The sequence below is a fragment of the Papaver somniferum genome, unplaced genomic scaffold, assembly GCF_003573695.1.
Source record: "Papaver somniferum cultivar HN1 unplaced genomic scaffold, ASM357369v1 unplaced-scaffold_19, whole genome shotgun sequence".
Lineage (NCBI taxonomy): Eukaryota > Viridiplantae > Streptophyta > Magnoliopsida > Ranunculales > Papaveraceae > Papaver > Papaver somniferum.
Genome location: NW_020628818.1, coordinates 11027647 through 11099735, shown reverse-complemented (window position 1 = coordinate 11099735; position 72089 = coordinate 11027647). Strand labels below are relative to the sequence as shown.

The following is a 72089-nucleotide window of genomic DNA, read 5'->3' as shown; positions in this document are numbered from 1 at the left end:
TTAGTTTTAATTTGGCATGACTAATAGACTCTATAATCTCTTAATTTTACTAACATATTTATATGGAAAAAATATTCAGAAATTTATACAGTTAATTAATTTATTATTATCATCATTTGAAACTCATCAATGAAGGCTACTCTGTTCTAATTCTTTTCTTGCATTACGGTTACTTTTTTCCTCTTTTTTAATTTTTCTTTCTTGCTTTAAACACATGTTTATGGTATTATTACAAGATTAACATGTAAAAATGCAAGAAGATTATGATAAGACATTCATTGATTTCAAAAAAGTTCTAATGACAGATCCAGAACGTGGCGATTTTTTAGAAGATTATATATGATGCAACACTTGTTTACATGTTACATTTTTGTCAAATGTGTGATGATACAAATATGTGCTCGGAATAACTAGGTAATAAATTTATTTCGTTATAGTTTGTTCGGTGAAAGTGATTGCTAATTGTCCTTCTAAATCTTGATCTTCCTTGGTCACTCCCTTCTAAATTGATACTCCAACGTTGCAGATACAAAATTGCTTCTAAAGTATATATCAAATTCTCGAGACAAAGGAGGTCTAGAGTGTTCAGTATGCCTCCTAAGAATAAATTGTCCATTTGTCACTCATTGTTGCCATGTGTTTTGCAAAATATGCATTGCAAAATCCATGGAGGTTAAGCCCATTTTTCCAAATTATCGTCGTCCGCTCTCATAGAGAGACATCATCCCTGCCCCACCATATCTGAAACTAAACGCACCAAAATTTATTGTTCTGTTGAAACAGCTAAAAGAAAATTCATCAAGGAAGGCGATGGTGTTTTCTCAATTCCCGAAGATGTACCACTAGTCCAGAAAAGGCTATAAATAACGAATGAAGTCTGTTATAAACACGGTTTATCACGATTTTCATTTGTTATTCGAACCGTTATTTATTTGGTGTGACTCTTTATAAATGAAAAATAGAGAATGTTATTAAGCATGACGAAAAAAGTTTGTGACTTAAAGTTGCGTACATAATATGTTAATAAGTATCAGAGTTATTGTATGTAGTATCATAAAGAAATAACGGTTATTATATGTAAAATAGAATAACATATGAAAACCGTCATTTTCCTGCTAATGATTCAGATTTTGGTATTCATATATTGCGAATATGAAATCCGTTCAGATTCAAATTGGTGTATCTGAAATTTGTTCAAATTCATATGCCAGGTATCTGAAACTGATTTTGGAATTTACAAATTATGAATTTCAAACTGAATGTAAAATAACTTTAATAATTATTATTTTTCAAGAAATAGAGTATATGAATTCAAATCGTAAGATAAAGTACTAACAACCCAAAGTTACATATTGAACTTTAAAAATGAATACAATCAACTGTCACCTTGCCATTGTAATTGGGTCACTCTCTTACAAGAGTTTCACAAGCATTTGCCCACTTAATCATGTCACCTCTTGAAACATCTACAAATACCTTCATATATCCTCATTACATCATACTTGCATCCGTAAATTCATCAATGTTCCTATCATTTTGCAGTTTTGGTCTATCATCATATGCACATGCAACCGTTTTTTTCAGTACATACCATATGACGAAGGTGCTGCTGGGATCCTAATATCATATAGAGAAGGAAACTTATCTAATACCCAAGACGGTGCACTACTAAGCCTTATAGCTTCGAGCGTATGCACTACTAGTCTACTAAGTCACAACTTCAACTTATCAGTACTGACCTTCTCAGGGAAAGAAGGTGTCTACCAAAGAAAAATGTCACATAGAGGATATACATAAGCACCTGAAAACAGAGAGAAACTTATATTTACACTCATCAAGCATTAACTAACCTAGTTAACTAGTGAGTGACTATGGATACAAGTAATTAACCTGCCAAACGTCTAATTATCATTTAAATTCTTTGATCACTTTTTGAAAACCTTTGCCAGCCTCAAATAAATGTATATACATAATCTGAGTAGCAGGAAATATGCAAAAGCATATCAAAAAACATAACTACAAACTAAATAAGATTTATATTTAATCTCACTGAAATCCACTAAGATATAAAAGTTAGCATCATAAGCCCTTTAGTCTGATCTATTGATACTCGTGTATTTGATATCTAATCAAATCAAACCATAACATGTTACGTCAACAAAACCTTATCAATGAACCAGATAAGAAAATGTTAACACTACTCTGTAAGACAATAAGGAAATTTGGTAGTTTTTTTTGACACAAATAAGTTGTTGAAGAAACTAAGCGAACTTGGACTAAACGTCACAAATCTAGCATGAGCATTGGGTATTTTTTCATCACCATATTGTCAGAGATGCCGGGGTGCAACATGCAGATAATAGATGGAAAACAATACCAACTAGAACACAAGAAAACATCAGAAGTTATAAAGGAGGAATATAAAACTTCAAACAGAACAAAAACACTAACACCAATTTTTATACTTGAAAGCTAATGTGAGTATACCAAAAGTCGCAAACTATTTTATAAAAAAGACAAGAGAATGCATGTTTTTTAGAAAATGTGAGTACAATACCTTATTTACAAGCAAGTTTCTATAGGCCATTCAACCTCGTTAAAAGATCGTAGAAATATTAGTTGGGAGTAAATAATTCTGAGGAACAATTGGAAAGTGGACTTATCATGGAACAAGGATTTTATGGAGATTGGGGAGCAATATGGTAATTTCAATAACATGGAGCATTCAAAGCTATAGAAATGCGAGATTTGATTAGCTGTTTTTTTTGTGTGGTTGTTTCTTTGTACTCGCAGGATCAGTTCAGTAATATGTAGCATGCAGTCAATCTTGCTGCCTTGAATTCTCCTCCTTTTGCTGGGATTGTGGAGTATGACACTGATTTAGAGGACATTGATCTAGAGGACAGTAATTTAGAGGACAGTGATTTGGACAATCTTGGACCAAATGGTATGTATAGTCCCTTGTAGTTATTGTGTATTTTTAGTCCCTTCAATTTAATATGTTTTTGGGATATGCATAGTTTATCATGATTTTTTTTATAAGAATAGGATAATCAATTAACGATTAATATCAATATTTTTATAAGGTCCATTTGGAATTATCAATGAAAAGTTTATCATTGTGTTTTCTATTTGGAACTATCAATAAAATGTTAATGATAGTTATGATTGTGATGTCTATTTGGAACTATCAATTGTAACTAAGATATGCTGGATATAGGACTTTAACAATTGACTGATCCATGTGCTTTTGGATCGTTTCTTAGCAAATTTTTAAAAACAATAAATGTCTTATAATAATCTTTTAGACTATTACATGTTAACATATAAGAGACTTCCAGAACTCTTAGAACATATATAATATACACGCAGAGAAGAAGAACAAAGAGATAGGACTTGGAGTTTCTCTTGATCATCATGATTTCTATGGTTTTATTATTTGATATCTTTCATGTTTTTCAAGGATTTCTCAAAATCCATGATGAGCTAAATCTTTCTTATTGGTTACAGATGCGGTCTTAAGTTGGAAAGCATGTTATTTATTAAAGTTTGCATTCTCAAATGTTCGTAATCTCTTTAATATTTTCTATGTTCTACCATTTGTAACTTCGTGTATGATTGATTGATTTGTTTAAGTTGCAAATTAAATTATCATTCATTCATATTTATAGCTAAACTAGGGTTTGAGATTCATATTTTGAATTATCCTTGTTACTAGTAGCATAACATAGTTGTTAATGACGGGATGTAATTATGTCTGGAAGCATGACCTAGGTTAAATATGTCTGGTTCTTGCGCCGGATTACTTAGAATAACCTCAACTCGTAAATAATATTGCTTTCATTGGGTTAAACTTGGGTGACTCTTACGTCGTGTTATTTAATGAGAAGGATTCAAAGAATGGCTCTTGCGCCTTTGATGATATTATGAATTTTTGCGGAGTAAGCCTGCAATTCGACGCTCTATCTAGGGTTATTAATACTAAGAGAAGATGAATATTGAGATTGATTCAGTTGATAACATATTGGAAGATGGATAATGAAAACTCTAACCAATACTATTTATCTGTGATATTTGTATTAGTTAGATCACACACAAAAAAAAATCTCATGTTTCTATAAGTAATCAAAATAATTTGACAACTCATATCTCCATGTGGATCAAAAAATTTCTTATTGCTATACTCTTATTTACTATAGTGAAGTGAAAGAACTTAAATTAATTTTGCTTGGCTAACAACCGGCCAGTTTAGTATTAGAATTTACCGAATAACCCGACTGCAGATCATGCAAAGACATTAATGACAATTTCATCAGCAAAGGTACCTAAAAACTACTGGTTTCTTTTGGAATCTTGTTTATTCTACCTTTTTATCTCTCGAAACAAAGTGCTCACTCTTTGGAACAATTCTTATGACAAAATATACATTTATGCATATGCCCGAGGAGAATTACACCTAAGACTTTAATGATAATGACCAACAACCTTGGAAAGGTATCTATGTTGTAGTGAATGAAAATGTGAAGTCAACGATCCAAGAATCAATCAATTTAATTGTAAAACGAAGAAGTTATGAGTAAAATATTAGCTGGAAAAGTGTGTTAAAGTTGATTTCGGGATTTAAGGGAGATAATGGTTCATGAACCTTTTTTTTAGTCACATTTCGCGAACTTAAAAACCACAGTTCGCTCAAAAATGTGACTTAAGTCTTTTTTAGTTAAGCTTTTGATATTTGTAATCCTAGTAAACTTGGTTACTCTTTCACAGGCAATCTACTACCATATTTTGGCTATTTTCTAAACCATGTGATGATTTTTGTTCCTTCCTAATCCAAGTTGTAGTTGATCTTATTTTGTTAAAAAAAATTACAAAAATATTATTTATGCTAGTAATTATTCATTTAATTATCTAATCTATTACTGTATAAGTTAGGAAGGACTGTGGATAATAAAAAGGTTTTAACTTCTACCTAAGGAAAAAAAATTATTTTGCATCTAAGGAAAGAACTTGCTCTAGGAAACATTGAGATTGCTTGGGATCAAAGTAATTTGTGAATAAGGAAGCTAGTTCGGGAACTTGTTTTGAAAACGAGCAACCTAGCCTTGGTTATTCATTATATAAAGAGGATTCATGTATCTATACAAACCGTCCCTTGGAAAATTATGTGTGTGTTGCATAAGGTTGTTTTCCACTAGTTTTGTTCTTCACGAATAAGACTGAGACTTTAAAGACTTTACTCGAGGAATTTAAAGCACGTGTTAGCTATTTTATTCTTTAATGGTTACGGAACCTTATCTAAGTGATTACAATAATCATTGTCTATACTAAGGTCACTCTCTTATGTTATAAGGCCATTCAAGAATTACTATCATAAACCCTAGATTTGATAGATTCCAATATAAGATCGTACAGACACTTGTTGGTCGATATCTGGATTAGAAGGAGAACTTCGTCTAAGGAATATCTCAAAGATCCTTGAGAAATTCTACGAGATATCTCTAAAAATTTTCTGATTGATCTTATTAATCCATTTGGTATCTCTATAAGTCTCGAAGAGTATAAACCATAATTATACAAGTTTATTTTAATATGTACTTTTTACCTAGTAGTTCTTTAAGCAAGCACAAGATTCCAAACCCTTGATTCATATCTAAAGGAAAACTAAATAGGTGTTCATGTGGAGGCAGGGAAGCTAAAAGTCTTCACTTCGGTTAAAACTATTAAAAGACGTCAACTAGGAAAATCAAGTGTGCAAAGTATTGCAAGATCCAAGAGATGTAAGGAGCACAAATGAAGCCGATTTCTCGTATGGTTAGTTCGGTCTCAACTACATTCAAGTCTGGATTCCGATAATAGTCTAGTGTCTATAGATTCTTAATATAATGTGGTGTTCAAACTGGATGAGGTCCATGGTTTTTTTTCTAAATTGCACTTTTCCTCTTTCATAAAATTCTTTATGTCTTGCATTACTTTCTTCCGCATTATAATCGTGTTTGTTATCACGATTGTTAAAGGCGGGTACCAGCATTAGCAGGGCTGGTACCCTTTCGTATAAGAAAAAGTGATCCTGGTTGTTGGATCATTCAAATGGCACCAGCCTTTATTAATCATAGTATATTATAACTAAATTAAATCAAGTGATCTGATAATCAAACTTGTTGAATTCCTTTCTTGAACAGTATAAAAAACAAGACTTGTTCTTGTTGAAATTTGGATTTTGAAAGAGATCATTCGAGGTTATCCTTGGATATTGATTTTTGAGATCATCAAAGGAATTTTCCTTAAGGTTCACGAACGAAAATTGGTGATGTACTTGGTACCCTCTTCTTTTTAGATGTAATTGTTCTATTTTTATTAATAATATCATCTTAGAATTAATGGTCAAATCCATATCGACTTTGTTAAAGCATTGCTCGGTTGAATCTACCAATGTTGGCATGTAAAGTTTGGTTGTCAAATTTAGTTCAAAAACTCAAAGTTGCTTGATTTATTACTATAGTAAACTTCGTTAGGTAAGACTATGAACATGGAAACGTTGAGACTTGATCTTGTTACTCATGAAGAACCTAAGACATATAGACATCAACGAACATATCACCCTTCAGTTCGAGGTTAGTAACAAGAGACTTGACTTATTCCATCTATATCTTTGTTCTTTCAAGTCAGAATTTATTGAAAACACAACATACAAAGTAATGTTCGTTTACCTGTCTCTAGTATTGGTGACTTGGTCGTTATAATGATCAAAGTTTCAAAGAATAATATACTAATTGTTTTATAAATTTGAGCATATGGAGTTACGAGGTATAGTTTATCTATAGACTTCGTGGAGTTACGGGGTATAACTAATATTTAGTATATTTAACTTCCGGATGAATTCAAACCTTGGAATTATGTTTGAAATAAATTTCATAAACATATTTTAAGGAATTAGACTTGTGAAACTTGTTTCGTAGTTGAAAACTGAATTCAAGACCGATCTCATGTCGATCCTAAATATATGAACGATCTCATAACCGATCCTTACATATTTCAATCTTGTTTATATATTTTTGAAATGTTTAATATCTTCAGGTTTCTGCAAACACCGAGATTTACATGGATTGAACTTGAACTGTTCATGAAATATCGGCATAGTGATTTTGCTAAACCTATATATCTTAGTGTTGAAGTATTTTCTTTTGATACTTAAGGCAAGATCCTGAAACGATTTCCAATATCTTTTTAGATATCTAAATATATATATATATATATATGCTTACCATATCCCAGAAGTTTGCATATATCTAGTTACTATATTAGTAAATTATATGAAAATATGGTAGCTAATATTAGTTGTTAACTATGAGTGACATCGGTTTGTTAGCTGAACTACAGTTGGTATTTGTCAAATTCTGAAATAATATTATTTTCATATTTTTTGGGAATTTTTGGATTTGGTAATACCTTGTTTTCCAAACAAACCTTGGCCAGAACACTATAAACAGTGGAGCTTGTATTCTTATAAAATCATCTCCTGAACATACTGCTTGATCAATTGTGCGAGAAGCAAACTCGTTGATAGAGAATATAACTCTTCTATGGGATCAAGGATCTTTTAGTAGTAATTTTTGTGGGGAACCAAATCGCATTTTTATTTTAGTTTTCGGTCAAATCACATTAATTGATTTGATTGACTAACCATATAGTTATCCTTTATATATCAAACTTGTTTTTGTATAGTGCTTCTCTTATGATATAAGGCAACTCAAGTTTGTTTTAGGATTGACCATTACATATCTCGTGATTCAAGATCTGTAGAAAAAGCTTTTGATCAATCAACATTAACAGATTTCACTTTCTGTGTTTTGATTATTAGTAAAAATCAAGTTGTTTGTGCATCGATTACTTTGAAAATTGAAGACTTTTTTTTCCCGGTTTCTGATCTTAATTTGTGATTCTTCTTGCACACTTGATTCTAAGGGATCCAAAAAAGTAGTTTACTTCGGTAAACTTATGGTCTTTTTGTACAGATCACACAAACTGTTTATTTGCTTCACCTTGGATAGAGCTTGTTCACCGGATATATTATTTCGATTATCTTTGTCTTGGTTTGATTTTTGATCATCGGGATTTACATTGATTAAACGGAAGGTTTTTTATTCTACTTTATCTCTTATTATTGTCGGATTTGGGAGATTGATAAGTGAGTCGATTACTGAAAAATATTTAATCCTTCGTTTTTCGGGTTACGATCCAAAGGACTTGAGAGGCGGAATTCTTCTCAGTGGGTGAAACAACACAAAATAGTAGATTCGGTCTCGAGATTCCCGTGCATAAACTATATTGGTTGTAGACGCAGAGGTACTAAAGGAACCAAGTAACTCGGAGTAGTTTACTTGGTCTCAACTATACGAAGTTGCGGTAGTAAATTTGTATAACGACTTAATTTTAATAGTATTCAAAACTGGCCCGGGTTTTTTGTGCAAAGTAGTTTTCCTCGTTAACAAAATCTTGTGCGTCGTGCCATTACTCTACTTTATGCATTATAGTTATAATTATTGTTATAGTTATAACTAAATAATAGAACTTGTACATTAATCCACTTGGTATAGTCCGGTCACGAACTCAGACTATATACCAAGTTACATCTTGTTGAAGTAATTCTTTGGCGATTATTGTTTTGGTAGAATTACACGAGGTGTGTCTGTATAGGTTAATACGAAAATATTATGGTGTACTCGGTACCCTTATCATTTCAGTTTTTACATTTCATTACATAGCTTGACATAGCACTTAATCAACATTGAATCCAGACAAATGAATCTTAAAGAATTCATAGCATTTACAATAATTAAATTCTCAGACGTTGACTTCAAAACATATGGCACGGGCCAGAGTTATCTGAAAATAGGGATACATAATAAGTTAATACGATTTTGATTAATTAAAAATGAGTTGTTCAAAATGATTAATTTAAAAATTATTAAGATACTCACTCGTTCTTCGATGGAGAATCCAGGATGATCTTGGTTAACAATCCACAAAAATTTCCACATAATTCCTCACATGATCCTTGATGATGGAAAATTTAATTTCAAGGTTCTTCTTATTTCTTGAATTTTCATTACCAGCTAACATCACAAACCTTTGAAACACTCTGCACCGTAAACTAAAACTGGTAATATTCATACCTTCATCACTTGCAACTGATATCTAAATACGAATAAGACCAAAATCTTTTCCTCGAGTGAAGCAAGCGCGAGCCATTTCGAATGGGAGATGTAAGTTGAATTGTATGAGAAACTGGATATTTATAAGGATCTATTTACAACTGTTAGATAAGGAAACACTGAACGACCAAGACTCTCTAACGACATAAACTTGATCGCTCGACATAGTCTCTATCACTCATCAATGGACTAGGTGCCAAATTTGACAGATCCATAATGGGTGCAAAAGTGGAAACTCAATAAGTTTTCCACACCCAGAGGAACCATCCGTACATCAATGGCATCATCTTTCAAACTATACCTTTTTGGAAGTTCCAAACGTTTTTTTCTTCTTCTTTATGATCAGTCAAAATTTATTTATAAAAGAAAAAAATAATTACAAAATTACAACAAAAACAAACAACAAGAAAAGAAGATATCAAATAGAATGAAAACGTAAAGAAATAGAGTAAAAAAAGACGCTTAAAAATTCAGAGTTATTTAAATCGAGTAAAGTCCGATTTACCACTATAAGAAATGATAATGTATTCAAAAAAAAAATTGCATCCCGCTTTGCTAAAATGTCGGCAGAGAACTCCCAGTAGTTGTGGATAATAAGATCACTAACCTTTGTGTTGAAAATAGTTCTGATAGCATGAATAACACCAACTGCAGTTTGCAATAGAAGAATTACCATACCAAAAATCAAAGAACAAGGAAGTAGACCTTCCATTACCTATAATGCTCTTTATATTCTCTTTAACAATCGGACAGCCCCACCTGATGTAAGGGAAATAGTCGAAGCTACTTTGTCATTATTAATGTTACTATGTAAAATGAAATATTTAGCTTTCAGAAACTTTTCCCAAACTTTGTCAGAAAATTTTAATCTTCCACCAAAGTTTCATGAGCATGGCCTTATTAACAACCAGAATCCTACGAATGCCAAGGTTGCCTTCATTACATGGACTACAAATTAATATTATCATAAACTATAACAAACTTTTTCCTTATTTGAGAGTCACCCGACCAAATGAAGTATCGAACAGCTCTCGCACAAAGAGATATAATCTACAAGGGCCATTTATATACTGGCATAGTATAAATGTTGTGTAACTTGCAATAACTGACCTGACTGAAACGAATTTAGCTTGGAAAGAAAGCATCTGACCTTTCTAGCCAACCAATTTATCTAAAACCTTCTCAACAACTAGTTTTATATGAGCATGCCTCACTGATCGCGGCACAAGTTGAACACCTTGTTAACGGTTCGGATATGCAACCTTTTTCATACCCAAAAAGTTTGATATGGCTCTTCCCTGGAAGTCGATCCACCACCATAGTAAAATTTACTCTTTACTCTGTTAACCGTCCATCTGAGCGATCTTTTTACCTCTTGGGATTTGGGAGCCTAGCCAGCAATTCGGGATACGGGAAAAATTCGGGACGATAAAATGTACATATATTATTCGTTTTGGCGGAATCTAAATCCGGTCCATCGTTCGGTCAACATTCGTGATTCGATAGATCGGAACGGAAAACGTATACGTATAATTCGTTTTAGAAATATGAATATACATTAACTTGTAAAATACTCCCTCTGTTTCAAAATAATAGGCAGGTTTGTGTGTAAATTTGCACAGAAACCTACCTACTATTTTGAAACGGAGGGAGTGTATCATTTTCAATATGATCTCACTTCTGGTTATAATGATTTAATGATTTTAACGAACTATATTGGCATATCCATGACCACGAGTTCATAATCCTTTTTGTACCCGTGGTAGAAAAATTAGATGCTAGAAGATTAAACTATAATAAAAAACAATAAACAACGATGATGTGGAAAAGTATCTGTTTGTACCCAGAAATATTTCCAGGCACTAAACACGATGATTTTTGTTTATGGTAAGGAAACACAGGGTTAAAAACATGAAACAAGCATAAATATAAGGGACACGAATTTTACGTGGTTCGGCAGAGTTTGCCTACATCCACAGACAAATCTCCTTGGGGAGTGATGTTTTATTGATAATAGAATTACAATGGATTTTTCTCTATTAGCTCTCTTTTTTCCCCATCAGAATTACATTTCCCTCTATTTATATAATTGTGAATCAGGGTCTCCCCCTAATTTTCATGTAGGAATAAATTGTATTAAGTTTCCCTGCATTAATTCTGCATGAAACTCCCCTCCTGTATTAACTCTGGATGAAATTTCCCTGCATGCCTATTGACTTTCCCTGCATGCATCCTTGTATTGATTTGTGGGCCTCCCGTGTACTTTATACACATTACAAACATCGCCCCCTCTTAACCTCCAACTTGTTGGGGGTTAAGAATTTTGTTTTTCCTTCGCGTCGATCGTCGATGACGTAACTCTCCAGTCGCCCCCAAGCGTGAGTAGAGACATTACAAAGACGCCCCCAACTGTGATAACCTGCAAAAAAATTTGCTCACGTGCTAGGCGAGACTTTTTGCCACATGGTGGACTTGTGATGCTCGATAGCTAGTCGAGTATTGAGTAGAATGTAGTGTGTGCTTGCGGCTAGGGAAAAGTTTTTTGCTCGCAACATAACAAGGATAGCGCTTGCTGCTCGGGCAGGCTGGTTGTTGCTTGTGTTGAGTACGAGTCTTTGTGCCAATATCGGGCATTTTTGCTCGTGGTTCAGACGAGACTTTATGCTTGCCAAGATGCAAGTCTTTCATACTCGCGTGCAAGACGAGATTTTATGCTTGCGATAAAAGCAAGACTTATGTGCTCACGTGCAAGGTGCTTGCGAAGTGATGCAAGGCTATATATTGAAGGGTCTATGCAATCCTCATCTCAAACTCGATCGTGTCGGTGTCCACGAACCACGAACTCCATCATGTCGTTATCCACAAACCTCGAACTCGATCATGTTTCTGCCTCAAGTGCATATAAAAGTTTCTCGAACACATAAACTTTTGCTTCCATGCTGTAGGGAATTGAAAACGGTTCTAACGAGCCAAAATCACTCAATTCGGACTTCAAGCGAAGAAGTTATTGACGAAACAAGATTTGGATGAAGCGGGTGTGTTTGCTGGCGTGGCGTGATGACAGTGCAGAAGCGCTGACGTGTCACTGCTGACTGGGATGGCATGGATGACGTGGCACCCGAACGGTGCTGATTTTTGCATGGAAATTCGTGGCATGATTTTTGAGCTTATGACGCACCAATCTCAATGATATAACACGATTGTTTTACACGAATCCCCTTAGTCGGCGCCAATGTTTGTACCCAGAAATATTTCCAGGAACTAAACATGATGATTTTTGTTTATGGTGAGGAAACACAGGGTTAAAAACATGAAACAAGCATAAATATAAGGGACACAAATTTTACGTGGTTCGGCAGAGTTTGCCTTCATTCACAGACGAATCCCCTTGGGGAGTGATGTTTTATTGATAATAGAATTACAATGGATTTTTTCTCTATTAGATCTCTTTTTTTTCCCCGTCAGAATTACATTTCCCTCTATTTATATAATTGTGAATCAGGGTCTCCCCCTAATTGTCATGTAGGAAAAATTGTATTAAGTTTCCATGCATGCCTCATGGACATGCCCTGCATGCCACCTGGCCATAAACTCCCTTGCATTAATTGTATTAAGTGTTGGGAGATATATATATATATTTAAAAATATAATTTTGTAATATTATATCAAACTTATAGAATTAGTGCGCTGGTATTATTTTGGGCTCCCACACTATAGACTTGGGTTCAAATCTCACCCCATGCATTTGACTATATATATATATTACTTAAAAAGTCCGTGAGAGCGGGGCCTTAGGAGGTCTACTGATTTAAAAGTTAATTTTTTGCAGATTTAACTTTTGATTTCCATAACGGTTTTTTGTCAACTTAATATTCTCAATTAAATTCATTAATTTCGGTTTTATATTTTATCCGTTTTATTACTGTTATGGAGGATTTTAAGTATGCAGTTATTATTGATTTTATTCTCATTAAACCGAATTGATTTCCTTTGAGTTATAAAAGACATTTTTTGGAGAAGATGAATAACTGAGTTTTTTCATCTATTTGTGTTCTGAGCAAGTGTAAGATAGAGTAAGAGTTGGTTCGATTTCTCAAGGTGCAGATAAATCGAACAAGAGAGAATCAGTTATTTTATCCCATAGGTGTTCGACAAGTTTTTGACTGCCAACACAATCAAGAGGCAGAGTCGCAAAATACCTTAAAAATAGCGACCTAGTCCGCGACTCAGCTGTTTGAGATTTATTTTGTGTGAATTTTCTTTATTGTTTCCAACATTAAGTTTCCCTGCATGCCCTCCTGTATTAACTTTGCGTGAAACTGCCCTGCATGCCTCTTGACTTGCCCTGCATGCCTCCTGACATTAATTTGCCATGCATGCCTCCTTGTATTGATTTGCGGGCTTCCCGTGTATTTTATATACGGTACAAACAGTGTCATACGAGGAATATAATTTTTAAATTTATAAATACGTGTACAATTTGTTTCAGGAGGAAAATTCGCTATACTTAAACCGGGATTCCATGCATACGCGTATGATACGGATATAATACGGCCCACAAGTATATATGTCCTGTCTTTAGAAAAGCCAATGACTCCATCCTAAAGGCTCTTTAAAGACTCGTATGTCCTACATGTGAGGGAGGCGAGAATTGCTAACTAGGGTTGAGAGTCCTACGACCTCACTCTACCTCATGTTGTCTACCATTTCACGATACCGCGTAAATTCTTGAAAAGGAATACTTCCTCCTCCTAATAAAACTATTGACCTTCTTGACTGCAAATCTAGACATAAAAACATCTGAACCGTCGATTCCCATTTCATCCATCAGAACTTTAAGCACCACAATAACTCACGTACAACAAGAATTACAGTATCATCCCCACTTTATTACTCTTCCGCCCTTGGTGAATGTGACACCTGAAGTAATAACGCAGAACCTTCTTCGTTGATATCATTCTTTAAAAGACGACCCAACAGATCATCGATCTCCGAAACTCGACACTTTTTCGATCGCGAAAACGTTTTCTCCATCTCTTCTCCGAAAGTAAAACCCTAATTCAAGGTTCCAGACATGTTTAAATTCTGGTAATTTCGTTTCTCTTTTTAACTTTTCATTCGATTTCTCAATTTAGGGTTTCATTTGTTCTTACGACAATAATTTGATTTCAATTTTAGAATCGATTTGGCTTGTGTTAGTTAGATTTTGAAGCTAATATTCTTGTTTTTGATTTGCAGGGGTTCACAAGAACCACAAGAACCACCACCACCACCACGTGTACAAGGCGGACCTGGACAAACTTCATGGTATCCACCGTCAGTGGTTAGTTCTTCTAATTCATCTCGTCCTTCTACTCCAGGCGGTGGTAGTTCTTTGTCTAGTTTTAATATGCAGCAAAGGCCTTCTTCAGATCGGCCTCAATCGCAATCTCAAACTCAGCTTTCTCCGGCTGAAGCTGCAGGCATTATTTATCAATTGAAGGACAAAAGGTTTTAAAACTTGATTATAACACAAATTTAATTCTTCTTTTTTTTTTTTTTTTTTTTTTTGTAAGTGAGATTTTTAACTTAGAGATGCTAATTTTACTTGTTTACGTTGTCTACCATGGTTTGAAATATAGCGTTGATGAGTTACGGAGGCTATTAACTGATAGAGAAGCGTACAATCAATTCTTATTCTCACTTGATCAAGTGAAGACTCAGAACAATGTAAGCAGCAGCTGTTTGTAGTTTGTAGAGATTAGAGAGTAAATGATTCTGTAGCTTCAATTGTGATTAAATACGTAGATCAATGTGTATAATGGTTCATGGTTTCTGGTAGCGTGTTTGGTTGATCAGAGTTTAGGTGACGTGTTGTTAGGTATGTGAAAGAATCAGATAGACCAGTATGAACAACTTAACTTCTTTCGAAAAGTGAATTGAAGATACAATCAGTAAGGTTTCAGTTTGCTGGTTGATGTGAGAAAAAGGAAATGAAAAATCACAATGTGAGAGTATAGAATATATAGTGTACGAGCAAACGAGAGGCAACTCAGAGCCCTCAACTGGAAACCTGAGGGTGTCTTTAATACTCCCAAAGCTAGAGAATATGTGTTTGTTGTATGAAGTTTAGACACCATGATTGGTATGTGAAGCCTAGTACAATTATTGGAGGTTAGTGGATGACAACCGTCACTAAATGCTGCTAGTATATGATTTTAGACTATGTTGGCATGCTTAAATTCTCTTAAAATGTCAACAAAATATACAGCTATAGGCTATATTTTTCTTAGTTATTGTAGTACATTCACTGTCCTACCATTATCAAAGATCTTTTACCTGCACGGAGTTTGAGTTTCTGACCTTCTTAGTTGTTCTCCTCATGTCCATTTAGCTTCGGGATGAACTGCGAAAGGAAACGTTGCAGCTAGCAAGTTAGTATATTTCTCAAGGCTACTGCTATACTCCGCCAAGGTTTTTTATGCATGACATTGTTCTGAAATTTCTTTTTTATCTTTTTGAAATAGGACAGAATATAGAGAATGAGCCACGCATTGTGGAGCTAAGGAATCAGGTGAGAATGATGGGGAATTTCCTCTTCTATTTGGTCTAAAACTTGGCGTGTTACTAACCTCTGTTAGTCGATTTGAATTATAGTGTAGAATTATCCGAACAACGGAGCTGGCTGCAGCTGAAGAGAGACTGAATGAACTGGAAAGACAGAAGGAAGAAACCTTAAAGTTTTATTCCCCTGTCACTTTGCTTCAGAAAGTACTAGGTATGGTAGAACTGGTTTCTTGGTTCTTTATTATCCATGAAATTTCCTCTGTAGACAACTGGAGCTAATTGAATTTGACATGGATTTCACAGATGCTGCGAATAAGACTGATGAGGAATCCGAGGTCCTTCACAAACAACTTCTTGAGAAGGAGATAGATTTGAGTTCATTTATACAGAAGTACAAGAAGCTCCGCACCAGTCACCACAAACACTCTCTTACCCATTTAGCTGCCAAGACAACCTGTTTATAGAGACGATGAAGGTTATTATCTAGACATATAGAAAATGGCAGGATAAATATTTTACTGTACTTATTGTTGACATAAGTAAAAATATTAGCTTGCTAACTTAAAACTATCCCCTGTACTTTTTTCCATCTCATCTGCCTGTTGTATTGCAATCTCAAACGTTGTTTTCGTAACACGTTACTTTATAAAACCATAGGATTGAGGAAACTAATTGGTTTCGAAGCGTCTTGTTTTTGTATTTCTCGTCTTTTTTTTGTCAAGACTAGAGCTGAGAAAATGCATTTGCGGTTGATGCATGTATTCTGTTCTCTTCCGAGGTTTAAATTTTCATATATTCTGTTCTCTGAGGTTTAAGTTTTCACCTTCCACAGTTGTATACATTGGTTTGTTCCTAGAACTTCTATGGGTTTCTGTATGCCATTCCCATTGGTTAGAAATGGCAATGGGAAAAGATAGGTACAGAGGGAGGATCACATTCTTGAGCTTTACTTCTCAAACTTTTGGTTTGATAGATCAGCAAACTAAACTTTTAGAATCTTTACAATATTAGAATTTCATTTGTAGCCATTTGTTGCAGTACTTCATTTGTTGCGAAAGGCAACATTGAAAACAACAGCAACTTGGAGTTTATATGAACAATTTGTTAGTTCCTTGAATCAATAGTTTGTTGGTTCTTCATGGTTGTGCGGAGTTGACACCAGGAATTTGGAGTTCATAAGAAATTCGCTCTCTTTGTTTTTCGTTTTTCCAAGTTGATTGGCGAAATTTTGCCAGTCAACTTTGAATTTCACCTTAGCACCTTAATTCAAATTTACTTCGGACTTTAATTAATCTGAAATAAGTGCGACCATGTTATTATTGTTAGCCCCACCAAATAAATAATGTACGGGAAAATCCACGACAGCCTATATGTAAAGTGTAAGCCATGATGAGATCTTGATAGGGAAAAATACGGTTTAGTCCAAAAATGCGTCAAAAATTATGGATTAGTTCATCCCAAGTTAACTAAATTTAGTCCAAAAGTTATTTAAAATATAGAGAATACACAAATAATCTTCATGATTTATAATTTAATCAAAATATTTACAGTTTAGTCTAGGGCTGCACATGGGTCAGTTTGGGTCGGTTTTGGCCTCACCACCACCCAACCCATTGATGACGAGTAATAGAAGTTGTCACCCGCAACCGACCCAACATCACACTGGGTCGATTTCATCCGAATCGCATTACGGCTGGTTGGGTCGGGTGGGTTACCCACCATAAAACCACAGACAATTAATCAAACATAAAACAGATAAACCCCAAATTGAAATAAAAAACAAAACCCTAAACAGATAAACCCCAAATTGAAAATCACAGAAAATCACATAATCAAATATATTATAATGGCTTTTAGTCTTACCTTCCAGTTATTGGATTTCTGCTGCCTGATGTGGTGGTTTACACAGCGAATTTGAGTTAAGAATTCGCAGATCGAGCGAAGAGTGAAAAAAATATGCAGTCTGTCTGAGAAGGAGAGAAGAAGAGGCCGAAGTGAAAATAGAAGCAAATAAAAATTAGCGGTGCTTAGGGTTAGGTATTTTATATCGTCACTTCAATGGCTGCGATTCATTCTAGGATAGATAATCTAAGGGCTAGGGAATATTGGGCGGGTGGATGGGTCGGTTCGGATGACGGAAATTTCTACCCGCAACTGACCCAACATACGGTGGGTTCTGGCGTGCCTCATCCATAGTCGACCCACGCCTCGATGGGTTGGGTCGGGTGCGGGTATTTTTGGCGGGTGCGGGTTGGGTCGGTGGGTTGAGTCGGTTATGTGCATCCCTAGTTTAGTCCATAGTGATTTATGATGATGTCAGCAATTTTTAATAATATAAAAAATATTTAAAAACGATTTATCGTTCGCACCACTTTATATATTCACAAACTTTATATATTCGAAAATATCTTTCCGAAATCTACAAAAATAGTACCCATATGATTATATAATTTTCAGTTTTTAAAAAATTTAATTGTCACTGTGTACAAAAAAAAGTACTCATGCACAAAAAATTCATAAGCTTATGCAATCAGTTTTTCACATGTGCACCATTTTGTACAAACCTACAAAAACATATGAGTATGAAAATAGTCACTCATACACACATTCAGACCTGCTTCTTCATGAGAATTACACTCGTACACCAATACGTATACCCCTGCAAGACATGCATAAAATCAATTATTCATAACCACACACAAATCTATTTTTGCATGAAAAATACACTAGCACATTAATATGTACACCCTTAGAAATCATCGTAAAATTGATCATTCATAACCAATCGCAAACCTACTTTTTAATGGGAATTACACAGGTGCACTAATATGTACTCCCCTCCAAAACATGCATAAAATCGATCATTCATAACCACACGTAAACATATTTATTCATGGAAATTACACCAGTGCACCAATATATACACCCCTATACACATGCATAAAATAGATTATTCATAACCACACACAAACCTACTTTTTCATGGGAATTACATAGGTGCACCAATATATACATGCCTCCAGAACATGCATAATAACTGGACACAAACCTACTTTTTCATGGAGAACACACAGGTGCACCAATATGTACACCCCTAAAATACATGTATAAAATCGATTATTGATAATCAAACACAAACCTTCATTATCATGGGAATTACACAGGTACACCGATATGTACACCCCTGCAAAACATGCATAAAATCGATCATTTATAACCACACACAAACCTATTTTTTATGGAAATTACACAACTGCACCAATATATACACCCGTAAAAAAATGTAAAAGATTGATTGTTAATAACCAGACACAAACCTACTTTTTACATGGGAACTACATATGTATACCGATATGTACGTCCCTGCAAACACCTATTCTGTACATCGGAAAAAAAATTAGGCTAGGAGGTAAAAACGTTTAGAAAACACAAACATGAAGAAGTAATGAGCACGACTTCCACACCCCAACTCTACTAAATGCACTAACATTTGCATACTATAAGACGAATTCCGAAAAAGTGATATTTCGAATTCTAGTAACCAATTAATCAATAAACTATACCAGAAATTTTAAACGTATTGTAAATCTAATATTTGAACAAGGAAAACAGAAACTAAAACATAAAAGGATGATATAGTCATCATATTTGGGCATGATTTTCATTATCAAACCGGTGGTTAGTAAAAAAGAGAAGCAAAAAGCAACCGACTTACTATGAAACTTTTTTCTTTCTCTTTTATTTTCTCCCTTAGTCTCAGAGGTAGTAAGAGCTACAATACTTGTTGCAGACTTGGAACAATAACCATCAGTGCACCTCCACCAAAAATCATGGAAGTCATATTCTCCCTTCCACTTACAATTAGCTCCGTGACATCCTTTTATTTGAATTGGATATAAGAAGCTAATCTTGTCGTCATCAACGGCAGGTCCAACTACGAATTAAAAAAGACAACGCTCAATAGATAAATTTAATATTGAATGCTGGAATATGAAAAGGGTACAAGCAAACATGAGATGCATGCACATACGCAACTTACGTCGATAAATTCTAGTTTGAGTAAAATAGGAAAGTGATAATGCTAACGATTAACAGGTGTACAACTATGTGCACAATAACGATTAACAGGTGTACAACTACGTACAGATCAACAATCAACAAGTGTACAACTATGTGCACAATAATAGCATCATGTGTACAATAATGTACACATATGTACCCAACTAATGTATACCCAAATGATCCAATAAGTTGGTTGATTCAAATCCCTAAATTTACACGTGTCGTCCAAAATAATCAACACTTTACACATTATGTGTAAAACTATATATGTATGAATGATATTCTTCTCATGGCATTAACAATCAACTGGTGTACAACTATGTGCACGTTAATAAGCAACAGGTGTACAACTATGTACACCAACATTAACTATGGTAAAATTCAGCCGCCAATTAAATATGAAACTTTCAAAGTGGCGCTACTATATGATAAACTACCACCAAGTATATCAAACATTCATGAGTAGATAAGAGAATACAAATCTTAACAAGAAGTAATCAATTATTGAAAATATTAAATAGCCAAATAAATCTAGTAAGGTATCATAAGGTTTCATTTCTTGTAAAATAAACTAGAATTATTATATAATGTCTTTATTTTACAATTACAACATCCAAAAAAGTATGATCTACCTAACATCCACATACCATATCTTCACTTAGTATTTGTGAAACTGGTACTAAAATGTATCAAAGAAAAAAGACTAAAGTGATTATTAAAATAACTACCGAGTGAAATCCAGTTCACTACTGTGAACTGTTATCGATAAGCAATTAACAAGGCTTTATATCAAACTGTTGAAACAAAATAGATAAGACACACTACTTCCATGTATATAAATATGGCCTAAAGTAGATGCGACTCCCTGGTATCATCTTAAAAATCCCATATTGTTAATAAGATATTCGTACTTGCAGAGGTAGCATTCGAAATTACTTGGGCTAAAAAAATTGACAAAATTTCATAAATCCAAGCCCCTATTTCTAAAGTTACCATGAATCATTTTCACATTACTGACGACAGTCATGGATCTCCACATGTGTATCAGTTTGTACACCCCATTTATTTACCCAAGCATAAGCTTATGAAGTCATTTTTCATATGTACACCCCAGTTTTTCCATGACTGTCTCATTACAGATCTCCAAGCTAGAAAGCTTTAGTACAAAATCCTATCTTGAGACTGAGCATATCACATAAAATCAACAAACTTCAAATAAAAAGGCACATCACATAAACATAAAGAGTTTCAGCTACAAAAGGCAGGATTACTATTTAACCATATATTTGTAAACAGGTAGAACGATACATTTTACTGTTTAAATAAAAAAAAGCAATATGCGTCTTTAGTAAAGAGAACTAATTTATATCTCCAATGTGATCGTCTATATCCCAGAGAAAAATTTTCGCAATTCCTTCATGGTAAATGTCTTACCATTGCTGGTTCGTCCTTAAACAAATACAATCGCTGTCAAAAAGATTTACGATAACAAGTTAAACAGAGGATACCTGTCAAACCTTGATATAAAAATCTCGAAGAAGGATGGAAACAAAACAAGCAGGTGGGGAAGTGTTCGGTCAGTTTATATCCTTAATACTTAATAGGTATGCTTTCAACCAAATACGGATATAGTGTAAGAATGGAAGCCATTTGAATATGAATTATCATATAAGCCAACTATTCAAGGAAATAAATAATCAGTAATTTAACAAGTGAAATAAATTTATTTACACAAGTATATCTCACAATTAATTCCAATAAGTGGGGACACTGCAATATCCTTAGCCCCTTCATTGCAATCTCAATAATCTGAATTCAAAGCTTGCACGTGAAACTAAATACACATAATCAATGAATTTTCTTTACAAACACTGACTGTGTGTAAATTCGCTGGTTGTAAATAATAAAAAATCAAATCATTTACAAAAAAAAAACGTAAGGGACAATAGACTGTTTACAATTTAGATTATGAGACAAAATAGTGTGTTCATCTCTAATTATAGGCCTCACTGGAAGTAACGAAAATGTTGTCCTCGCGAATTAAAAATGAAACCTAAATATTTAGGTTCTAAAATTCTGAAATCGATTCATAAATTAATAATTGAGATCAAACTAAATGATAAGAATATGTTAATTTTATCTTTCCAATCGCTTTCAACGATGAACTCTTCAATATTGAAGTTAAATCTCATCAAGATTTCCCCTGGATTGAGTAATCTTCAAAACAAAAAAATGGTGTCGTCGTGCCGATGATAATGAATCGAGTCCAATCAATTGTTTGTTTGATTCTCAGATCTATGTTTGGAGTTTGAAATTTCATTTTTAAATATATTATGATTAGGATTTGTTCTTCATGGGAGAGTTGAAGGAAAATGAAAAAGCAGAAAGTGAATTTGGAAGAAGAAATATGAGTGATGGGTATTTTCGATAGTGAAAAATATTTATTTGGATTAAATCGTTAGAAAAGGTACCGACCCGTTTTAAATTTGGTAAATTAGGATCTCCTAGTACTAGGATTTAAAGGACAAGACCAAAGAGTTTAAGGACCAATAAAAATGGGACTAAACGTCAATTGTTACATCTTGATATTGTTTGCTTGGTTCTTCAACATTCCTTGAATTCTTCGTCACTTCAAGTACTCCAACGATTCTGAACGTGTTCAATTCAGCATCATTGTTGTTGAAGATCCGTAGCCATAACAATAAGAAAACAGTTGTTTGAGGGTGAAAACGGTTTCTGCTGATTTCGGTAATTTCTTGTGTTGTGGGTGAGAAGCGAGTCTAAACCCTAAACAATATACTGCAAGGGAGTACTTTAGATTCGAGAGATCAATCTGTACAAATCCGGCCTAAACCAAGAAATGGCCATTCCAGACTTGCTTCGGTCACAAAGTGAAGGAAAAGGGTTGGTTTTTGGGAGGCAAGCGAAGAGAGTGTTGAGACCAGAATAGTTGATTCTGGAAGAGTAGTTGTTTGACTTGTATCATAAAGTGAAAGCTAACAGATGGGAAAGCTAACAAGTGATTTCTGAGTGTTGTATTCTCCAGACCAAAACTTGTTGTCTAGTGGAAATAGGTGAGACCTATTTATACAAGTCGCAATGAAATGTACCCTGGTCTCGTAAGAATTGGAAACGTCTTGAGTAAATGGAAGGAAACAGTAATGGGTAACACCTGGAATTGATGTTTCCATAATAAAGGAAACGTTTCACCATTACTCCTTGTATTTACTAACCACCTCATCCTTATGACACTTTCTTGTAACGCGCGTAATGTACGCCGCATGCTATAAACCGCCAAACCAATACACTAATGAGCATCCCCCAGTTTGTGACATGTGTTGATGTCTCGAGTGTTTTTGTGGAAAACATGTAGCATGTTTCTGTTGTTTGGAAAGTTGAGCTTGGGAGACTTGCCGGCTCGGTGGTGACCCTCGGCGGTCGAGATTTTGCATCTGGAGAGGAAGGGTAGCCGTTGATTATTGCAACCCTTCGTTTGGTAGCCAGCGGCATGAAAGCATGGCCGACATATCTTTAACATGGTTAGGCGTGGCCAAGCTAGGATTTTGGCATAGTTTAGGCATGGCCAAGGACTATGGTTTTGGCATTGTTTGGGTGCGACCAAAATTAGGGCTTGGCATTAGGCCAAAGGTTGCCATGCGTTAGCTGGTGACCTCGAACGGCTAAGATCTGCATCTTAGATGTAAGAGTGGTCGTTGATTGTTGCAACCCTTCGTTTTGGCAACCAACGACGTGAAGGAAAGGCTGGCATGACTTTGGCATAGCGGTGCGGCTGGCATGGTTGGCATGCCTTGGCGCGGGGATGTGGCTAGCACGGAATGCCATTGGCACATGTGGCATGGTTGGCATGCCTTGGCTAGGAGATGCAACTGGCACGGCATGCCATTGGCACATGTATCATGGTTGGCATGCCTTGCCGTGGAAAGGTTGCACGGCATGCCGTTGGCACATGTGGTGCGGCTGGCATGGTTTGCATGCCTTGGGTGGCAATCTCGGACGGTTGAGATCTGCATCTCAGGTGGAAGGGTATCCGTTGATCGTTGCAACCCTCCGTTTTGGCATTCAGCGGCATGTGGTGGGGTCGGCATGTCTTTGGCATGGTTTAGGCGTGGCCAAAATTAGGGCTTGGTGTTGGACCAAAGGTTACCACGCGTTAGCTGGCGACCTTGGACGGTTAAGATCTGCATCTCAGATGGAAGGGTGGCCGTTGATTGTTGCAACCCTTCGTTTTGGCAGCCATCGGCATGAAGGCATGGCCGACATGGCTTTGGCACGGTTTAGGCGTGGCCAAGCTAGGACTTTGGCATAGTTTAGGCGCGGCCAAAAACTAGGGTTTTGCCATAGTTTGGGGGCGACTAAAATTAGGGCTTGGAGTTGGGACAGAGGTTACCACGCGTTAGCTGGTGACCTTGGACGGCTAAAATCTGCATCTCGGTTGGAAGGGTGACTGTTGATTGTTGCAACCCTTCGTTTTGGCAGCCAGCGACATGTGGTAGGGCCGGCATGGCTTTGGCATGGTGACGTGGCTGGAATGGTTGACATGCCTTGGCGCGGAGACGTGGATGGCATGGTTTGCCATTGGCACGGTGGCGCGGCTGGCATGGTTGTCCTTCCTTGGCAAGGAGACGTGGCTGGCATGGTTTCCCATTGGCGCGGATGGCATGGTTGGCATTCCTTGACGCGGAGATGTGGCTGGCATGGTTTGCCATTGGCACGGTGGCGCGGCTAGCATGGTTGGCATGCCTTGGCGCGGAGACGTAGCTGGCATGGTTTGTCATTGGCACGGTGGCCGGCTGGCATGGTTGGCATGCCTTGGCGCGGAGACGTGGCTGGCATGGTTTGCCATTGGCACGGTGGAGCGGCTGGCATGGTTGGAATGCCTTGGCGCGGAAACGTGGCTGGCATGGTTTGCCATTGGCACGGTGGTGCGGCTGGCATGGTTGGCATGCCTTGGCACGGAGACGTGGCTGTCATGGTTTTCCATTGACACGGTGGTGCGGATGGCATGGTTGGCATGCCTTGGCGTGGAGACGTGGCTGGCATACTTTTCCATTGGCACGGTGGTGCGACTGACATGGTTGGAATGCCTTGGCGCGGAGACGTGGATGGCATGGTTTTCTATTGGCACGGTGGCGCGGCTGGCATGGTTAGCATGCCTTGGAGCGGAGATGTGGCTGGCATGGTTGGCATGCCTTGGCGCGGAAACGTGGATGACATGGTTTTTCATTGGCACGGTGGTGCGGGTGGCATGGTTGACATGCCTTGGTGCGGAGACGTGGCTGGCATGGTTTGCCGTTGGCACGGTGGTGCCGCTGGCATGGTTGGCATACCTTGGCGCGGAGACGTGGATGACATGTCTTGGCGCGGAGACGTGGCTGGCATGGTTTTCCATTGGCACGGTGGTGTGAGAATTAGGGTTTGGTATATACGAAGATGATGTCGGTCAATACTAGGGGTTCGCTAGTGGTCGTAGTGACGTCATGTCATATGTAAGGTTTTACGATTTTAACCCTAAGCTAAAAACCACCATCATCATTAATTCCCCTGCTTAGTTCGGAATATGAGCATTTTTGCGAGGTAAGCATAAGATGGTGATAGGCAAGGAAAAAATCGAAATGGCGAGTCACAGAAAGATGGTCAGGAATATCCGATTAACCATTTTCGGGAGATAAAGAGAATCCATGACCCTTGCGTTGGCAACTATCTTGCAAATTCGGTTTCGTGGTGCTGCTAGCTAGGTCGCAAAGCGGTAGAGGTGGTTGCTGGCCGAGATGCAAATAGTTGGCGTCAGCTTGTCTTGGCCGTGTGCCATCTTGGCTAGGCTAGGGAACGCGGAGTCATAGGCGTTGTTGGCTTGGCTTGGAAAGTTGTTGGCATGGTGCGGCTTGAACGGGGCCGCTGGCGTTGGTCGTCTTGGAATGGGAGCCGCAGATATTGTGTGGCTTGGAATAGACCCGTTAGCGTTGCGCGACTTGGATTGGGGTCGCAGGCGTTGCGCTGCTTGGAGTGGAGCTAGCTTGAGTTCCTTAAAAGGATGAAGAATGGCTTCAGTTCCATGGAAGGATGACGACCGGCTTCAGTTCCGTGGAATGATGGCAACTTTTTCTAAATTAGGATTTGGTATGTCGAAACCCTAATTAGCGTCCTTTTACTAGAATCGCTGTAGAATTCTCGTACGGACTCAGATTTTGACGGTCCGCCTCTCCAATATGAACGTAAAAGAATTTCCTATCTCCTCACACGAGAATATTTAGGTTTAGAGCTCGTTCAGGAGGTGAAAACAGCCCGACAGTAAAAATTCAGGAAGGAATCAGAAGGGATGTTGCGGGCCCGTGGAGGCAACTGGCTTCAGTTCCGTAGAAGGATGGACATTGGATTCAATCCCGTGGAAGGATGGAAACTGACTTAAGTTCCGTGGAAGGATGACGACCTACTTCAGTTCCGTGGAATGATATCAACTTGCTTCAGTTACGTGGGAAGGTGACGACTGGCTTCGGGAAGGTAACAACTTGCTTTAGTTCCGTGGGAAGGTGACGACTGGCTTCAGGAAGATAACAACTTGCTTTAGTTCCGTGGGAAGGTGACGACTGGCTTCGGGAAGATAACAACTTGCTTCAGTTCTGTGGGAAGGTGACGACTTTGTTTAAATTAGGGTTTGACATGGCGAAACCCTAATTAGCGCCCTTTGCTAGAATCGTTGTAGAATTCTCGTACGAACTCGTATTTTGACGGTCCGCCCCTCCATTTTAATCAAAAAGAATTTCCTATCTCCGTACGTGAGAATATTTAGGTTTTGAGCTCGTTTAGGAGGTGAAAACGTCCCTACAGTGAAACTCGGGAAGAATTCAAGAGGGATGTTGCAGGCCCGGGGTAGCATAGTCGTGTCGAGTCATCTATTCGCGTTCATGGAACAAGAAGGAAACTTTATTCTGTGCAAACTCTAGAAACTCCGTCCGTATGAAAAGAGGTATTGACATTCTTCTATTTTCTGTTGCTCTTCCGGATCCGTGCTTTCGTCTGCAGTGTCTCTCCAGTGGATTCCAAAATTTACCAAACTCCATTGCATTCTTGGGACGGATGGATGTGGTTTCGTTGTCGGTTCATCCTTGATTTTAGGTTGTTCAGTGCCTGGATCTTCTGATCGCCATGACAGTATGATGTGGATGCTTGTATGGTCGAAACCTTCCGGAGCCACTGGATGAAATAGATGAGTTGGGAGACCTTTCGTTACCAACGTGCTTCTATCAAGTCTTCAGGGACTTTGTTCCGAGAGACATCATTCGAACCATCTTCTGAATCTTGGATTATCGTGTGGAATGGGATGCGGTGAGCAGTCCCCAGTTATATTTCTGTTAGATCCGATGGCACGGCCGAACATGTGAATGTATCTCTGCAACATGCTTTTGGAGTCTTAGATGCACATGTACGGCTTCATGTTGAGAAATTCCTGCGTCTCGTAAAACTTTGACAGTGATGATGTTGAAATAATAAATAACCTGGTTGAGGGGGGGTGAAAGCTCCCCGTTCTAGTAGTCCCCATGTGTATCCTACTTTAATTGCATCGCCTTGAATCCACGTCACAGGATTTGATACAAGCTTATTGTATTCTTCTGGATGCGACGCTGGGATGCTCAGAATATCACATGGATGAAATACTCTGGATAGTAAAGTGGTAAAAATGAGAGAGTTATGTTGTTTATCGTGGCTCCCTCTGCTTCTTCAGGAAAATGTTTAATCCGCGTCTCTAGGGTTATCTCATGAATCTTTGATGGTCATCGGGATGGACTGCGATGAGCAGTCCCCAGTCACACTTTTCTTTAGTTTATGAAGTTGTTTCTTCTGAGCAGGCTTGGGATCCACCGCGGCCTCGTAAAGTGTTGCAGGCGTCTTCTAAACAGAGAGGTGATGATATTCTTACGCTGCACCCTTGAAGAGTAAATGACCTCGTTGTGACTATGACCTTTTGGTTGACCATGTCTTCTGAGCTTTGACAGTAAAGGGATTCCGTGTAGATCCTCAGTCCCCAAATGTGGTTTACATGTTTCCATATTTGTAGTGATCGTGCTTTGGTGAAGCTCTCGCTGGTATCAACAAACTAGCGGCACCGGTTCTTGGCAGCAGATGTGATCAGAAAAGACTACATTGCCATGGGATCAAAGTAGGCTAGATGTGTAGGCGAGCAAACTGTCCATGACCACGAGCTTTGGCGGGAAGGAGGCATTGAAGAGGCTTTGGTTCTTGGAGAGGATGTTGAAACTTATAGAGAAAAAACGCTAAATCTTCGTCTTCGGATCCTGGAGCAGCTTATGGAGAGAACGCTGAAGCGGAGCGACTGCTGAAGCGAACGTTAAAGCGGAGTAGATGCTGAAACGAACGTTGAAGTGGAACCGCTATTGGAGGATGTTGAAGCGGGGAGGCTGCATCAATCAGTGTGTTTTCAAACTTGACATCCTTCAAGCGAACAGTGGTTAGGAGTCCCCAGTTCTATTTATCAATCGTGCTTTACAAGAGAGGTTGGGGGTTTGGGAATGGCCTCCTGGCTGGAAACAGCTGCTTTCCTGATGCAGTGTGGTTGAGGGATGCAAATATGTCTTGACGTTGTGCTTTGGGGAAATATAGAATCTCACACAAATGTTTCATCATAGACTGCACGATTTTGCGGGAGAAGTCCCCAGAAATCATGCATCTCCTGACACGAAAAGAGTCTTTGTGAACTCAGGGGGGTTGCTGATTTTCTTTGCTTCGATTTTGGAGAAGTCGTTCCTGATCTTTGCGTGTGATGAAATTAGATTGATGATTCCCTTCTACTGGGCATTCAAGAAAACGCTGGAAGGATGCAAGCTGCTGGCGCTGGAAAGGTGCAAGCTGCTGTAAAGATGCAAGGTGTTAGCGCTGGAAGGATGCAAGATGTTAGCGCTGGAAAGGATGCAAGTTGTTGGCGCTGGAAAGATGCAAGCTGTTAGCGCTGGATCGGCTTGGAATGGGCGCTGGCTTGGCGTGGACGCTGGATCGGCATGGACGCTGGCTTGGATTTGGTATGGCGCGGACTGTTGGTTGGGCATGGCACGGACTGCTGGCTTGGCACAGTGCTGGCTTGACGTGGCGTGAACTTGTTCTTGCGGGCCCAGTTGCCTCTTTCCATACGTAGATCAAATAGGAAATCCTTTCCTTATTCAAATTCCAAAAGTGTTATGCGTATGAAAGGGGTTGTCTCTCCTTTTTATCTCGTATCTTCGTTCTCACGTCCTGGTGTTTGCGGTAGCGCGGTAGCAATAAAGTGGGCAAGCATATTCCAGCTATGTACTCCATTGTTTCTCTTTCAATTTGTTTTCTTGTTTTTTTGTGTTGGTGCAAACCCTAGCCATAGGTATGCCTTCCATAAATTTGTAGAAATATTGTTCTTCTGAACTGGTGTAAACCCTAGACGTGGGTATGCCTTTCATAAACTTGTAGAAATACTTCATCATAAACAATTCCTCTTCGAATATCACCGTAGTAACGTCGGCTACCTCATGAATAGTGACGGGTAATCATTATTATGCAAAGTAGGCACGTACGGGTAGGTGACTGTTTTTTTTTTTGAAAGGCAAACAAAGCGCCTGGTTTATGATTTGATTTGAATTGATAGATAACTGTTATCTATGAGGGTTTTGGATTATTCTTTTGGAATGAATTGTTTTAGAATAATGATGTTTTTTTGGTTACGATTGCAAGTGACACAAACATCACCGGAAAGCCATAGAATCGTGAGCGTTGCGTGTCAGTAGAGGGCATGGGATGAAACATAACATGGATATCGGTTTTTTATCATTCCCGTGAAAACTTGAAGTAGTAGACCATGCATTTTATCTAGCAATACTTACTCGGTTTTCGGATCTCCTAACGAAAAATGGATCTTCCGGGTGCAATTCCGAGTTTTGTGGGAAGCGCCGTCGTGTTGTGGGTGAGATTCAAGTCTAAACCCTAAACAATGTACTGCAAGGGAATACTTTAGATTCAAAAGATCAATCTGTATGAATCCGGACTAAACTAAGAAATGGTCGTTACAGACTTGTTTCGGTCACAAAGTGAAGGAGGAGGGTTGGTTTTGGGGAGGGAAGCGAAGAGTGTGTTGAGACCAGAATAGTTGATTCTGGAAGAGTGGTTGTTTGACTTGTATCAGAAAGTGAAAGCTAACAGATGGGAAAGCTAACAAGTGATTTCTGAGTGTTGTATTCTCCTAACCAAAACTTGTTATCTGGTGGAAATAGGTGAGACCTATTTATACAAGTCGCAATGAAACGTACCCTGGTCTCGTATGAATTGGAAAAAACTTGAGTAAATGGAAGGAAACGGTAATGGGTAACGCCTGGAATTGATGTTTCCGTAATGAAGGAAACGTTTCACCATTACTCCTTGTATTTACTAACCGCCTCATCCTTATGACACTTTCTTGTAACGGGCGTAATGTACGCCGCACGCTGTAAACCGCCAAACCAATACCCTAATGAGCATCCCCCAGTTTGTGATATGTGTTGATGTCTCGAGTGTTTTCGTGGAAAAAATGTAGCATGTTGCTGCTGTTTGGCGAGTTGAGCTTGGGAGACTTGCCGGCTCGGTGGTGACCCTCGACGGTCGAGATTTTGCATCTGGAGAGGAAGGGTAGTCGTTGATTATTGCAACCCTTCGTTTGGTAACCATCGACATGAAAGCATGGACGGCATGGCTTTAACATGGTTAGGCGTGGCCAAGCTAGGATTTTGGCATAGTTTAGGCGCGACCAAGAACTAGGGTTTTGGCATTGTTTAGGCGCGACCAAAATTAGGGCTTGGCATTAGGCCAAAGGTTGCATGCGTTAGCTGGTGACCTTGAACGGCTAAGATCTGCATCTTAGATGGAAGGGTGGCCGTTGATTGTTGCAACCCTTCATTTTGGAAGCCAACGCCGTGAAAGAAAGGCTGGCATGCCATTGGCACATGTGGTGCGGCTGGCATGGGGTGCATCTCAGGTGGAAGGGTAGCCATTGATCGTTGCAACTCTCCGTTTTGGCTGTCAGCGGCATGTGGTGAGGCCGGCATGTCTTTGGAATGGTTTAGGCGTGGCCAAAATTAGGGTTTGGCGTTGGGCCAAAGGTTACCACATGTTAGCTGGCGACCTTGGACGGCTAAGATCTGCATCTCAGATGGAAGGGTGGTCGTTGTTTGTTGTAACTCTTCGTTTTGGTACCAGCGGCATAAAGGCATGTCCGGCATGGATTTGGCATGGTTTAGGCGTGGCCAAGCTAGGACTTTGGCATAGTTTAGGCGCGGCCAAAAACTAGGGTTTTGGCATAGTTTGGGCGCGGCCAAAATTAGGGCTTGGCGTTGGGCCAAAGGTTACCACGCGTTAGGTGGCGACCTTGGATGGCTAAGATATGCATCTTAGCTGTAAGAGTGACCATTGATTGTTGCAACCCTTCGTTTTGGCAGCCAGCGGCATGTAGTAGGGCCGACATGGCTTTGGCATGGAGACGTGGATGGCATGGTTTTCCATTGGCACGGTGGCGCGGCTGGCATGGTTGGCATGCCTTGGCGCGGAGACGTGGCTGGTATGGTTTTACATTGGCACGGTGGCGCGGCTGGCATGGTTGGCCTGCCTTGGGACGGAGACGTGGCTGGCATGGCTTGCCATTGGCACGGTGGTGCGGCTGGCATGGTTGGCATGCCTTGGCGCGGAGATGTGGCTGGCATGGTTTGCTATTGGCACGGTGGCGCGGCTGGCATGGTTGGCATGCCTTGGCGCGGAGACGTGGCTGGCATGGTTTTCCATTGGCACGGTGGCGCGGCTGGCATGGTTGGCATGCCTTGGCATGGAGACTTGGCTGGCATGGTTTGTCATTAGCACGATGGCGTGGCTGGCATGGTTGGCATGCCTTGGCGCGGAGACGTGGCTGGCATGGTTTGTCATTGGCACGGTGGCGTGGCTGGCATGGTTGGTATTCCTTGGCACGGGGACGTGGCTGGCATGGTTTGCCATTGGCATGGTGGCGCGGCTGGCATGGCTGGCATGCCTTGGCGTGGAGATGTGGATGGTAGGGTTTACCATTGACACTGTGGCGCGGCTGGCATGCCTTGGCGCGGAGACGTGGCTGGTATGGTTTTCCATTGTCACGGTGGCGCGGCTGGCATGGTTGGCATGCCTTGGCGCGGAGACGTAGATGGCATGGTTTTCCATTGGCACGGTGGTGCGGCTGGCATGGTTGGCATGCCTTGGCGCGGAGACGTGGATGGCATGGTGGTGCGGGTGGCATGGTTGGCATGCCTTGCCGCGGAGACGTGGCTGGCATGGTTTTCCATTGGCACGGTGGTGTGGCTCGCATGGTTGGCATGCCTTGGCGCTGAGACGTGGCTGGCATGGTTTTCCATTGGCACGGTGGTGCGGCTGGCATGGTTGGCATGCCTTGGCGTGAAGACGTGGCTGGCATGGTTTGCCATTGGCACGGTAGTGTGAGAATTAGGGTTTGGTATATACGAAGATGATGTCGGTCAATACTAGGGGTTCTGTCGTGGAACATGACACATGTATAAAAAAAGGTACCCTGGTAATTCTTACGTAGGCATGTTGAATGATTCAATAAATGTGCTAGTGGTCGTAGTGACGTCATTGTCAGATGTAAGGTTTTACGATTTTAACCCTAAGCTAAAAACCATCATCAACAACAGTGTCATAGTATTATTACACAACATCAAAGATCAATTATATCACAACTTTGACAATAATACCATGGTGATATGTATCACTCCCCCTTAGTCAATACTTTATCTCACAATGAAAACCACTCCCCCTTACATAATGATCTGTAAACCATATGTATATAGTGTGAACTACTAAATAATTCTCCCCCTTTTTATCAATGTAAATTGGAAAAGGTACGAAAACTAGCGGGATTATAGTGAAATTCTCAAAGAGATAATTCATGACTAAAAAAAAACATATCAACTTGGTTTCGATGATTTCACATAGTCGAAACTTAATGTATTCATCATTGAGTTTATAAAGATACAATATAAACTTAGTGATCAAAGTCGATGATTTTACAAGATAACTCCTACAATATTCCACAGCCACACTCCCCACAAAGATTTGGAAATTAAAGAACTCTCTCCCATAAAATGTCATTCCCAAAAAAAACAAACAAGAGCGACCTTATTTCTACAAGAAAATAAGGACTTCTTTGGACATTAACAAATTACATGAGACATGAATTTGTATCCAATAAACTCGAATAAATTAACCACGAGAGAACCTTATTGATTAATTTAATCGGAAATGCTCAACATAAGAAAACTTACGGAGCCATACAGTACTTTCACATAGAAGTGGATCAGGGAAAGATCAATACTGCGGAATATTTCAAAAGTTCATTCTATATTTTATCAATATTTGCATAAAGATACAATAGATTTAACTTTTGACATATATTGAATAATCATAGTTCATGGACGTAAACACACATATCCCATAAAATATTTTTGGAATATATAAAACTAATGAAGATTAATACTGCAAAATCATCTTCCAAATAACTTAGAATTCAAATAAATAAATCTTAAACATTGCAAGATGAAAATCATTGGCAATATCTATGCGTAATCACAGTATTTTCTATTCCAAACCATAGTTATCCTTCTTAAACACAAGAATAAATTCTCATAAGAAATTCCTAGAAAATGCAAGAAAGATAAGAGTTAGAAAAAACAATTATCATCTTCATCATCGGAATCCATCCAAGAGGCTTGAACCTTTTCAAGTTCTTCCTTTATTTCGGGGAACTTTGTAGCAATCACACATAATTGTTCTTGCACACATTTTACCTTGGAATTGATCTTACGAACACCCTTGCGAATTTGATGAAAAATACCCAAGGTGGTAGGATCACAAGAACCGTCAAGAGAATCACATCTTTGTCTTTTGCAAGCATTCATCTTCATACGTTTGAAGGTACAAGGACGAACAAGTTTGGAGTTCCAATAGAGTTGCCAATGGGAGCAATGGAATGTGCACTACATATTTTCCCAATCAAGCATGGAAAGCCTGACTTTTTATTGGATGATGTCATTGAAACTATTTGAAGAATGATAAATCCACAAATATCAATACTTTGAGTACCCAATTCAAGGAAATACACCAACTCCACAAATTCACGACCCGTGAACCCTAAAGACTCCCCTGTTCACGAACGCGGACAAATAGATGATGAAGAAGAAGAGTACGCATACTGGAACCCTTAAAAACTCGATAGTGGGCTTGGACCCGAACTGGTTCTGTGGCTCATAAAAGTAAACATGACTCCAATTCTAAATCCTGAACCATGAGTTTCGCACAATGAGGAGAATTTATAACAGTGTGATAAATAATATAGTAGACAACTGCATAACATTATTTAACCTCAGGTGGACAGAAAAATTCTGTTAAATAATTTTTTCTTGAGAGAGAGAAAAAATCAAAAGCAAAACTAACCCAAAATACAAGGACACGGAACTAATGAAACCGTTACTTGCCCCATTTCAAGTTATATACAGATAGGGTGGAGTCAATCTTGCTACCAAGAGGCTAGATGGGCAAAGGACACATCATGAACATTCTCCGGTCGATATTTGTGAAATATACTAGAAGTATAATCATAGTAAAGATGATACTCAAGGTTAATTAAAAATTTTGACTCATTCTTCTTATGATTAAGGAATGGATTTTTCCGACATCTGGAACTTGCAACACAAACAATAGAAACATTTTTATCGATTTTATCTGAGTAGGTAACAAGACTCTACTGCACGTCATGCATGCATGAACTGTCAGAATCGGAATTTTCCCCAGTATAAACTTTTTCCTTAATCGAACCAAGTTGTTCCACCGATTTAAAAATGTTTTCAAAAGCCATAAAAAGATCTTTGTCGATTGATCCATCATGATAATATTCCTCAAAAATATTGAGAAGCAGTCTAGTGAAGTTTCATATCCTTGAGCATTTATTCACACGTTTTCTGCTCCGATCCTTTTTAAAGGAACCTTTATTATTTCCTTTAGATTGTTTTCCATCATCTAAACTTTCTAATATTCTAGATGAAATGAGATTAGGGTCAGAGGTCTTGAGAAAAATAAACTCTGAACAATCATTGAGGATTTCTGGTGTGCGTTACAGATGCACAAAAAAAGTTTCCGAAAGAGATTTCCCATCAGGACAGTCTTTAGGATCAAACAAACACAAACTTATTAGGTTTATCGTGTTTGTCTGCTCTGATACCAATTCAAAAGGCGGGGGTATAACAACCACACCCAATATTTCGTTTGGAAATCTGTATGGACTAACTCCAATATAATTCCAAGAAAATCAACTAGACAGACAGACTCAATCAAGGAAAGATATCCAAAAGTTATTTCTCTTTCTCAAATCAATCATCAATTCAACAGAATGAAATCCGTGAACTGATCAAAGACCAATACCCAAGTGTCAATCAATTTAAATCAACAACCAAAGGTTGAATTTAGTGTAATACCCCGATATTCGCCAGTGGTTCGCCGATGGAATGGAATATAAGTAATGGTTCATCCTTTCCTAACACCGAGGTCTGATGGGTTCACTTGACTGAGTTGTGGGAAAAAATTCTCAGTTAAAAGTGCTCGGCCGAGAGTAGTCACAGGATAGGACCTCTGGGAAGCTGTTGCTGGATAACCGCAGTAGTGCTATTAAAAAATCCCACACTGCTGGATAACTGCAGTGGGTAAGTGGGAACATTATCGGTGTTGATTGGGATACAACTAGGGACGGGTCGCTTGTTCTCGGATGTGAGAGTATGCTAGGACGTTGAGATAGATACTTCTCTCATAAGAGTCAGGGAATGTCTACATTATAGTGAGGCATTTTTAGCACAATTGGATCCAGAGTTGGCAGAAAACTCTGCAGTTAAGTGTGCTTGGGTGGTAGGCTCTCTAAAAGAGTCACAGAAATGATACCTGCAAGTGCACAGGGTATGTTGTAGTGAGTGTGCAAGGCAAGGTCGAACCACAGAGACTTGGGTGTGAATTGAAGTAATGAAGCAAGTGACAGTTAACAAGAAAAATCAGTGGCAGTGAATAAGAACAGTGAAACAAAGACAAACAAACCAAGGATGTTAGCCAAGGTCAGTGATAAAGAAACAAAGGCAGGTCTTCCAACTATGTTCTTGTCCCTTGTTAGTTATCAGGTAGCTTCTAGGCTTTCTGAATAACTAGATGACAGTTGCGGTTCAAAGCCGGCTGTTCATCTAAGGGTTGGTCTAGAAAGGAGGCTAAAGGCACTAAGATAATTCTAAACCTTGTAGTAATTGGGGCTCTCACACTGCAACTACTCGCAGAGAAGCTTTCTTAGTGTTTTAACAACCTAAAAGGATGTTCAATCCTAGACAATTCAATCACAACAAGATCAAAGCATGGATAGGATAAAAACAATTGAAATGTACAACATCATTTAAAGTAAAAACTAACCCTTGAGGCACTGGCTATTCCAGTCCTCTTGGGTGAAGCACTGGCTAGTCCAGGCATGACTTCTAACACATACCCATCATCCCTATTTATACACAAACCAACTTTCCCCAAAACAGGACCACATCAGTCCAATTAGGGTTTGGTGAAAATACAAATTAAATCAAAAAAAATCCTACCTAACTCTGATAACAACCCTAATATACTAACCCATACTTCAATTAAACATGTAATCGATTCCCCCAAAAAATCCCCAATATCAGAAAAATTAGGGTTTTAAAAATTGAAATTAAAATTTTACCTAATCTCTGAATCCAATCAAACTTCGATACATGCTTGTAATTGGTCCTCTCTTGCTTCCCATACCGCCAATTTGACTCTAGCTCGACCTAATTTACCCACTTCACACCTAGGGTTTCGGAGAAGGATATGTGTGAAATAGGTAGAATAGATGGACTAGGGAGAGGGGAACAATGATGGGTTATCATTGTTTGACGCTGTGGTAATTATGGTGGTGATGGCGGAGCAGTTGGGATAGCAGGTGGAGGAGATGGTGGCGTACATGGAGGTTGCAGAGGAGGTGAGGGGAGAAAGAGAAGATGGAGTCGATGGAAAAGAGTGATGTGGGTGTTTGGTTGGGTAGGAATAGGGCTAGGTACTAGGGTGTTGAGCGGATGTATCAGAATTCGATGTCCAGTGAGTTAAAGCGTTGGATCGACACATCTGGATCGAATCTATCGGCTGAGATGGCAATGCTTGCAGCGACCGTAGGATTGTGAGACACAACAAAACTGATGGCTCCAGATGGAGTTAGGTGCTGTAGTGTTAGACAGGAGCTTCAGAGTTTGATGCACTGTGATGAAGCGACCGTTGGATGATGGAATGGATCCAATCTGACGGTTAAGAGGGGAAACGGGTTTGGGTATTGATTTTAGGCTTAGAAAATGGGTTTGGGTTTAGGAAATGTGTTTGGGCTTAAAAAATCTTGAGCCCACTTCTTCTTTAAGAACAATTTCTTCCTTTGTGAGCCCATTTTCATCCTTCTGGTCTTGTGCACAACATTCTTCGTGGTTTCCTTGTGTAATTCCTCCCGGCTTTTCACCACTTTTCTGCTCTTTTCCGCTCCGCTATTCATCCAAACTTTATTTATTACCTAAAAATGCAAAATTAGATAATAAAAATATTTATTCTTGAAAACAAAGAAAATACAGAATATGGGATAAAATGTAGAATTAATGCACAAAAGATGAGTTAAATGCCAAGAAAAATATATAAAAAAATGCACTTTTTAGGACTCATCAAATACCCCCAAAACTGAATTTTACTTGTCCTCAAGTAAAACAAAACTAAGGAAATCCTACCTATACCACTGTCGCTGGTCTCTCGAATGCATTTAGCATATGCACTAAGCCTTTTAAACCACTAAGTGTCCCTAGTGGACGAGTGAAGTCTCGTGAAGGTTTGCTTAGAACGTACCTACAAAGTTCTAGGACAAAATATAAGCTCATATTCCATCAAATGTGACATGTGCAAGACAGTTTAAGCTCACAGCAAAATGGAGATGTCAATCTAGCTATCAAAGGCACAATCCTAGCACTGATAACAACTAAAGACACGTGATAAGAGTGTAAAGTGTATCTACACATGTTTCTAGAATGACCTGAAGTTATGACTACTAATCACCAAGAGATAGTTTTTAGGCTAAGAACCGAATTCTAAGCCAAGCTAGCTGTCCGGCTTTACGAGAATTGTGAATGTTCACCCAATGAGTTGGTGATATTTCAGTTTACCCGCGTTATACATCGATGGCTGCACCCTCCTTGCTTATTACAAGACTATTTACAACAAAAAGATGACTCTTTACATGAATCTTATTTACATTGATTACTCTCTTTTATTTTTGGAACAAGAGAGAACTATTGTCTTTAACATGACAAAACATGGAATAAATAAATACTTGATTTTTTTTATTTTGAATTTTTCTGATTTTTTTTTTTTTTTGAAGAAATAACTTTGATCTTTACAACATAGTGACACTTTTGATACATGAACAAAAAGAAAAACATAATTACATGACTCTTAGCAAGAGGTGGCCCTTTTCGAATGCATCCGGTCAAATTCTATGGTTGCTTTTCTTAACGTATCCTCCAACTTCTATCCCAGCCAACCAAAGAACAAGCTAGTCAAGTCTCATTCAGTATTCTAAAGTGATTAGCAATCTAACTTCCTATCAAACACCTTGAAGATCGAGGCTATACATGTATTGGTAGATCGTGCGCGTGCAAGTTTCTTATCACATGTGAATTGTGCTAGAATCAGGGTGCCTAAATATCTAGACTAAGACTCCTAATAATTACATATATGCACAGGAATCAACATTTCAAGGTAAATGAGCTCGATTTTTTTTATGATTTTTCATTTTTTTTAATTTTTTTTTTTGATTTTTTAATTTTTTTCAAAAAGGAAGAGTTCAAAATTTTCAATATAGCATGTTATCGTGGTGTATACTCTATACCCCCAAACCTAAACTAAACATTGTCCTCAATGTTTCAAAATATGAAAAGAATTATAACATACGAAGAGGATTATGCTGAGTAGAGAAAAAGGAAAGAGAATACCCGATTTGACGGCGAAAGCAAAATTAGAACTCCGTTATTCAAGGCAAAAATCCAACATATTTCAGTTAAGAGTCACATTGGATTAGCAAAATATGTATAAAAGAAACAAAAGATTTAACTAAGAAACTATCTACTAGATTCTATACAAGAAAATTTGGTTTTTAATGGGATTGGACTTTTAGGGAAAAGTTTGGTTTTGTCGGGAGACATTTGGTTTTGTTGGGAATGAAAAACACTTGGTTTTTGATGGGAAAGAGAAAATTTTGGTTTTTAGGGAAAAAGAAAATTTTGGTTTTTAGGGAAAAAGGCCCAGCTGACAACTTATAGTTTGAGTACGAGGCCCAACTGTTCAGTAAACCAAGCCCAGAAGTTAAGTTTCAGTTTGGTTTTGGGCTAGCAGTTTAGCCAAAATCTTAGGCCCAACTGGGCTATGAAAACGTTTTACAAAATTTTTGTGGGTCAAGCCCAGAGTTCAGAAATTCAGTTTTACTAGTCGGTTTAAGCCCACAGCTCAGAAGCAAGTTCAGAGACCCATTTGTTCAGAAAATCACAGTTCAGAAATTCATTTTAACTTGGGTTCTCAAAGTTTCAGAAACAGAATTTGCTACAAGCCCAGAATTTGTAATGGGAGAATACAATACCCCAGACCCAGTGAACTGGGTTGTATGCTTAGCTGGGTAAGCTTCAGCCCACAGCTGCTGCCCCTTTTCTCTTCCAGGCTTGGTCTGGTTTTTCCTTAGCCCACAGCTCCTCTTCCTTCCAGCCTTGGCAGCAGCAGTATTGCAGGCTTGTTTCTCAACTTCACAACTACCTGGTAATTTCAGATGAGAGAATTAGTTCTCACAACAACAAATTTCAGGCATTCAAGATGACACTGCTAACTCAGCAAACAACTCAGGCATTCACAGCAGCAAATTTCAGAGTTCAGTTGGTACAAAACCAAGATGACAATGACCCAATGACCAATATGCAGTAGCAGTTAAGATGATGTAGTAGCAGATAAACAAAAGAAATATGCATCTAACTACAGACAGACAACTGCAGCTAACACAGGGTGCTAAGTTGCAATTACAGAAGTGCAGAAAATTGAAAATATGCAGTGAAGCTGACTTATGACTGAGGAAAAAGATGAAAATATGCAGTGATGCAGGACAAGATGCAGCTAAGATGCTAGAAAAGTAATGAGGCAGTGAAGGTATGAAAGATGCAAGCTAGAATGAAGCAAGCTAACAACAGGCAAGTGCAAGAAGTTATGCTAGATGAAACACTAAACAGAATGCAGTGAAGGCAGTGCAAAGTATGCAGTGCAGCAAGGTAGCAAGAGGGGTAGTTCAGCAGCAACAGGCTGCAACAGCAGCTCAGCAGCAGTCTTGGCCTGGCACAAGCAGGAGCACAACAGCAGCACAAGCACAGCAGCTCAACAGGAGAGCAGGAGTACAGCAAGCACAGGAGCACCAGCAGCAGCAGCTCCACAACAACAGCAGCACCACAAGTTCAGCAGCACCACAAGTCACCTGTTGGCTCAAAGAAGAGATTGTCAGTCTCTTTGAAGCAAATGGGTGGAGCAAAGAAACAATGAGGGATAACATCAATGATATGCAAACCAAGATGCAGTATGCAAGATGCTGATGCAATACAAAACAGTTAAGATGCTGATATGGATGCAATGGATGCAATGCTTACAGCTAAGATGCAGATGCTAAATGATGCAGATATGGATGCAGGAGATGCAGAACTACAGTTACATCTAAAGCTAAGTTACACTAAGAGCTACACTAAGTTACAGATGCAGTTATACTAATATAGCTAAGTTATACTAAAACTATTACACTAATATAGTTATACTAAGTTACAACAGCAAAACACTAAGTTACAGCTACAACATGCTAAGTTACACTAAGACAGGTACACTATTTTTTATTTATTTTTTTCTTTTCAACTACACAACACTAGTCCCCGGCAGCGGCGCCAAAAACTTGGTGGCTCTCTAAAAGAGTCACAGAAATGATACCTGCAAGTGCACATGGTCTGTTATAGTGAGTGTGCAAGGCAGGGTCGAACCACAGAGACTTGGGTGTGAATTGAAGTAATGAAGCAAGTAACAGTTAACAAGAAAAATCAGTGGCAGTGAATAAGAACAGTGAAACAAAGACAAACAAACCAAGGCTGTTAGCCAAGGGCAGTGATAAAGAAACAAAGGCAGGTCTTCCAACTATGTTCTTGTCCTTTGTTAGTTATCAGTCAGCTTCTAGGCTTTCTGAATAACTAGATGACAGTTGCGGTTCAAAGCCGGCTGTTCATCTAAGGGTTGGTCTAGAAAGGAGGCTAAAGGCACTAAGATAATTCTAAACCTTGTAGTAATTGGGGCTCTCACACTGCAACTACTCGCAGAGAAGCTTGCTTAGTGTTTTAACAACCTAAAAGGATGTTCAATCCTAGACAATTCAAGCACAACAAGATCAAAGCATGGATAAGATAAAAACAATTGAAATGTACAACATCATTTAAAGTAAAAACTAACCCTTGAGGCACTGGCTATTCCAGTCCTCTTGGGTGAAACACTGGCTAGTCCAGGCATGACTTCTAACACACACCCATCATCCCCCCAAAACAGGACCACATCAGTCCAATTAGGGTTTGGTGAAAATACAAATTAAATCAAAAAAAATCCTACCTATCTCTGATAACAACCCTAATATACTAACCCATACTTCAATTAAACATGTAATCGATTCCCCCAAAAAATCCCCAATGTCAGAAAAATTAGGGTTTTAAAAATTGAAATTAAAATTTTACCTAATCTCTGAATCCAATCAAACTTCGATCCATGCTTGTAATTGGTCCTCTCTTGCTTCCCATACCGCCAATTTGACTCTAGCTCGACCTAATTTACCCACTTCACACCTAGGGTTTCGGAGAAGGATATGTGTGAAATAGGTAGAATAGATGGACTAGGGAGAGGGGAACAATGATGGGTTATCATTGTTTGACGCTGTGGTAATTATGGTGGTGATGGCGGAGCAGTTGGGCTAGCAGGTGGAGGAGATGGTGGCGGACATGGAGGTTGCAGAGGAGGTGAGGGGAGAAAGAGAAGATGGAGTCGATGGAAAAGAGTGAGGGGGGTGTTTGGTTGGGTAGGAATAGGGTTAGGTACTAGGGTGTTGAGCGGATGTATCAGAATTCGATGTCCAGTGAGTTAAAGCGTTGGATCGACACATCTGGATCGAATCTATCGGCTGAGATGGCAATGCTTGCAGCGACCGTAGGATTGTGAGACACAACAAAACTGATGGCTCCAGATGGAGTTAGGTGCTGTAGTGTTAGACAGGAGCTTCAGAGTTTGATGCACTGTGATGAAGCGACCGTTGGATGATGGAATGGATCCAATCTGACGGTTAAGAGGGGAAACGGGTTTGGGTGTTGATTTTAGGCTTAGAAAATGGGTTTGGGTTTAGGAAATGTGTTTGGGCTTAAACAATCTTGAGCCCACTTCTTCTTTAAGAACAATTTCTTCCTTTGTGAGCCCATTTTCATCCTTCTGGTCTTGTGCACAACATTCTTCGCGGTTTCCTTGTGTAATTCCTCCCGGCTTTTCACCACTTTTCTGCTCTTTTCCGCTCCGCTATTCATCCAAACTTTATTTATTACCTAAAAATGCAAAATTAGATAATAAAAATATTTATTCTTGAATACAAAGAAAATACAGAATATGGGATAAAATGTAGAATTAATGCACAAAAGATGAGTTAAATGCCAAGAAAAATATATAGAAATATGCACTTTTTAGGACTCATCATTGGGCGGGAGTAATCCAGGGATGGGTGACCATCCGGGAAGTTTCTGCTGGATTACCGCAGCGATGCCCGTGAAAAACCCCACACTGTCGGATAACCGCAGTGGCTAAGTGGGGATAGTATCGGTGTAGAGAGGGGTCATTACATTTACCAATTGATTTAACTACGCACAATCTATGATATTTCAACTATATAAACAAATATAATGCGGAAAATAAATAATACGCACGCCAGAAGTTATGTTAACGAGGAAACCGCGAATACAGAAAACCCTCGGGGCCCAGTCCAGATTTGAACACCACATTGTATTAAGACGCTATAGACACTAGCCTACTGCAAGTTAACTTCATACTGGAATGTAGTTGAGCCCTAACCAAGTCTCACACCGATTAAGATACAGTCGTGTTCCTTACGCCTCTGAATCCCAAAAGGAATCTACGCACTTGATTCCCTTAGATGATCTCACCCATAACTAAGAGTTTCTACGATCCAAAGTAGAAGACTTATAAACAAATATGTCTCCCGCAGATACATCTATTCTGATAGATAAATCTGTCTCCCACAGATACATCTATTCTGATAGATAAATCTGTCTCCCACAAAAGTACCTATGAAGTTTTGTTCCATCTTTTGATAAATCAAGGTGAACAAGAACCAATTAATAATACAGTCTTATATTCTCGAAAAACATCCTAGAAATATCAATCACCTCACAATAAATTAACTATATGGTAGTAGAAGAATTTATTGTTGAATCACAAAGAATGAGACGAAGAGCTTTGTGATTACTTTTTATATCTTACCTATCGACGATAAGATCTCCTCAGTAGATCCTCGTATTCAATCGATGAACGTCGTGAAGTCTAAATCTCAACTACATATTCTATCCTAATCCGAGACATATCTATAAGTAGAATAGAAATCAATACTTATAGTTTTGATCACCTAAACTTAACAAACAAGCTTGAGATAGTAACGCTTGCAAGTTTTACGGATTACTGCTCTAACATACTGGTTTGCGTACCGATCTGGATTCACGAGTTCACAGACTTTTAAAGGTGTGCATACCAATATGCGTACCAAAAATTTGTTTGTCGACATATAGCTACTCCGCTACGTGTGGTGAGTACATACATTACGGCTTGAGACTTATAACAATTTTGCCAGTTTGTAAGACTGATATGTACACTGTGTTATATCTGAATTATAACAGTTCTATATTTCTCTAAATCGATTTGAAACATTCTCGAATAACATCAATGATACATATCACTGTTCCAGGCTATTTACGAATGATAATCTTGAATCATGATTCTTATTGCAAACAATAAATTATTCTTAATTGAAATTAATCAAGTATGAAATGCTCATTAAGCTTGGTCATATTTCGATGACTAATTACAAGAAAGATCCTGACTCAAAATTCTTGATATGCTTACGATAGTCTAATTAGTTTTGCGACAACGTCTCAAAGATAAAAAGGTGAATATAACTTGAGAAATAGGTGGTTCAATCTTCACTTACCTTTTGTTAAAGAAATTCTTCAAAAGTTTCGGTTGATCTTCGCCTTCAAACAGTATAACACAATAATGACTATCGTGATGTTCGTTTCTCAACTACGTCTTTTATCCTAATCCGAGACTTAACTTATTGTAGACTAGAAACCAAGATGTAGTTTTGAAAACTAAATTTAACAACAAGCTTGAGATACAAACACTTGTAAGTTCGATTGAGAAATGCTCTTACATTAGCATCATCATTATTGAGAACTAAGTTGACATTTGAATTTCTTGGAGTATCTGGTGAATAATTTGATGGACCTGGTGAAAATGGGGAAGAATTTTTTGTTGAAGAAGAAGAATTGTATGCTGACCTTTAAGGTACTTGTTGAGTAACTGCTAGCACAACTGGATTATATTTTTTCAACACTTTCAAAATATGATAACAACTTTCGAAACCGAAACTTTTGCCATATTTTCACCGCCATTCAATATGAACCTCTCTTTCAACATCACCATCCACAAGACCACTCTCCCGTCCTCTCTTGGCTTGCATTATCGCAACAACATATTTGGCGACTTCCCTATTGATTACAATGAAGCGTTCTGACAACCCTTTTGCATCACGACTACTGATGTTCATAGTTTGTTCTTCATATTTGCGAAATATGTTATCCCACATGGTGTTACCATGTTGTTGTGCATCATCCACACAATCTTGGGGTAAAATAAATATAATTACGACAAATACATTCATCTTTTGTGATGTTGTATTTTGCACCCCAGACTTTGACTTTTTTACCTTTACCATTGCCTTGTCTTTTGGGATTGTGAATCCATATTACAAAAAATTGAGAAATGTAAGTGTGATTGTTTTAGATTTGAAGAAGATTGAGAGATTGAGAAATTCTAAAGAGATTTAGAAATTCTGTTGTGAGTTGAAATGAGTTTGAAATTTGGTATTTATAGAGGGGGAAATTGTAGGCGTTGGATGAGGAACTGATGAGCGATAATCAAACCAGCGAGCGACAACATGACTATTGCTGGCGCTGGAATGACCAACGAGCGATATTGTGACCATATAACGATGGACAGTCTATCGCTCGTTAGAAACTTTATCGTGTATGCCTAAGTGGTATTTTTCGCACCTAGGCAGATGTGTTTGACAGTGTGGCATACCCATTGTGGGTGCTACAATGGCAAAATCAGTTGCTTGATATGTGCATAAGATTAGGCCTAGTACCTTCTTCACTAGCAACCTTTTTTTCCTCTAGAAAAATGCAAATGGCTTCCATGACTCTCTCATTGCGGGCACAAATATAACTTTGAACTCACAATCAAAATTCCCTACCAATGTTAGCTCAAGCAGCAATGGGAGGATCATGATGAGGAAGACATCATCCAAGAAGCCGCTGCTTCGTCAGGAAGTCCCCGGTACGGTCCAGACCGTGTGAAGTACCTAGGACCCTTTTCAGGTGAGTCTCCGTCGTACCTAACCCTGGTGACTACGGTTGGGATACTACCCGACCTTGCCTCTTTTCCCGTTTATATTACATTGACGCATGTCACATGGTCTCTCTCTCTCATACTACTCTGCATAACTGAAAATCCCAAAAAACTCAAACTACCTTCTTCTTCTTCTTCTTCTTCTTCTTCTTCAATTCCTTTGACAAAACTTCAATTACACATCAATTTCTTATTAGATTATCATTTGTTTCCTATATTTACTCTAATATTAATTAGGGTAAATCTGGGTAACACTTAAATTAGGTTTTTATGCTTTTAATAAAACTTATCCTTGTTCTACAAGGATTTTAGAATCAGGTTTTGTATATATTTCTCCTGATCGTCTTCTAATGGCTGACTATTGTCATTACGAAGAATATAATAGCCTTAATGACACTTTGTTACCATGTGATTGTATATTCATGTATATCATTGACGACGATCTCCTCCGGCGTTACGTTGATCTCTGCAGCTCGATACAAGATCTATGGCTATCGGGTTTAATCGTGATTACGATGTTATGTGCTTATTACTCCTTGCTATGGGAGCATCAAGATTTGAAGAAGTTATCCAAATGGTTGGAAAGAGTTCCAAAAACCATCCCTGAGAAAACATCTGATTTATATTTGAATATGTACCCACTACTTTTAATGCATCTTAGATTTTACGTATTAGGGACTCTCATTAAATATATTTTTTCTATTCTTTATTGATGATGTATGAAATTCTGCCACTTGTTGACAATTTATTAATATAATCATTTTAGGGTTCCGTGTAGCCCCCTGTTAAAAAAAAAAAAAAAAAAAAAAAAAAAAAAAAAAAAAAAAAAAAAATTGAGCAGTTACGGAATATTAGACCACCAGCGGCCCAATGCGAATTCACTGGCCAAAATGACCAAAAGAGCTGAATGATCCACTACCAATGAAAAGTCAGCATCTCTAATCCTACGATTGAAATCAATGAAAACCCAAGTTACGGATCGAACTCGAATCTGACGGTTTACATCTTCAATAGGAAGAGAAAACACAATTTGATTACGGAAAACTGTTTCCGATCCGACTACCTCTATTTTAACCAATCACATTCGATATAATTTAATCTAACGCTCCATCAAAAACCAGAGTATTCACCCGAATCGCTATTCCATCTAACGGACATAATCAAACCAAAGAAGCGATATAATCCCCAATCTCTTCCTCCAAATCCAAGTCACAACTAAAACATTTCGTTCCAAAATTGTTTTTCCAGAGCAGCAGAGAGATTGAAAATGTCGGGAAGAGGGAAAGGAGGGAAGGGTTTGGGAAAGGGAGGAGCGAAGAGACACAGGAAGGTGTTGAGAGATAATATTCAAGGTATTACTAAACCAGCTATCAGAAGATTAGCAAGGAGAGGTGGTGTGAAGCGTATCAGTGGTTTGATTTATGAAGAGACTCGTGGTGTTCTTAAGATCTTTCTTGAGAATGTGATTCGTGACGCTGTCACCTATACTGAACATGCCCGAAGAAAGACTGTCACCGCTATGGATGTTGTCTATGCTCTCAAGAGACAAGGAAGAACTCTTTATGGATTTGGGGGTTAGGGTTTTCTTTATGGGTATTAATAATGTAAAAAGAAAGTTGGAATTAATTAGGGTTTTTGATTGAAGCAATTTCTAGCTGTGGGTACTTCTTTTTTGTTTTTAATTTCGTTTTGTGGATGATGTAATGGCGCCATGAAATTCAATGAAATGTCTGAAAATTCGCCATCTCCTTTTTTTTTGATAACTTATTTTTACCGATTCAAGCATATTTCATTTTCGCAATTAGGTTTATTGTGATTAAATTTATTTGTGTTGTTGTGTAGCTTTGCGTTTCAACTCAGTTGGATCACTTGGATGAATTTGTTAGGCTTTGAAGTTAGAAGTGGATCTCACTGTGAATTACAGTTACATTTTCAACTTCGGAGGGATTGCTGGATCCAACTTGATAGTCATCTCAGGAAGGCGTTATGAAGCCCAGCAAAGTGAAACTAAATGTATATCAGTAAGTTTCAAAATTTCATTTTCACTGTTCAGTTCTTTTTTTAAAGTATGATTTAAACCAAATTTGTTGATATCTTGGATTGCTTTCAAGCTCACTCGTGGCAGACAATCATTTGTTTTTACTAGTATAGGATACTCAAGTTTGCAAGCTGCCTTGAGCTATCTATTGATCCACTTGAGCACCCACTAGATCATATGTTCAGATTGTAACATAACCTTGTCCTTCACAATTTCAACTAACAACACCTTTTACCTATTTCCTTTTCATATTACGTTGACACATGGATTTATAGGAGAACTCGTTCAAAACATTGTGAATGTCATAAATAACGAACATGAGCAGTCTTACAACTCTTAACCAAACTTTTGCAACATTGTCTAACACATGCTTCAGTTCAGCACCACAATCATCTAAAAAGTGCTCTTTAGGTTTTTCTTGCTCGTCTTAACACCCCAAATGATACCAATCTGTTGAGCAGAAATAGAACTTAACTTCTTCAATAATTTTGTTGCCTTACTAATAACATGCATCCATTATTCATATTAAGCAGATGGTTCTTTTCTGCATCATAGAAACACGACATGATGAATGATAACTGAACTGCACCAGCCTTTGTAGTTTGGACTCACATTGAAAGAGATGATTTGCTAAGTGAATCTTTGCTCTTATACTTCTAGAAGGAAATGTGTTTAGTTTAGTCCTCTTTTTTTTTTTTTTTTTTTTTTTTTTATATCAGGAGAAGAGAGTGGAACTTCAATCGATTTTCTTGCCTTTGTTTTTAAATCTCAGCTTTATTCATGTTTGCAGTGCCGCCATTTCAAAATCTTCTAATCCTCCTATTTCTGTTACATTTGTGTTAAGATATACCACCACACATATTAATCATTAGACAGTAAAATGTTTTATTTGGCTCTAAGTGAGTGTAGGCCTGACAAAGAAGGTGAAACACTCAGCCATCCCTGTCACATTCCCTTGTGTTGATGCAGCACTAAACAATTTACTGTTAGATAGAAATGTTATAAATTCACTTGTGACACATCTTACTCCAAATATACTATTTGAGATATCTGGGTCAAGTTATCTCTATCGGTTAAATAAATGGTTATAAAATCTAGGGCAACCTAGTTTTGTTTGGTTTGCTTTGTTGATGATGTAATGACGCCCAAAAATTCTATGGAATATCTGAAAATTCATAATCTATTTTTGATGCGAATGTTAATCTTTGTTACTGATTCAAGCAGATTTTATGTTTTTAATTAGGTTTATTGTGATCAAATTTGTTTGTGTTGTTTTGTAGCATCGCAGTTTGACTCAGTTGATCGAATTGTGTTAATATGTGCATTCGAGTTAAGAAGTTTCAACATGGGAGAAATTAATGGATGAAATTTCAGTGGCATCTCATGAAGGGGATATGATGCACTATAAAGCGAAAAAAAATTCATGTCAGTAAGTTTTTACAATTTTCATTTCACTGCTCAGTTCTTGCTCGTCTTTAACACCCCAAACCTACCAATCAAAACAGAACTCAAATTCTTCAGTAATTGTTGCCCTGCTAACATGCACACTTCATTCATATTAAGCATATTGTTCTTTTCTGCATTGAAGTTATTACCCAAACTTAGAGATTATTGTTCACAATGACTGTCAGACTAACTGAACTGCACCAGCCTTTGTTGTTTACCTTGATAGAAATTTTATCTTTTGGCAACTTTGGACTCATATTAAAGGATAATATATGCTAAGTGAAGCTATGCTCATATATTTCTAGAAAGAAAGTGGGTTTTGTTTAGAGTCCTTTTATAATAGGAGAAGAGAGTAAACATCAATTGGTTTTCATTTGCTTGTTTCTAAATCTCAAATTTATTCATGTTTGCAATGACGCTGTTTTCAGAAACTTTGAATCCTCGCTATTTCTGTTACACTAGTGTTCAAATTGTCTAAATACCTAATGAAAGGGTTATAAATTTTATTACCATCTAATTTTTGTGTTTTAAGATATACCGCTGCACATCAATCATTCACAGACAGCAAAATGTTCCATTTGGCTCTGAGTTCACACAAAGAAGGAGAAACACCCGGCCATTCCTTGTCACTATTGGCTGTGTATTGATGCAGCAGCATATCATTTACTGTCAGCTAGAATGTTATAAATTCACTTATTACACATCTTACTCCAAGTATACTATTTGAGGTATCTGGGTCAAGTTGTCCCTATCTGATCAATAATTGGTAATAAAATCCATGACAGCCTAATTTCCTTGGCTGAGAAAGGAAGAAGGATTTCTTGATCTGTGGTGCAAATATGAGGACCAATAAGAACACAGCAGAAGATCTACATAGATAGATATGCCTGGCCCCACAATGGCTTATAAAAGAGACATGAACTACCATTAATATAACTCATCAAACAACACCACCAAAATACCTTCTTCAGCAGTCTTTCTATTTTTGTCTTTAAGAAAACATATTAATGGCATCCATGGCTCTCTCATCTCCATCATTTGCAGGCACAGCTGTAACTTTGAACTCACAGTCAAAGTTCCCAACAAATGTTGGATCCAGTGGCAATGGAATGATTGTGATGAGGAAGACATCAGCAAAGAAGCCTGTTGCTTCGTCGGGGAGTCCATGGTACGGTCCAGACCGTGTCAAGTACCTTGGACCCTTCTCTGGTGAGTCTCCATCATACCTAACAGGTGAATTCCCTGGTGATTACGGCTGGGATACTGCTGGACTATCTGCGGACCCAGAGACCTTTGCCAAGAATCGGGAGCTGGAAGTGATTCATTCCAGGTGGGCCATGCTCGGCGCTTTGGGATGTGTTTTCCCTGAACTTCTCTCTAGAAATGGAGTTAAGTTTGGTGAAGCGGTCTGGTTCAAAGCTGGTTCCCAGATTTTCAGCGAAGGCGGACTTGACTACTTGGGAAATCCCAGCTTGGTTCATGCACAGAGCATCTTAGCTATTTGGGCCACACAAGTTATCCTTATGGGTGCTGTTGAGGGATATAGAGTTGCCGGTGGTCCACTAGGTGAGATTGTCGACCCGCTCTACCCAGGTGGTAGCTTTGACCCCTTAGGACTTGCAGAGGACCCAGAGGCATTTTCTGAGCTAAAGGTAAAGGAACTTAAGAATGGGCGACTTGCTATGTTCTCCATGTTCGGTTTCTTTGTTCAGGCTATTGTTACCGGCAAAGGTCCTCTAGAAAACTTGGCAGATCACCTTTCTGACCCTGTGAACAACAATGCTTGGTCATATGCTACCAATTTTGCTCCAGGAAAGTGAGAATGTACATGATAGTCAACTGAGATGATGTCATTTCCTTCAAAGGCGAAGGAGATGGCTTTTCTTATCTTTCAACTTTTGTACATACAATCATTTAGCTTGTAATCAATCATTCAGATTATTTGGTACTTACCATTAAAGCTTCTCAAGAATGTCAAGCAAAAGTACTTAACAGACCCGGGTATCTTGTTGCAACTGCAAGAAGGCTTGGGTGCTATTTCACTTATATCACTTGAAATTATTAAAAGTATGGATAGATTCGCCAATGAACCATCTTTTTTGTATTGCTTAAATTAATTCTTATTATCAAATCAAGCTACCTATAGAAATTCTACTACAAATGTAGTTAAGACGTTATTTTATACGACTTCAAATTTCAAAAGTTTGAAGTTAGTCGGTTCCGTTGTTTCTCAATGGTTTTAATTTGGGGAAATTAGTGGGAGACCCAAAAAAAAATATTCTCATTCTGAGGTCCACAATTAATTTTGGTTACTGTGACACCCATAATTATTTCCGTGACACCCATAATTATATAAAATTATTAAAAATTTATGAATGACGGATTATGCATCTGCATGACTGAGTTATGCATCAGGGGTATAATTGGCAACTCAACTTGGACATAACATATCTAAAAATCCGCACCTTAGAAATTTACAAATTTTATATGGTTGGAAATCTTTTAAAGAGAGCTACGCAACGAGTACAAACAACAATATCAAATTTTTGTTTTTCATGAAAAAATCGGAGGTGATCATCGTTTTAGGCAAAATTTTCAAAAACTTGATACATAACCATTATGCAGCCACCAAAAAGGATGCATAACGCATTATGCAGACGCATAACGAATTATGCAACCATTTTCTCGACTGCATAACAAAGTTATGCATCTATAACAAGTTATTTAGCCATTGTATTAGTGCGTACATAAAAAATAGATGCATAATGCATTATGCATCTATTTTCTCGATGCATAAAAGATTGTGCAACAATTTTCTCGATGCATAATGCATTATGCAGCCGTATTTTCGGATGCATAACAGGTTATGCATCCACTTTCACGACTGCATAACATGTTATGCAAATATTATTATAGGTGCATGACAAGTTATGCAGTTTTTGTTTTTGCTGGTTTCAATAATAACAAAAAAGTTGTTGCATGATGTATTATGCAACTGTTTTCTGTACTGCATAACAAGTTATGCAAAACCTTTTGTAGATGCGTAACAGGTTTTGCAACCGTTTTCATAGTTGCATAACAAATTATTCAACAACATTTCTCCATTTTCTCTGTTAGACCAACAACATCCATAACTAGCAGACTCCATTACACCTTCAACAAATCTCTCCCAGAATTAAGAGAGGATTCTCTTGACATGAAATGTATTGAAGCTACTTCATCTTCGTCCAAATGACTTGATGTCATTTTGACTTCATTATTGGCATTGTCATTATTATGAGATGGGTAATCAATCTCAGTAGTATCCATGGCAAATATGTGAACTTGAAATTTTGAATCCCCATCATATCTGAAAAGTATAACATGCTCCTTGGTTCCTCTTATTGTGGTGCTATCTTTTTTGTACTTCCTTTTAACATTCATGACAAAATTTGTATCTTATCTATCACAAACAGGTGAAGGTAGGAAGTGCTCCGCGTTACTCAACTTTGGGTCAACCGGTGGAAGCATCTCAGCTATTGCTAATCTACAATCACTTCAAGTTATTTAAATCTTCATAAATGGGTCTCCCTTTCATTTATGTGTAGGTTGTGTCCACGCTAGCTGAAAGTCATGGAAGATCTTCTTGCATTCTTAGATGGCACTGATGCAAAGGGAAATGATTAATTGCTTTGCCCGTGTCATTCACAATATTGGTGGACCTGGATTGCCTGACACTGAATCACAACAATATCTTGCTCAAATTGCTAAAACCGCTGCAATTGTACTTCAGAGTTTGTTTGCAAAGCATGTTTAAGGTTCTTGTGCAACATCAGTTGGCCCACTCCGATGAAGAAGGTAAGCATTTCGATGCATAATGCTTCTATGCTACTAATTTCCATAGAAGGGTGACATTGAGATTCACTATTTATCGACTCCAATATACCTGTCTTCTTTCTCAGAAATGCCGATAAACAACTTGTATACAACCTGCCATGAATGTTTTCTAGTTAGCAGCCAAATTCCCTCTTGACGGAGTTAATTAAGACCAGAAGACATTCCTGTTATATCTGAAGCAATTACGAAGCTGTTAAGAGGAGATTGGCTGAATTTGTTCTGTAATAGGAGATTGGCTGAAGCTGTATGAGTTCTCTTTAACCTGCAATTTCACATTCATTCGTAACCCATCATTCATGTTCTTTACAAACTCCTCACTTCTTTCTTTTTGACTTCAAATCTCTTTAAGGCCGCACAAATCAATCACAGACAACATCTTCGACGAAAATTGTTAAAGAAACTAACTAGGCTGTGTGATTTGAAACAGTAAGAACACACCGAACGACCACCATACAACCTAAATCCTTTTCAGATTCGATTACAGCAGCTATAGTTATCTTCTCAACCACATCAATAGTTTCTCGATTTGATTTCAGATCTATAGTTTTGGATTGCAGAAACTGAAATAAAAATTTGGGGCGCGTGAAAAATTCAGTAGAGAAGAAGAAAAGAAATTGAAGAAGAAATCGTGAAGAAATATAATTTTAGAAAATATGGGTTTGGGAGTAATTTTTTCCCCAAAAATGGGGGCGCCTGAATTTTTCTGTCCATGGGTTTCTCAGTGGAAAAATTTGGGAGAATGGATCTCCCTGTAGTTTTCACTTTTAATTACAGTATGAGGGTGCAACAGTCCAGAAAAAAAAATAATTATGAGCGTGCACTAGGCGTACTACTACGCCAAAAGAGTTTAAAATCCTGGGCTGGGCACTTATCCACTACCGAACCAATCAGCATCTCTAATTAATTTCTACGAGGCAACGATAGAAATCCGTGAAAGTCCCGAGCTACCGGTGGAACTCGTCGACTCGAGTCTGACGGGTTTATTTTGGTAAACACAGTTTGAGAAGAACACTCCCATTTTCCCTCACCTTTCCATACTCTCCCACTCGCCCAAAATTCTCAGAACTGAGATTTCCCTCTATTTTAATCGCTCATTGCATATGCAAGTCAGTGGATCTGGTTTACATTCGCGACGGATTTCAATTTTTTAGGGTAATCGAATTACAAGGTATGTTTTCGTCAGTTCTGATCTCGATTTGATTACATTTTTTTTTGTTAGGTTTTGAGTGCTGATACTGAAGTTTACAGAGATTTTTCAGAAGTGTTGGTGAATCTTGTATAAATTTGATCAGATCTGATTGTTCAATTTTAGAAATTTTTTGTAGTAAGTTTATTCGCGTTTTGTTAGGTTTGATAAACATTGTTTGCGTGTGGATTTTGTGAATTAGGGATTATTATGTTTGGGATCTGATCAGAGAATTTTAATTTTTATGTTCTGATTTTGTAGATGGAGAAATCTTGTAGTTTGTTGATTCATTTCGACAAGGGAACACCAGCGCTTGCTAATGAAATTAAAGTATCATTAGAAGGAAACGATGTTGGTGCAAAGGTTGAAGCAATGAAAAAAGCAGTAATGTTATTACTCAATGGTGAAACACTTCCTCAACTCTTCATAACTATTGTTCGTTATGTTTTACCATCAGAAGATCATACAATTCAGAAACTGTTACTTCTTTATTTGGAAATTATTGATAAAACTGATTCCAAAGGAAAAGTTTTACCTGAAATGATCTTGATTTGTCAGAATCTAAGAAATAATCTTCAGCATCCAAATGAATACATACGTGGTGTTACACTTAGATTCCTTTGTCGTTTGAATGAGACTGAAATTATCGAGCCTTTGATACCGTCTATATTGGCCAACTTGGAACATCGCCATCCTTTTATCAGAAGAAATGCAATTTTGGCAGTTATGTCCATTTATAAACTTCCTCAAGGTGAACAGCTTCTTGTTGATGCACCTGAGATGATTGAGAAAGCTCTTTCATCTGAGCAAGATCCCTCTGCGAAAAGAAATGCCTTTCTTATGTTGTTCACTTGTGCTCAAGAACGTGCGATTAATTATCTTCTTACCCGTGTTGATAGCATTCCTGAGTGGGGAGAGTTGCTTCAGATGGTTGTATTGGAATTGATCCGAAAGGTTTGCAGAACTAATCGTGGAGAGAAGGGGAAATATATTAAGATTATTATTTCCTTGTTAAATGCACCTTCTAATGCTGTTATATATGAATGTGCTGGAACTCTTGTTTCACTTTCATCTGCACCAACGGCTATCAGGGCTGCTGCCAACACCTACTGCCAACTTCTACAGTCTCAGAGTGATAACAATGTTAAGCTTATTGTGCTCGATAGATTAAATGAGCTCAAAACTTCTCACCGGGAGATTATGGTTGATATGATCATGGATGTGCTTAGGGCACTTGCAAGCCCTAATCTCGATATTCGAAGGAAGACAATTGACATTGCTCTTGAACTGATAACTCCTCGAAACATTGATGAAGTTGTTCAAGCACTGAAGAAGGAAGTTGTGAAGACTCAGAGCACCGAGCTTGAGAAGAATGGAGAATACCGTCAAATGCTTGTTCAAGCTATTCATTCTTGTGCCATAAAATTCCCTGAAGTTGCCAGCACTGTGGTTCATTTGTTGATGGATTTCTTGGGTGATAGCAATGTTGCTTCAGCTATTGATGTGGTTGTTTTTGTACGTGAGATTATTGAGACCAACCCTAAACTTAGGGTTGCAATAATGACTAGGCTCCTGGACACGTTCTACCAGATACGTGCAGCACGTGTATGTTCCTGTGCCCTCTGGATCATTGGAGAGTACTGTCTCTCACTTTCTGAAGTTGAGAGCGGGCTTGCTACCATCAAGGAATGTCTTGGGGACCTGCCTTTTTTCACAGTGAATGAAGAAGGAGATGGAGCAGATACTTCAAAACCATCCCAGCAAGTAAATTCCATCACTGTATCTTCTAGGAGACCCGCAATTCTTGCTGATGGTACCTATGCTACTCAGAGTGCTGCCTCGGAAACTGCCATATCTCCTCCTACCCTTGTTCAAGGATCCTTGGCTTCTCCCGGCAATTTGAGGTCTTTAATTCTTACTGGTGACTTTTTCCTTGGAGCAGTCGTGGCTTGTACACTGACAAAGCTTATATTGAGATTGGAAGAGGTTCAACCATCTAAACCCGAAGTGAACAAAGCATCTTCTCAAGCTTTGTTAGTCATGGTTTCTATGCTGCAACTTGGACAGTCCTCCTTCCTTCCTCACCCAATTGACAATGATTCATATGATAGAATTGTTCTTTGCATAAGATTGCTCTGCAATATCGGAGATGAGATACGAAAGATATGGTTACAGTCATGCCGTGACAGTTTCGTCAAGATGCTTGCAGATAAGCAGTTCCGTGAAACAGAAGAGATTAAAGCTAAGGCTCAGATTTCTCATGCACAACCAGATGATCTTATCGACTTCTACCATTTGAAGAGTAGGAAGGGTATGAGCCAGCTTGAGTTGGAAGATGAGGTCCAAGATGATCTCAAACGTGCTACTGGAGAATTCACCAAAGATGGAGATGACGCCAACAAGCTAAAACGCATTCTTCAGCTGACAGGATTCAGTGACCCTGTTTATGCTGAAGCATATGTTACAGTTCATCATTACGACATTGTACTTGATGTCACGGTGATCAATCGTACAAAGGAGACCCTCCAGAATTTGTGCCTGGAGTTGGCTACCATGGGTGACTTGAAACTTGTTGAGCGCCCCCAAAACTATACACTAGCTCCAGAGTCTAGTAAGCAGATTAGGGCCAACATTAAGGTCTCTTCAACTGAAACCGGAGTTATATTCGGGAACATTGTGTATGAGACTTCAAATGTGATGGAGCGAACAGTTGTAGTTCTTAATGACATACACATCGACATTATGGATTATATCTCTCCTGCTACATGTGCTGATGTTGCATTTAGAACTATGTGGGCTGAGTTCGAATGGGAAAACAAGGTGGCTGTCAACACAGTCATTCAAGACGAAAAGGAGTTCCTGAACCACATTATAAAGTCCACTAACATGAAGTGCCTCACTGCTCCGTCTGCGCTGGATGGTGACTGTGGGTTCCTAGCTGCAAACTTATACGCCAAGAGTGTGTTTGGAGAGGATGCATTAGTGAATGTGAGCATCGAGAAGCAAATTGATGGGAAGCTGAGCGGTTACATTAGGATAAGGAGCAAGACTCAAGGGATTGCCCTCAGTTTAGGGGATAAAATCACTCTTAAACAGAAAGGAGTAGCTATCTGATTGATAGATAGGAGATTGATACCTGACATCAACCTGTAGTTTATTCGATTTTATTTCTGCACCATCTCTCCTTGAGTTATATCCCTCCGTCCTCACCATATTTCATCGCCATGATCCACGACTGTTACGGATATTGTTTTTTGGAAGTGAAAAATCTGCGGCCTTCTCATGTGTTTCTTTTCTTACATCTAGGTTGAATAGGCAGTGTTTTTATGGGGACGGGAATTACTTTTGTGCTCCTTTGGAGCTCAATGTCTGTATTACAAAAATTTGTGAATGAGAGAATGAAATATCTGAAACTTTTATTGATGATGTAATGGTGCCTCAGAATTCAATGAAATATCTGAAAATTCATCATCTCCTTTTGATGCGAATGTTAATTCTTTTGTTACTGATTCAAGCAGATTTCATATATTAGGATTGTTGTGATTAAATTTATTTGTGTTATTTTGACTCAATTGGTTACATTTCAGGTTTTGAAGTTTCATCTAATTTTGTTAATTTGTGGATTTGATTTAAGAGATTCAACTTGGGAGGAATTGATGGATGAAACTTTACAGACATTCAATAGTGCTATGATGCCCTGCAAAGTGAAAAGAAGTTCATATCAGTAAGTTTCTAAATTTTCGCTGTACTGCTCATTTGTTGGTTTTTGTATATATTAACCAAATTTGTTGAAATTATGGATTGCTTTGAAGCTCACTTTGCAGACGATATTTCGTTTTCCTAGAACACTAAACTTTCTAAAGACTCCAAACCACACTCTTGAATATGCAAGCTGCCTTGAGCCCTGTGTTGATCCACCTCAGCACCCAACTAGACTTATCTGTATGTTCCTATCGAAACATAACCTTGTCCTTCACAATTTCATCTAACATTGCGAATATCATAGATAACATCCATGAGCAGTCTTAACCAAACTTTCGCAACATTGTCTAATACATGCTTCCATTTAGCACCTCAATCATCTCCGAAGTGTTCTTTTAAGTGTTTCTTGCCCGTCTTTAATACTCTGAACCATGCCAATATGTTGAGCAGAAACATAACTCAAATTCTTCAACAAACTATTGCCTGGTAACACGAATCCTTTATTCATATTAAGCATATGGTTAAAATTGTTACCCAAACCTAGATACACAGACGTAGACACAGACTGCACGATGAATGATAATTGAGCTGCACCAGCGTTTGTAATTTAAGTTGATAGAACCTTTGTCTCTTGGCAACTTTGGACTCACATTGAAAGAGACTATATCTTAAGTGAACTATGCACTTGTACTATTACAAATAAGTGGATATAGTTTAGACTCCTGTTTTACAACAGGAGAAGAGAGTACAACTTTAATTGCTTTTCATTTGCTTGTCTTACATCTCTGTTTGATGCGAATGTTAATTTTTATTACTGATTTCATATTTTTAACTAGGTTTATTGTGATTAAAATTATTTGTGTTGTTTTGTAGCTTCACAATTTGACTCAGTTGATTTGAGTTTCGGAGGTTTTTGAAGTTGAGAATATGTGAGTTGGAGTTAAGAGTTTCAACATGGAAGGAGTTGATGGATGGTTTCAGGGGCATCTCAGGAAGTGGCTATGAAACATAACCTTGCAAAGTGAACTGAAATTCATATCAGTAAGTTTCAAAATTTTCATTTTCACTGCTCAGTTCTCAGTTATCATATTATCATATATCAACCAAAACCAAATCATGGATTGGTTTCAATCTCATGTTGCAGACAATCTTTTTTGTTTTGTTAAATCTTTTCTAGAACATGACTGTTTAGACCACAATCAGACGTATTAGTGTGTTCCGATTGAAACATAACCTTGTACCTGACAATATCATCTAACATCTAACTACACCTTAACCCTTCCGCTATTCGTTGTGAATATTATAGATAATGTCCATGGGCACTCTTAACCAAACTTTTGCCTAGCACATGCTTCCGTTCAGCACCTCAATCATCTCCTACGTGTTCTTAAGTTTTTCTTCCGTTCTTCAATAATTCTGTTCCCTCGCTAATAACATGCATCCATTATTCATATTAAGCATATGGTTCTTTTCTGCATTGAAATTACTACCCAAACCTAGAAACACAGATGTAGACGCAGACTGCACGATGAATGATATAACTGAACTGCACCAACGTTTGTAGTTTGGACTCACATTGGAAAAGACTATATGCAAGGTGAATCTTTGCTCTCATACTTTTAAAATGAAATGGGCTTTGTTTAGACTCTTATCTTTAGATCAGGAAAAGAGAGTGAAACTTCAATTGCTTTTCATTTGCTTGTTTTTAAATCTCAGCTTTATTCATGTTTGCAGTGGCGCTAATTTTACAATCTTCTAATCTGCCTATTTCAGTTACATTAGTGGTCCGATCTCAGTATCATCTAATTTATGTGTTAAGATATACCACCACACATCTTCTTAATCATTCACATACAGAAAAATGTTATACTTGGTTCTAAGTAAGCGTAGGCCATACAAAGGCGAAACACTCGGCCACCCCTTGGCACATTCCCTTGTGTATTGATGCAGCACTAACTTATTTACTGTTATAAATTAACTTGTGACACATCTTACTCCAAATTAACTATTTGAGATATGTCGGTCAAGTTATCTCTATCGACTAAATAATTGGTAATAAAATCCAAGACAACCTAATTTCTTTTGGTTTGTTTTGTCGATGATGTAGTGGCACTCAAAAATTCAATGGAATATCTGAAAAGTTACCATCTATTTTTGATGCAAATGTTAATCTTTGTTACTGATTCAAGCAGATTTCATTTTTTTAATTAGGTTTATTGTGATCAAATTTGTTTGTGTTGTCTTGTAGCTTCGCAATTTGACTCGGTTATATTTCGGAGGTTATGAAGTTTATAAGTTTTATCTCATTGTGTTATAGGTGAACGGAGTTAAGAAGTTTCAACTTGGGTGAAATTGATGGATGAAATTTCAGAGGCATTTCAGGAAGAGGTTATGATGCACCATAAAGCAAAAAGAAATTCATGTCAGTAAGTTCCAAATATTTCATTTCACTGCTCAGTTCTTGCTCAGTTTTAACACCCCAAGCCATACCAATCTCTTGAACAGAACCAGAACTCAAATTCTTCAATAATTTCTGCTGCCCTGCTAACATGCATCCTTCATTCATATTAAGCATATCATTCTTTTCTACATTAAAATTACTACCCAAACCTAGAATTCAGACGTATTATTGACAGTTTACCCAAACTTAGAAACACAGATGTATTGTTAACAATGACCGTCAAACTGCACGATCAATGATAACTGAACTGCACCAGCCTTTGTAGTTTACTTCGATAGAACTTTTATCTTTTGGGTTTTGGCTACTTTGGACTTCCATTGAAGGACAGTATATGTTAAGTGAATATATGCTCTTATATTTCTAGAAAGAAATGCATTTAGTTTAGACTCCTTTTATAACAGGAGAAGAGAGTAAAACATCAATTGCCTTTCCTTTTTTCTTTTTGATCGGTAAAGAATTTCGTGCTGACGAGTTTCGAACTCGGGTACAGTGACATCGGCAATGGCGCCGTTTCCAAAAACTTTTAATTCTCACTATTTCTGTTACATTAGTGTCCAAATTATCCAAACACCTAAACCTAATGAAAGGGTTATAAATCTTTTTGTCATCTAATTTTTGTATAAGATGTCCAAACACAAACAGCAAAAAGTTTTGTTTGGCTCTAAGTTACCGTAGGCCACTCAAAGAAGGTGAAACACTCAGCCATCCCATGCCACATCCCCTTGTGTATTGATGCAACAGCAAATTATTTACTGTAAGCTAGAATGTTATAAATTCACTTATTACACATCTTACTCCAAATATACTACACTTGTGATATGTGGATCAAGTTGTCCCTATCTGCCTATCAGTTCAATAATTGGTAATAAAATCCATGACATCCTAATTTCCCTGGCTGAGAACGGAAGAAGGATTTTTAATATGTGGTGCCATTATCAGGACCAATAAGAACACAGCAGAAGATCTACATAGATAGATATGCCTGGCCCCATAATGTCTTATAAAAGAGACACGAACTCCCCATCAATATAAACTCATCAAACACCACCACCAAAATACCTTCTTCAGCAGCCTTTTCTATTTTCTCTTTAGCAAAACATATAAATGGCATCCATGGCTCTCTCATCCCCATCTTTTGCAGGCACAGCTGTAACTTTGAACTCGCAATCAAAATTCTCAACCAATGTTAGATCCAGTAAGAATAGAATGATCGTGATGAGGAAGACATCAGCAAAGAAGCCTGCTGCTTCTTCAGGAAGTCCATGGTACGGTCCAGACCGTGTCAAGTACCTTGGACCTTTCTCCGGTGAATCTCCATCATACTTAACTGGTGAATTCCCTGGTGATTACGGATGGGATACTGCTGGACTATCTGCAGACCCAGAGACCTTTGCCAAGAATCGGGAGCTGGAAGTGATTCATTCCAGGTGGGCCATGCTCGGCGCTTTGGGGTGTGTTTTCCCTGAACTTCTCTCTAGAAATGGAGTTAAGTTTGGTGAAGCGGTCTGGTTCAAAGCTGGTTCTCAGATTTTCAGTGAAGGTGGACTTGACTACTTGGGGAACTCCAGCTTAGTTCATGCTCAGAGCATCTTGGCGATTTGGGCCACTCAAGTTATCCTTATGGGAGCTGTTGAGGGATACAGAGTTGCTGGTGGTCCACTAGGTGAGATCGTCGACCCACTTTACCCAGGTGATAGCTTTGACCCCTTAGGACTTGCAGAGGACCCAGAGGCATTTGCTGAGCTGAAGGTAAAGGAACTTAAGAACGGGAGACTTGCTATGTTCTCCATGTTCGGTTTCTTTGTTCAGGCTATTGTTACCGGCAAAGGTCCTCTAGAGAACCTGGCTGATCATCTTTCTGACCCCGTAAACAACAATGCTTGGTCATATGCTACCAACTTTGCTCCAGGAAAGTGAAAACATTCATGACAGTTAACTAAGATGATCTCTCTTCAAAGGCATTGGAGCTCAATTTTTTCTTCTCTACTTCTTATTTTATCATGTACATTCATTTTTAGCTTGTAAATAATCTGTCATTGAAATCTGTTTTGAAATATCATTTTGTGCGTTTCCAGTCCCTTTATCTGTAGACAAAAGTAGTGTGATCCTTCCACTCATTCCATTACAGTAATGTGCAGTACTTTACATTCAAAGGGTTTGAATCCCATTGTCAACTAAAATAAAAGGAATAAAATTATCTTTCAACTTTCAACAGTTATTCTTTCTTTTCGTGTTTGTGATGTATCGTCCCATCGATAACAAGCTGCTTGGGACCAATATCCCCAATCGGTAGCAGTATTCTTCCTGTCTAGCTAGATGACCCATTGCAAAATAAACCTATCCTTATTTCTTCATTTTGCTAACCAAAATTTTTTCTCCTAGTCATTAGTATAATCGATCCAAGTAGTAATTGAAATGCAACTAATACCAACACTGACGTTCCAACGAAAACACCGGATTTTAGTATGTAGCATTCGCCGTCTAACCATCCTCTGCCGTACGCTTGTTTCTTATTCATACTGGATGCACCTCCTAATAGAACTATTGCAAATGCATAACTAATCCTGCAAATAAGAAACAAAATTACTTAGCAGAGAGGCACACAATTTTCAAGTATCATTTCTATTTAAATGACTTCGTTTGGACGAGAATTTGATTCCTTAGCAAGAAAGAACCAACAAAATGATTGATATGGTTTGCTAATTTGCTTCCTGGTTTCTCGAGCATCATGAATTTTCTTCTCTCCGGAGTTAATTTTTTTGCAGATCACATATGTTGTTCCTATGACTTGAACAATTGAAAGACATACCAAAGCAGTGATTCCCAACCCAAATGCCGGGCTCCCGGGCAAATAACATAGTTTCTCATCCAACTTTACATCTTTCAACTACAAAACAATGGGCAAGAGAAATTACAAACCAGAATTGAACAAGTAGGTATTACCTATAGGTACTAGTTTAGTGATACTGGTTAGTGGCAGGTCCACCCACAAAATCCCAGTAACATGAGGTCCAAAGTTTTAAAGAAAAAAGAAAATTGGACCTAAAATTTTATTCCCAGGTCCTATACATGTGCGAGATACATGAGACATATTTTTAAATTTCCAAAACACCCTCATGTATATAAAAACAGGGTAACTAAATTTCATTTCATTTTTTCTCTTTTCATTTCAATCTCTCAGATCCAAATCGGAGAGCAGCTAGAAGAAGGAAAAAATTCTTGGGTTTTAATCGTCAAACGCAAGATTATTTATTTCAATCTTGTTTCATTAGCCGGGATTTAGTTAGTTTTAATGTTGTCTCATATTTTTTTGAAACTATTTGGATTTGATTTTCAGTCTAATGGCGAAATCAATTGAGATAAGATACTGTATATGAAGTTGTTGCTTCCTACAGATCAAGAAAATCAGCTAAGAATTAGTCAAGGTATTTGGTTTATATTTGATTCCTATGTTGATTTTTCAATTCATCTTAGTCTGTTGTTGGAGATCTCATATTTAGTTCGGATCTAGATAAATAATCATGTTTTCTATACATTTCGTTAGTAGATCAGATATTTACTTTCATTTTGTTGGGTTTTTAGTTTGTTTTTGTGTATTAACCATCAGTACATATATGATGTACTGATGGTTTTTGATGAAAATAGTTCAGATCTAGACGTAAATAATAAATTTGTTGTTGTTTGAGATTGTTTGATCCAGCAATAAATATATGATATTTTGTTCCATGTATGTTTTCTAATCATCTTCTTTGATTATTTTGTTTGTTTTCTTGTTTTGATTTGTTTTTTCGATTGTATTATGAAGATCAAATCGATTTTCATGACGCTTTTATGTTTTTAGCTTTGTTACAGTTTGGTTTTGTGTATGAATTGACAGTACGTATACGGCGTACTGATATAAAATTCTTTTGATTATATTTTAATCAGATTTTTGCCACTGTTTTTGGGTTCGATCCATGAGTATGTAAGTGTAATACTGAAATATGTGCTTTGATTCGGTTATAGTCATCGTTTCATCAATTCTTCTTTACATGAAGTTGATTTTTAGTTCATGATTATGCAGTACGTATATGGCGTACTGATAGAAACTTTTTTTGATTCTGTTTTATTCAGAGTTTTGGGTTCCATCCATGAGTACGTATGTGTTATGCTGAACTATGTTCTTTGATTTTTAGTTATAAATCAGAGGTACATATATGGAATACTAAAAAGAACTGCTTTAATTCTGTTATGTTCGTAGATTCATCGGTCTTTTCTTATCTTGGAGTTGCTTTAGATAATGAATCAGCAATTCATATATGGATTACCTAAAGGTAACGTGATTTTTTGTTTTGTTTTTACAAGTTCGTTGTTGTTCGTCGTAGTGGATTGTAATTCGATTGATAATTTTTTCAGGTTAGTTTCATGTAAAATGAACAATATTATTTTGATGTGTTCAATGTTTTGTATGTACGAGAGCAGTATTACTTTGATGTGTTCAATTTTTCGTGTATATATGTACGGTTCATAATTGCTTGTTAATACATTAGATTATCTAGAATTGTAATTAGCTGAATCAGTGCATATTGCATGTACTACTCATTTTTATCCGTTGTTCATCATGGTTGTGTCAATATTGTTACGTTTTGGTCGCATTTACAGGTTCAAGATGTCTATATCTAGTCCAAATACTAGGAACTTTTTTGAGTATACCATTTATTAACTGCAAATTAACTAGTTTTATTTTCAGTATATCATTTATGTACTACAAACTCATAGTGTCTAACACACAGATTCATATATGTAAGCATAAGAATGGTTTTTTAAAGAGTATGAAAGTTATGTACTGAAAATTCTGAGCCTTTTTTTTCGGTTTCAATTTGTGTAGCTTTTTAGTTTATGAGAGTATATCATATATGTACTCTTATATTTTGCAGGTTTTTTATCCACTAGCATATGCTTAGTTCCTGGAGAACATGTTGCATTAGTTTCTGGAGAAGATGTTGCTGCTTGGTCCTCTTCAAATAAAGATTATCTCATGATGTTGATTTCTTATTCAAGAACTTTCATCAGTTTTTGAATTATGTAATAGGGAATCTATCTCCTAAAACATTGTTGCGCTGCTGATTTGAACAGTAAAAGATAAAAAAAACTATCGATGTATCATATTGGTTAAAATAAAACAGGTTTTTTTCAGTACATCATATATGTACTACTAATTCATACCATTTTATGCTACCTTTTCAGCAAACACATATGTAGACTTCTTCTCAAACTTCACAAATCAGAACGTCTAGGTCTTCTACTATGTTTTTTTTTATTATATATGTAGATAAATTAGGTTTCTTTATGGAAGAGAGAAGAATATCGAATTATATTAGATATTAAAGGCGTGCAGGCACACACGTTTGGCAACAAGGAGTTTCTGGTCATTTCCATGTTTTGATTAAATATGGACCTGTAGATAACTAATTAATCCGGTTGGACCCTACTATAAATAACCTTATGGGCTTAGGACCAAACAAGAAATTTTCCATTGAACAAAGTGAAAACTACAAGGAGACCCATTCTCCCTGATGTTTCTACTGTGAAACCCACGCTCCCAACGCGCACCCAAATTCTGGACGAAAATTATTCTCAAACCCAAAGTATATAAAATTCTGTTTCTGTCTTTTTCTTCTTCTTCTTCTTCTTCTTTTTTCTTCTTCTTCTCCACTATATCTAGATCTCAGAAAAAGGGAGAGATTCGATTGATTTCGAGAACAAATTCATGCCTAAATTCGATTGATCTCAACAACAGCACCAAATCGTCTTCTTCTTCGAATTAACGATGAACACTCTTACTACCGATTTTCTTCATTACAATTTAAATTCACTAGTGTTATTAATGGTAGCAGCAAAAATCCCTAAATGGGTTTGTAGAACACGGTTTGGTCATCATAGATTTATGATCAAAACTTGTTTTCAATGAAGATTTTGAAATGAATTTCAGATTTTTATGAAACTCTCAGCCGTGAATTGAGTTGGAGTAAGCAATACTGGATGAGTTGTGAAGAAGGTTTAATTGCAGATGATGGTGTAAATACATGAAAGAAGATGATGGTGTAAATACATGATTTTGACCAAGAGCCCCCGAATAACTGAAAGATAATGGTTTGCGTGGGAGTTAATGAAACATGAAAGAAGATGATGATGTGGTTATGACTGCATAACATGTCATTCAGTCGAGAAACTGTCTGCATAACATGTTATGCATTTGTGAAAATGGATGCATAACCTGTTATGCATCTACAAAATTTGTTGCATAACTTGTTATGCAGTACAGAAAACCTGCATAACCTGTTATGCAGGTTTAATTGCAGATGATGGTGTAAATACATGAAAGAAGATGATGGTGTAAATACATGATTTTGACCAAGAGCCCCCGAATAACTGAAAGATAATGGTTTGCGTGGGAGTTAATGAAACATGAAAGAAGATGATGATGTGGTTATGACTGCATAACATGTCATTCAGTCGAGAAACTGTCTGCATAACATGTTATGCATTCGTGAAAATGGATGCATAACCTGTTATGCATCTACAAAATTTGTTGCATAACTTGTTATGCAGTCCAGAAAACCTGCATAACCTGTTATGCGTCCGAAAATATGGCTACATAATGCATTATGCATCGAGAAAATAGATGCATAACCTGATATGCATCCGTAAATATGGATGCATACTGCATTATGCATCAATTTTTTTTATATGTACGGCTAAAATCAACCAAAACAATGGTTACATAACTTGTTATAGATGCATAACTTTGTTATGAAGATACATAACTTGTTATGCAGTCGAAAAAATGGTTGCATAATTCGTTATGCGTCTGCAGAATGTGTTATGCATCGTTTTTGGTGACTGCATAATGGTTAAGTATCAAGTTTTCAAAAAATTTCCCTAAAATGAGGATCACCTCCGATTTTTTCGTTAAAAACAAAAATTTGATATTCTTGTTTGTACTCGTTGCGTAGCTCTTTTAAAAAGATTTCCAACGATATAAAATTTGTAAAGTTCTAAGACGCGAATTTTTAGATATGTTATGTCCAAGTTGCGCTGCCAATTATACCCCTGAAAAAGATAGTATGCATAACGAGTTATGCCTGAAAATATAGTATGCATAACCAGTTATGTATTGATTCATATAATAATTTCATATAATTATGGGTGTCACGGTATACAAAATTAATTGTGAGCTTGAGAACGAGAATATTTTTTTTTTTTGGGTCTCCCCCTAATTCCCCCTTGAACAAATACATGTCATAATCGTAGGAGTACATATATTACTTTACCTTAGTTCTCTTGAATTCAGCGACAAGACAAGCCGAGAAAGCGATGAGACCAAGTAGGAGCTCGACTGAGCAAAACAGCACGAACCCGGAACTGTATTTCTCCATTAGTGGGTAGAGAGATAGAATATTTCTCTCTTGCAGTATGGGTTTATCTTGATTAGTCTCATCCTCCCTTAGCTTGTTATTTTAGACTTTCCTTGAGAAAGTTGGATTTCTTCCTTGGTTGCTTGAAACAGGAATGCTTGTTTTAGACTTTTCTTGGGAAAGTTGTTTTCATTTCATTCTCATTCTCACCATTTTATAAACGAAGCTTTATATCAATTGACAAGGATGGCTACTTATCAACTACTGAACATTTTAATCTTATATTAAATTAAAGTAAAGAATAATCAAAATGAAATAGAGAAAAAGGAACCAAAATAAAAAGCTACCTACTGCCCGGAGGATAATGCTCATGTAGTAGTTGATTTTCCATGAGGGTTGTTTGGACTTAATTCAGCATTTATTTGGTATGCAAAGAACATAGGTGTTTCTATGATGCTAACAAATCCAAAGATGCAATAGTTGCAATTTGGCCGTTCCCTTGAGGCGCCAGTGCACGCTCTTTATTTAGTTCAGTGGCGGAGTTGGGATGATAGCTGCGAGAGGGCCCATGAAAATGAAACTCTCTGTAAATGTTAGGAAACCACCTTCTACTCGTTCTGATAAATCCCTTTGAAAAGTCTATGGCTGCTATTGGGATGTGGCCTGCATTTAAAGACATTCGCCAGTTACGTAAGCAGATTGATTGGAATAAGATTGATCACATTCTTGCAGGGTTGTACTTGTCTTCACTGTAGGTTCTTGATCAGGCCCTTAAAAATGAATGTGCACGACGAAAGTACCCAAAAGGTGTACTTTGCTTTCCTGATTTGTCGCCAGGGTTAGTTTTTTCCTTCAGGTTGGAAGTCCTTAATTCGGCTGTTTGCACTATGGTAGTGCATTTTGCTTAAATATAGCTAGACACATTATAGTTAAGGCCAACCACTATGGGCCATCACTTAACCATATAATGTGGCGGAATAAAAGAACGATTTTTTTGGGCACCATTGTTTTTTGGGACGATGATTTGATTAGGCCAACTTTCCCATAATTATAAGGGGTGTCCTAATAATGGAGATGACTAGTTTACTCTTTAATTTAATTAAAATTATAATTAATTTATAACTTCTTCTTCCTTCATTCTACAATTTTTCTTTTTCTCTTCTTCATCAATTTATGATCATCTAAACCTGATCATATACAAATCTAATCAAAATTATCAAATTTTCATCGTCGTCGATTCATTGAATTTTCATCGTCGATTAATCAATCTTTTGTAAACAAATCCGTCCATAAGTATTTTCCCACAAACTCATTGCTTCTAATTCGTTTTTGGTTGAAATTTTGAGCAGTAGTCATCAAAATAGGTTGAATATGGAGGTTACAGTGGTAAGTTCGGTTAGGATAATTTTGAAAAAAAAACTAGTTTTACAACCGAACTTTTAAAGATGAATAACATGAAGAACACTTAGACTAAGAATTTTTTTTGTTCCTAACCGAATGCCTGAGTTCGGTTGAGTCGCAAAAGAATAATAATTCAAAACCGAACTCTTCTCTGTATAGCCAAATGTTGAGTTCTGTTAAATCGCAAAAATAAATTCCTAACCGAACTTTACTCTGAAAACCTATATAATGAGTTCGGTTAAGTCGTAATTTTTTCTGCTAAGCGAGCGAAGAGTTCGGCAATGTTTTATAAACGTTGCGATCATGCCGAACCTATAGATTTTAAGGGCATGGAAAAACTAAGGGTTTGGCTGAATGACTGGTTCATAAAGATTTTGCGAACCTACCGAACTCTGTTGTTTAAAGTTCGGTTACAATGCGGTCGAGTCGACTGAACCGAGCAAAACTCTGTAAACTCAAACATAGTAGTTCGGTTACATTTGATTTTTCATCATCTAGCCGAACAAACAAAAACTCCATTAAAGTTCATGTTCGGTTACCTGTGTATTTTGGATTTCTTAACCGAACTGCATTTGCAGAATGTTCGGTTACATGTTCTTCATATAGTATAACCGAACTATGTTGACCTAGTTGAAATTTTTTGTTATAATTTTCAATTTGAAGATATTTTAGGCCATTTATAGCAACACTAGCTAAGTTACAAGCATACTTCGGTACCCAAAGGATGGTTTTTCTCCATATACACCCATCTCAAAATTATTTTTTTCTCCATCTTCTTCTTCTTCTATTACTTTAATTACTCAATAATTCTACCTCTTTTAAAAAAAATCATCTATTAAATTAATCTTAATCAATGATTAATAACACTAACTAATCATTAAATAAAATTAATCAAAAAAATAATTTTGTTATTTATATAAATATTTAGATAAGGGATAACTTATTTTACTTCAAATATCTTTCGAAAAAAGAAAAAAAAAGGTCTCCCAAGTCCCAACGAAACACTGGTGCCCAAAAAATCCGTAAAAAAAAACCACCCTCCAACCGCAGCTGGATAATTGTACTTAGTTGGTAACGAGATTACGGATGAGAGTACAAACCCATGGCATTAATGTTAAGGGCTTTTTATTGATTAGCCTTAGAAGTTCTTTTTATTAGTAGTGAAAATGATCGAGTGAGAAAGCCAAGAGAAAAGTGCTCTCACATGGCGAGACCAACCAGGTCCCTCCTAGTCAATGTGGGGATGGGGCCCACTCTAATATGAGAGAGTATCTTATTATTATTTTGTCGTTTTTATCGCGGACACATAAAATTCGTTGTTTTGCACTTTAAAAGGTCATTTAAAAATATTATTTGTGGGCTACATAAAATTCTCTGTAAAGGTTAGAAAAACGTTCTACTTGTTCTGATAAAACTCTTTGAAAAATCTATGGCGGCTATTGTAATGCTGATCTTGGAATCTGGCCTGCATTTGAAAACATTTGCCAGTTAGGTAAGCAGTTCGATTGGATTAAGATTGATCACATTCTTGCACAATTGTATATGTCTTCAGTGTAGGTTCTTGATCAGGCCCTTAAAGATGTACTTTCGGTCGTAAGGTTTTTGCTTTCCTGATTTGTTACCAGGGTTAGTTTTCTCCTTTAGGTTGGATTGTTGGAAGTCCTTAATTCCGCTGTTTGCATCAAAACTAAAAATAAAGCAGGACCCCTAGGCCAAGCACTACGGTAGTGCATTTTGCTTACCTATAGCCAGCCGCATTATAGTTTAGGCCAACCACTGTGGGCCATCACTCAACTATATATGATGTGGCAAAAAAAAAAAGAAAAAGAACCTCCTTCAACTGCAGTTACGTAAATGAAAATTGTACTTGGTTAGTATATATATATATACTCTTGTCCAAACCCATGGCATTAATCTTAAGAGCTTTTCATTGATTAGTTTTAGAAGTTTTCTTTATTGACAGTAAAAATAATCGAGTGAGAAAGCCAAGACAAAAATGCTCTCACATAACGAGACCACCGGGACCCTCCTAATCAATATGGGGCGGGCCCATTCTATGCTAGAGAATCTTATTTCCATTTTGCCGCTCTTATTACGAGCACATAAAAGTCGTTATTTTACACTTTAAAAGGTCATTTAAAAATATTATTCGTGGGCTATATTATCAAAATTTAGTATCATTTATGGCGGAAACAAAATACTAAAATCAGCATGCTGTAAGCAAGTTTTGTAAAATTCTCAGTGTTTTAAGTGTTCCTAGTATGCATACCAGTGTTCATCCTAGAGATTCAAATCTTATCAATCCCAGTAGTTTTATCTTTTTGGTCTAGAAATTTCTCTTGTGTTTCCTCCAAACAATCACTAGCATGTGTTACTACTTTTCAAGTTTCATCATCATCAAACGTTACAAAAAAGGAACATTTCTAGACGCTTCATCCGACATAAATAAGAAAGCAGTCAATATCATAACACATTCACAAAAACCAGTACCACAATTCAAACTACCATCATGAGTTTCTTTCATAAGTTCATAACTAGAATCGTAGTCCTTTTCAAACACAAAATACAAAAGTTACTTCTATTCACATTAAAACAACCATTACTAGCACCCATCAATACCAATACTCCCAGCACCAACACCTAAAACACAAACAAAAAAGTTCCGGCCGATTTTTTTTTTCTTACATCATCATCAATACGACTTTAATTCATAACAAAATTAGGAAGACGAGGAACATGCATCGAGATAACCTTTTTGGTAAAACTTGTTGATCATTTTCAGACTTTATTCAAAGTGCACAACCTCAGCTATTCTCGATACCCCAGGGGAGACTATTAATAGTTATCC

At 37.6% G+C, this 72089-nt stretch overlaps 5 protein-coding genes and 1 non-coding gene across 7 annotated transcripts; 5 read left to right on the top strand and 1 right to left on the bottom strand.

The window, feature by feature from the left end:
* Positions 1–2218: 2218 nt before the first annotated feature.
* Positions 2219–2356, bottom strand: LOC113339150. Its single transcript, XR_003354980.1, has one exon. It is a non-coding gene; the product is annotated as a small nucleolar RNA snoR134 (small nucleolar RNA).
* Positions 2357–14139: 11783 nt separating this feature from the next.
* Positions 14140–16457, top strand: LOC113339084 (vacuolar protein-sorting-associated protein 37 homolog 1-like). The gene is made up of 7 exons (XM_026584483.1): positions 14140–14300; positions 14451–14702; positions 14834–14921; positions 15586–15625; positions 15719–15765; positions 15849–15969; positions 16062–16457. Exons 1-7 carry the CDS (start codon positions 14287–14289, stop codon positions 16220–16222), a joined length of 723 nt encoding a protein of 240 aa, XP_026440268.1. The 5' UTR covers positions 14140–14286; the 3' UTR covers positions 16223–16457.
* Positions 16458–46934: 30477 nt separating this feature from the next.
* On the top strand, positions 46935–47478 carry LOC113338894 (histone H4). The gene has a single exon (XM_026584290.1). It carries the CDS (start codon positions 47002–47004, stop codon positions 47311–47313), a length of 312 nt encoding a protein of 103 aa, XP_026440075.1. The 5' UTR covers positions 46935–47001; the 3' UTR covers positions 47314–47478.
* A 2662-nt stretch (positions 47479–50140) lies between these two features.
* On the top strand, positions 50141–51305 carry LOC113338893 (chlorophyll a-b binding protein AB96). Its single transcript, XM_026584289.1, has one exon. It carries the CDS (start codon positions 50226–50228, stop codon positions 51036–51038), a length of 813 nt encoding a protein of 270 aa, XP_026440074.1. The 5' UTR covers positions 50141–50225; the 3' UTR covers positions 51039–51305.
* Positions 51306–53970: 2665 nt separating this feature from the next.
* LOC113339098 (coatomer subunit beta-1-like) lies at positions 53971–57768 on the top strand. Of its 2 annotated transcripts, none has more exons than XM_026584499.1 (2): positions 53971–54246; positions 54542–57768. In XM_026584499.1, exon 2 carries the CDS (start codon positions 54542–54544, stop codon positions 57392–57394), a length of 2853 nt encoding a protein of 950 aa, XP_026440284.1. In that variant the 5' UTR covers positions 53971–54246; the 3' UTR covers positions 57395–57768. The 2 variants fall into 2 exon arrangements, with proteins under 2 accessions (XP_026440284.1, XP_026440283.1); XM_026584498.1 differs by having other exon boundaries at positions 53972–54262.
* A 3708-nt stretch (positions 57769–61476) lies between these two features.
* Positions 61477–62655, top strand: LOC113338895 (chlorophyll a-b binding protein of LHCII type 1-like). The gene has a single exon (XM_026584291.1). The coding sequence runs from the start codon at positions 61548–61550 to the stop codon at positions 62358–62360; it is 813 nt and encodes a 270-aa protein (XP_026440076.1). The 5' UTR covers positions 61477–61547; the 3' UTR covers positions 62361–62655.
* The last annotated feature ends 9434 nt before the right edge of the window (positions 62656–72089 follow it).

Coding starts and splice junctions, on each gene's coding strand:
- LOC113338893 (XM_026584289.1), top strand. CDS start 50,226: ATGGCATCCATGGCTCTCTCATCTCCATCATTTGCAGGCACAGCTGTA.
- LOC113338894 (XM_026584290.1), top strand. CDS start 47,002: ATGTCGGGAAGAGGGAAAGGAGGGAAGGGTTTGGGAAAGGGAGGAGCG.
- LOC113339098 (XM_026584499.1), top strand. CDS start 54,542: ATGGAGAAATCTTGTAGTTTGTTGATTCATTTCGACAAGGGAACACCA.
- LOC113339084 (XM_026584483.1), top strand. Junction 14,922..15,585: donor AAGTGAAGACTCAGAACAAT/GTAAGCAGCAGC, acceptor ATGTCCATTTAG/CTTCGGGATGAACTGCGAAA. Junction 15,626..15,718: donor GGAAACGTTGCAGCTAGCAA/GTTAGTATATTT, acceptor TTTTTGAAATAG/GACAGAATATAGAGAATGAG.
- LOC113338895 (XM_026584291.1), top strand. CDS start 61,548: ATGGCATCCATGGCTCTCTCATCCCCATCTTTTGCAGGCACAGCTGTA.